This window comes from Equus caballus, chromosome X (assembly GCF_041296265.1).
Source record: "Equus caballus isolate H_3958 breed thoroughbred chromosome X, TB-T2T, whole genome shotgun sequence".
Taxonomy (NCBI): domain Eukaryota; kingdom Metazoa; phylum Chordata; class Mammalia; order Perissodactyla; family Equidae; genus Equus; species Equus caballus.
The window spans coordinates 102,823,520-102,895,243 of NC_091715.1; the positions used below are offsets into that span (position 1 = coordinate 102,823,520).

Here is a 71,724-nt window from a genome sequence, read left to right on the forward strand (position 1 = left end):
AAGAGCGCCAAACTTTAACTACTAGGCCGTCAGGCTGGCTCTCCTTTTTGTTTTTGATCATGACGATTTAAGCATACCATCCGGAGCTGGTAGTGGGATGTGTCTCTAGCCTCTTCTACCAACCTAAGAACTGTACGGTCAGGAAATAAGAGAACTAAAATGACGCCTTCCTCTTCCTCAAGGGGTTTGAATGCTGATGTTTATGATAGTGCAAAATAAATTTAATTTCCTGTGCATCTTCTTCTTGGCCAATGGCTTTTTATTGGTTTCCTTTTCCTATAAGCATATTGAAAAAAGTTGAGTAGCTGGTGATTTTCTAGTTGCTCTTCTCTTTAATCCGTATCTAATAAACACCCTGCACGTGTGGACAGAGAACACACTTCGGGACTTCAATTCTTTGTATTTAAGTATGGTTTGCTTTAGAGCCCAATATCTCACTGCATTTGTTCATTGCTTCATTTACATTTTAAAATAAGTTGTAGATGACCCTTGTGATTTGGATGTAGAAACCGCTAAAGGTTGCCACTCTCGGCCACATAAGGAGACGAAAGCTGGATAAGCTACCGAAATCAAAACCTTCCTTGAGCCCATCAGAAGAGAGGGAAGACTTTCCCTGGAAAGATCCACACTCAGAGTATTCCACCTTGGACAGAGGTCGAGTTGCTCAAAAGGAAACTGAGGGTAGGTCAAAACACTAGAGAGAGCTTCGCTAAGCATTGCAAGCGTGAAGGGGGGCAGTATTACCTCCAGAGCTCCCCCTTGCGATCAGTAGAGATAGGATTGAGGACAAAGAAGCCCCTTACCAAGTTCGTTACTCATTATCCTTCGGGAGTGTTGGAAAATTCCTATAAAAGGATTTGAAGAAAGAGCTTGCGGCACAAGTTGCCAAGAATGACTACCACAAAATCAAGTGCAGCATAAACCTCTCTGAGGTGCCTAGTAATTGTTGCACACACGTGAAACGGAATTTTGGATGCTAAAGGCTCTTGTGCAGAGCCATGTGCCTTGTCGGAGAAACAACTTTGGACCAGTTCGAAAAAAGGGCACTTCACTAAGTCACGTAATTTCTGTCATGCTAGTGGGTGCTGCTTCAAAATGCCAGTGTTTGTCAATATGGCACAGAGGTGCATTCCGAAAGTCATTCTTGCGAGCTGGTCTCCTACCTATGGTGTTATGTAAAAAATCATGTTAAGCAATCTAATGCATTAGGACATTTCTATGATGCTTTGGGGGTTTTGCATTTGTCAATTCAGAAAGCAAACAGGACCACTAGTAAAACAACATTTAAGATGCACCCTAATAGTTCTGAGGAGTGAAGACTGGAGGGTTAAAGTTGGGTGACACACGTGAAATCTGTGAGGTGAACAGGAAAAATAGGGTTTAATGCTGAAGATTGGAAGGGGACGTGAGTTCATGTGATTATTCACAAGAGTGGGTGATGGCGGGAAAACGGGCACCTCATGAGCAATCACAATCTAACGGTGTGGTTCCCTGAAAACGAACTGAAGGAGAAGGCTTCGCTGCTTAAATAGCAAGTTATAAGCCCCGACCTAGGGAAAATACTATTAGTAGGACAAGCATAGCCCATGAAAGCTTTTTTCACCCTTACCCGTGTTACGGAATTCATTTAAAGCGTGGACCCAAACACAGTACAGAAATTACTAAAGGAAAACTTCAAGAAACAACAGCTACTCCAGGTTCCTTAGAAACTATAGTTACTACTCTTAACTTTCTAACTTTATTTGATTCTATTCTTCCCAAGCTTATAATCTCTTCTTTCGAAAACCCCAACTTCCGTGACTTGCAACTCAGCATCATGGGGACGATGGGAGTGTCCCATCAGAGAGACTCAAGCCCTACTCTGTTTGGGGTCGGCCAATGAGAGACCTGCAGCCGCTGAGCCACAGCATCGTCCGGATGTGCGAGGTGTCCTGAGCCAAACCACTAAGTGTCTTCCTGGGATGTTCAGGTTGGTGACTGAGAGGGAAAGGGGTGTGATTCACTGCCTGCTATTTGTTTCTTTGTTTGATGGGCTGTACCTTTTTAATCATGGTCATTTAGGAATATTTTATTAGTGTTCTATGTCTGCTGCAGAAAATGCCAGAGATTAGGTGACTTAAACAACAGATATTTACTGTCTCCCTCTTCTGGAGGTTCCATGTCCAAATCAAGGTGTCACCTGAGTTGGTTCCATCAGAGTGATGTGAATGAAGCGTCTGGTCCAGGCTTCTCCCCTTGGCTTGTCGATGGCGGACATCTCTCTCTGAGTCTTCACATTTTCCTCTCTATATGCGTGTTTCAGTTTCCAAATTTCCCTATTTTATAGGTACCCAAGTTATTTTGGAATAGAGCTCACCCAAATGAACATAATTTAACTTGATTACCTCAGTAAAGGCCCTATTTTCAAATACGATGACATATGAGGTCCTGGGGATCAGGACGTCAACATAAGACTTCCAGGGGGATGCAAGTCAACCCATAGGAGATATGAATTTTGTAGTAAATGGGGGCATATCTCCTGCCTCTTCCATTACATTAAGAGAACATTGGTGACCAATTAAGGGAAGTGATGTGACCCCACCCTTGTCATTTTCCACAACTATTTGAGTGTTGAGCAATTTAATTTTTATTTTTATTTCCAGCCTCCTATGTCTGTGAAGAGAGAAGATACTCCGTAATTTCAAGCCTTAGAGATGTCTTGTGATTTGCTTTCAACCCCAATATTTATTCAGTTTTGTTAAGTATTCCATTTATACTATTAAAATAAGTTTCAATTTCCCATGTTGGTTAGGATGTAGAAACCTGTAAAGAATGTCACTCTCAGTCAAACAATGAGAAAATGTCTGGATAATCGACAGGAACAAAACTTTATTTGGGCCCCAGAGAAGACGGACGGGACTCTCCAGGGGAGACAAAACACGAAGACTGTTTAACTTTGGCAGAGCCCCCCGAGCTCAAGACAAAGAACAGGCGAGCCAGGGTACTAGAGAGAGCTTTCCTGAGCAACTCGGCTGTGACTATGACGGGGCCAGTGCCTGATCAAGGAGTTGGTAGAAAAGCCTAGTTTTTTCCCGACCAATGCGGAACTCTGATGGGCCCTTATACATCAAGAGCTCTCCTTGGAATCATGAGAATAAGAATTTAAGATAAACGAGCTCCCTCACCACGAATAGTAATTGTTATTCTTCTGGAATGTTAGGCAAATCTTACAATAACATTCGAAAAAAGAGTTTGATGCCCAAGGAGACCAGGAAAACCTGCCACGAAATGAACTACAAGCAAATCTCTGGGCCGTGCCTCGAGACGAACCTGCACATCTGGAACATAATTTTGGAAGCGAAAGCTCGCTGTAGTGCCCTGTGCGTTTTCACAGGCACAACTGCAGACCAGTTTGAAAAACGGTTTTTTACTAAGACACTGAATTTCTATCATGCTCATTGTTGCCACATGAGTATTCCAGGCTTTGCTCACATGATGTACAAACGTCTTTCCAAACTTCTTCTTGCATCCTGGTCTCATCCAAATCATATTATGTGAGAAGTACTTTTAAGAAACCAAATCCATGAGGATATTTTTATTGCTTATTGGATGCTTTGCATTTATAAATTCAAAAATCAAATAGGAGACTTAGTAAAACCAAATTTAAAATGCACTATAATTGGGTTGTGGAGTCAAGACTGGAGCTCAAGGATGACTGACACACAGGAAATTCAGGAAGGAGAGGAAAACTGGGGTTTGATGTTGAAGACCAGAAGGGGAAACGAGTACGTGTGATGATTCACTTCAGTTGATTATTGAGGGAAAAAGCCACCTAGTGAGCAATCAGGATCTAAGGGTGTGGGGTGACTGAAAGGACAAACTAAGGGAAAGGACTCCACTGCTTAAAGGACAAATTATAAGCATCAAATCAGGGGAAAACAAACATACCCCATTCAAACCTTTTTCGACATTACTCATATTACGAAATTCGTTTAAGAACATAACCTTAAACTTGCAAAATGTCATTTGTCCATTATATCTCAATAAAACTGAAAGAAAACAAAAAGATAAGCGAGGACCCAAACACAGTATCAAAACAACTAAGTCAAAAAGGTCAAGAAAAAAGACCTATCTAAGCTCCTAGGAAGCAAAGTTAATAGCCAAACTGATTCTAATCGATACGATTTTGTTCTTTTCCAGGGTTTAGTCTTTGCGTTTTTCTTGAGGTGACATTGGTTTATAACATTACGTAAATTTCAGGTGTACATGATTATATTTCAGCTTCTGTGTAGACTGCCTGTGTTCACCAAAAGTCTAGTTGCCGTCCATCACTGTACCCGCGTGTCCCTTTACCCCTTCTGCCCTCCTCCCACGCCCTTCCCCTCTGGTAAACACCAACCTGTTCTCTGTATCTATGTTTGTTTGTTTATCTTCCACATATGAGTGGAGTCATACCGTAATTGTCTTTCTCTGTCTAACTTATTTCGCTTAGCATAATTGCCTCAAGGTCCATCTATGTTGTCACAAATGGCAGGACTTGGTCTTTTGTATGGCTGAGTAGTATCCCATTGTGTCTACAGACCACATCTTCTTTATCTGTTCATCGGTTGATTGGTACTTAGGCTGCTTCCAAGTCTTGGCTGTCATGAATAATGCTACAATGAACATACGGGTGCATATGTCTTTTCAAATTAGTGTTTTCATGCACACACGTTTTCAAATTAGTGTTTTCATGTTCTTTGGAAAAATACCCAGAAGTAGAATAGCTGGATCATCTGGTAGTTTTATTTTTAACGTTCTGAGGAATCTCCATACTGTTTTCCGTAGCGGCTGCACCACTTTACATTCCCACCAGCAGTGTATCAGGGTTCCCTTTTCTCCACGTCCTCTCCAACACTTGTTATTTCTTGTCTTTTCAATAATAGCCATTCTGAGGGGTGTGACATGGTATCTCATTGTAGTTTTGATTTGCATTTCCCTAATATGTAGTGATGTTGAACAACTTTCCATGTGCCTGTTGACCAGCTTTATATCTTCTTTGGGACAATGTCTGTTCATATCTGCTGCCCGTCTTTTGACCACGTTGCTTGCTTTTTCATTACGGAGTTGTATGAGTTTTTTATGTGTTTTGTATATTAACCCTTATCAGATACACGATTTGCAGATATCTTCTCCCTATTGGTAGGTTGTCTTTTGATTTTGTTGATGGCTTCCTTTGCCATGCAGAAGCTTTTTATTTGATGTAGTCCCATTTGTTTACTTTTTCTTTTGTTTCCCTTGCCTGAGGAGACATGATATTCAAAAAGATGCTGCTAAGACTGTTGTCAAAGAGCGTACTGCCTATGTTTTCTTCTGGGAGTTTTATGGTTTCAGGTCTTACGTTCAAATCTTTAATCCATTGAGAGTTCATTTTTGCGTATGGTGTAGATAATGGTCTACTTTCACTCGTTTGCATACAGCTGTCCAGTTTTCCCAACACCATTTATTGAAGAGACTTTCCTCTCTCCATTGCATGTTCTTGACTCCTTTGTCAAAGATTCGTGTCCACAGACGTATGGTTTTATTTCTGGGTTCTCAGTTCTGTTCCGTTGATCCGTGTTGGTGTTGTTACCAATACCATGCTGTTTTGAGTACTAGAGCTTTGTAGCATATTTTGAAAGCAGGGAGTGTGGTACCTCCAGCTTTGTTCTTTTTTCTCAGGGCTGCTTTGGCTACTCAGGGTCTTTTGTTGTTCCATAGAAATTCTAGGATTCTTTCTCCTATTTCTGTGAAGAATGTCCTTGGGATTCTGCTGGGATTGCATTGAATCTGTAGATGGCTTTAGGTAATATGGGCATTTTAACTGTGTTAATTCTTCCAACCTATGAGCACGGAATATCTTTCCATTTCTTTAGGTCTTCTTCGATTTCTTTCAGCAATGTCTTCTGTTTTCCGGTGTGTAGGTCTTTCAACTCCTCAGTTTGTTCCAGGTATTTTATCCTTTTTGTTGCAAGTGTAAATGGGATTGTACTCTTGACGTCTTTCTGCTATTTTGTTGTTAGTTTGCAGAAATGCTCCTGATTTTTGTACTTTGATTTTGTACCCTGAAACTTTACTGTATTTGTTTAATGACGTCTAAAGGTTTTTTGGTGAATTCTTTAGGGTTTTCTGTATAGAATCATGTCATTCCCAAACAGTGATAGTTTTACTATTTCCTTTCCAACCTGGATACAATTTATTTCTTTTTCTTGCCTAATTTCTCCGCCTAGGACTTCCCATATTATGTTGAATAAGAGTGGTGTGAGTGGTCATCCTCGACTTGTTCCTGTTCTTAAAAGAATGGCTTTCAGTTTTTCACCATTTTATATCATGTTGACTATGGGTTTGTCATATATGGCCTTTATTAGGTTGAGGTGCTTTCCTTCTACACCCATTTTATTGAGAATTTTTTTATTATAATGGGTGTTGGATCTTGTCAAATGCTTGGAGCTGAGATGGGGTCTCCTGGTGGCAGCACATTCTTGAGTCTTATTTTTAATCCGTGTCCTTTGATTGGTGAGTTCAATCGATTTACATTTAGGTTGATTATTGCTTGTTGACCTTTAATCTATGATGGCTTAATCCTGCCATTTTGTCTTTTGTTTTCTTGTCGTTCTATATTTCACTTGGTTTTCTGTGACGTGTTTCTCAGTTTCCTCCGTCTTTCTGTTTTGTGACTCTGCTCTGAATTTTTGTTTTGTGTTTACCATGATGTTTGTATAAAATATCTGAGAGATGGGACAGTCCTTTTTCTACTGATGACATCTTATCTCCATCTGCCTATGCAGGTCCCATCCTTTCCCTCTTCCTCTTCTATGCTTTTGTTGTCACAAATTATCCCTTTTTGTGTTGTAAGTTTGTTACCAAATTAAAGTGGTTATTGTTGTTTTTAATGCTTTCTTTCCCTTTAGCCTTTGTGTTATCATTAACTTCTTGATAACCCATTCAGTTATAGAGTTGCAATTTTCTGATTCTATTTGTCTATCACCGTGCTTAAAAGTTTGTATCTCTTTGCCGTCGTTTTGAGTGGGAGACCTTTCTTCAAGGTTTCTTATAAAGCAGGTCTAGTGGCGATGAATTCCCTCAGCTTCTGTTTGTCTTGGAAAGATTTTATTTCTCCTTCATATTTGAAAGGTAAATTTGCTGGGTAGAGTATTCTTGGCAGACAGTTTTACTCTTCATTATTTTCAATATGTCATTCTACTCTCTCCTGGCCTGTAAAGTCCCTGGTGAGAAATCTGTTGATAGCCTAATGGGAGTCCCTTGTAAGTTATTATATTCTTGTCTCTAGCCACCCTTCTTATTCTTTTTTGTCATTGACTTTTACAGTTTTAATATAATGCGCCTTGGAGAAGATCTTTTTTGCATTGAGGTAATTAGGTGTTCTATTAGCTTCATGTACATGTATGTCCAGTTCTTTCCCCAGGTTTGAGAAGTTCTCAGCTATTGTTTCTTTAAATCAGCTCTCGGCTCCCTTCTCTCTCTCTTCTCCTTTTCGCATACCCATTATCCTTATGTTGCGTTTCCTGATTCAGTCATATATTTCTCATAGAATTTCTCAATTTTGAAAAAATCTTAAATCTCTCCCCTTCTCCACCTGAAGGGTTTCTAGATTTCTATCTTTGAGCTCGCTAATTCTCTCTTGCATGTGGTCTGCTCTATTTCCAAGGCTTTCTACTTTATTCTTCGTCTCATTTGTTGCATTCTTCAGCCCAGAGCTTCTGTTCGGCAGGTTGTTTTTATACTTTCAGTTTCTTTGGTGAAGTACTCCTTCTGTTTATTAATTTTATGCCTGAGCTCACTGAATTGTCTTTCTGAGTTTTCCTGTAACTCGTTGAGTTTCTTCGTGACAGCTATTTTGAATTGTCTGTCACTTAGATCGCCATCTTCCATGAACTTCAAGTTTGGTTTCTGGAGAGTCATCATTTCTTTTCTGCGCCACCATGAAACTATGGTTCTAAATGGTGCTTGATGACTCGAAGATCTAATTGGCTCTTTTTGAGTGATTCATTGTCTGGGCAGCATCCCATCTAGTAAGTAGAGAGGTACTCTGAAAAGCTGTACGACATGGAAGGATTTTATAGGCAGAAATGTGGGGCGGGGAAGTTATTACCAGAAGGAACAAAAGGATTGTTTCAGGCCAGGTCATCTTCTTTTTAGGGGAAGGGCATACGGCAGGAGTCTTATGGTATAGATTGCCTCACCAGTGCTAAACAGGAAATTTCAGATTGGCTATTGAAAGGCCACGTTCGTGGAAGACGTTAAAACTGCAATTAGGTTTTGGTTTGTTGTCCTGAGGGCAAATGAGTCCATTTTGGCCTGTTATTTCTTTGTCAACAGCCTCTTGCATCAACTTAAAGGAGGATTACCAGCAATTTAAAAAACTGAGATGAGTGAATCCCTTTTCCTCCAGCAACTTGAAGGTTAATATTCATGTTACGGTTGGTATATTCTAATTTCCTCTTTTTTTGGCCCAAGAAGAGGTTGGTTTGACTTTTATTTCTTCCATTTTTCCGTAAGTGTATTGCTGAATCTCAAAGACGTTGCCGATTTTCTGATTACTTTTCCTTTTAAACTGATTTCTAGTTTCCGACACCTGTGGAGAGAGAGTATACCGTGGTTCTTCAATCCTTTGCAATTTATTCTGATTTGCTTTAAAGCCCAATATTTCATCATGATTAAGTGTTTCCTTTGAACACTTAAAATAAGTTGTAAATAACCCTTTTGACTAGAATGTGGGAACTTGTAAATGATGGCTCTCTCAGCCAAACAGTGATACAAAAGCTAGATAGACTACGAAAGTCACAGCGTTTCTTGGGCCCACCCAGGAAAGACGGAAAACAGAGTATTCCACCTTTGACAGAGTACCACTTGCTCAGGAGTCAAATGAGGGCAGGGCAGGATAGTAGAGAGAGTTCACCGACTATTGCAATATTACCTCTGGAGCTCCCCTTGAGATCAATAGAGAAAGAATTTAGGCGAACATGCCCCACATGAAGTTCGTTACTTATTGTTATTCTAGAATGTTGGTAAAATCATATAAGAGGATTAGACAAAAAGAGCTTGCTGCACAAGTTGCCATTAGAAGCTACCATGAAATCAAGTGCAGTACTTCTCTTTCTGTAACAACTAGAAATTGTTGTACACACCGGAAACAAAATTTCAGGAGCCAACACTCTTTGCAGAGCCACGTGCCTTTTCAGAGAAACAAGTGTGCACCAGTCTGAAAAAAGCCAACCGCACGAATCACTGAATTTCTCTCATGCTAATGGATGCTGCTGCTGCAAAATGCCAGAGTTTGTCAATATGACACGGGAGTGAATTCCCAAAGTTATTCTTGTGTGCTGGTCTCTTAGCTATGGTGTTATGTAAAACGTCATTTAAAGAAATCTAATGTATTAGGACATTTTTATGGTGCTTTGAGTGTTTTGCATCTGTAGATTCAGAAATCATATAGGAGCATTAGTAAAACACGTTAAAAATGTACCCTAACGCGTCTGCGGAGAGAAAACTGGGAGTGCAAGGGTGAGCGACACATAGGAAATCTAGGAAGAGAAGGGGGGAAATGGTGTTTGATGTTGAAGAGTGGAAGCGGAAGTGGGTGACTGTGATTATTCTCTTCAGTGGATGACTGAGGAAAGAAGGGCCCCTAGCGATCAATCGCGATCTAATGCAGCGGTATATTGTAAAGACTAACCGAGGGAAAGGGTTCACTGCTTAAATAATGCATTATAAGCACTAACCCAGGGAAAATCGTATTAACGGGACACACATACCCCATTCAAACTGTTTCCACTAGTGCCTGGGTTACGGAATGCACTTACAATGTGGACCCAAACACACTAAAGGAAGGGCTAAATCAAGGAGTTCGTGAAAAAGCGTCTATTCCAGGCTGCCTGCAACTTGAAGTTACCACTCTAAGTTGTTCAGACGATCTAATTTTATCCTCTTCCAAGCTTTACTCTTTGTTTGTAAAAACGCAAACCTCCCTGACTTGTACCTCGGCATCGTGGGGATGATGGGAGCGTCCAATCTGAGAGGCTCCTACCCCGTTTGGTTCTGAGTCAGCCAGTAATGGACCCGCACAAGTGAGCCGCAGCCATTGGCCTGATATGCCAGCCGGTCTTCTGGTGCGAACCGATAAGTGTCTTCATGAGATGTTCGGCCTTGGTGACAGAGAGGATATCAGGTGTGACGATTTGCCTGCCGCATGTTTCTTTGTCTGTTTGGTATTCTCTAATCATGGTGATTTAAGATTATTATATTAGTTTTCTAGGGCTGATGCAAAAAAGTGACAGAGATCGGTTTACTTAACGAACACATGTTTAATGTCTCACACGTCTGGAGGCTCGAAGTCCAAATCAAGGTGTCAGCTGGGTGGGTTCCTTCAGAGTAGTGTGAGGGAAGCATCTGTTCCAGGCCTCTCTCCTTGCTTTGTAAATGGCAGAGACCTCCCTAAGCGTGTTCACAGTTTCCTCCCTATGTGCTTTCTCCGCTTCCATATTTTCCTTTTTCACATGGAGACATGACATTTTGCATTAGGATCCACCATAAGGAACTGATTTTAACTTGCTTCCCTCAGCAAAGACCCTATCTCCGAATACAATCACCCATGAGGTCCTGGGGTTTAGGACATCAACGTATGAATTTTCGGGGGACAGAGTTCAACCCACAGGTGGCATGAATTTGGAGCTATTGGTGGGCATATCTCCTGACTCTTCCATTATATTGAGAGAACATTGTTTCTCTTAGCACATAAATGCTAGTTTGATGTATACTAGGAGGTGTAGTTACAGTTTTAAAATTCTCGCAATGCTTATATAAGCATAGGATATTGATGAAAAGTCCCAGCTGAACAGATGTTTTGATTGCTTAAAGCATCCAAATCCCTAAGCAACCTGGAAACAATTGAATTTTTCGTAATAGTGTGTCATGTAGCTGTGCTGCACGGTAAACCACCTCAAAACATGGTGCATTAAAGCAACAAACGTGTAGTTTTCTCGTGTCTGTGGGCCAGATGCACGCGTCCGCTGATCTGCGCTGTATTTAGTCAGGATTCTCATGTAGCCGCCCTCTCTGTTTTCGTGGTTCCTGGTACAGCCCATATTAGATTGCTTCAAAATTCGTGGTTCATAGGACTCTCTTTCCTGTGTGTTAATATTGATGTTTGATCATACGCAGTGGTTTGTAGATACTCATTTAGTTTAAAAGGAGAGAGCATGAGCACATTGGTGACCACTTAGGGGAAACCAGGTGACCCCTTCCATGTAGGTTTCCTCAACTATTAGAACACTGAATAATTTCATTTATTTCTTATTTCTGGCCCTCTATCTCTGTGAAGAGAAACGATACGCTGTCAGTTCAGTCCTAATAAATGCATTGTGATTTGCTTTAAGTACCAATGTTTATTCAGTTTTGTTAAGTATTCCATTTGTACTTTTAAAATAAGTTGCAAATTCCCCTATTGATTAGGATGTAGAAACCTGTAAAGGATGTCACTCTCAGCCAAACAATGAGACAAAATCTGGATAACTTACCGAAACCAAACTGTCTTTAAGGCCCTGAGAAATGGGACTTAAAGCACTCTGCAGGAGAGACAAAGCAGAAAGTCTATTTAAGTTTGAGGGTGCCTCGCAGGCTCAAGGTAAAGAATGAGGCAAAGACAGGACACTAGAGGGATCTTTCTCCCCTCAGGAGTGCGAGCATGAAGGGGGGCAATGCCTGATCGAGGAGGGGTCTAAAGGTCTCATGTTTTCTCAGTCCCATGTAGAAGAATTCCGATGGGCAATTATACCCCCAGACACTCCTTGGGATGTTTAGAGTGAGGACCTGGGCTATGGGAGCCCCCTGATCAGAAGCGTTAACATGTACTATTCCGGAATCTCAGAAAAATCTTGTGAGAAGATTTGGAGAAAAGAATTTGGTTTCCAAGGAGACCAGGAAAAACTACCACCCAATCAACTGCAAGTTAATCTCTCTGAGTGGTACCTCCAGATGATCTTAGACGGGAAGGTGAAAAGAGCACGGGCAGTTATTCACTTCAGAAGGTGATTAAGGAAAAAGGGCATCTAGTGAGCAGTCATGATCTAACGGTGTGGGTTACTGAAAGGACAAACTAAGGGAAAGGGCTTTACTGCCTAAATAAATTATAAGAATCAACTCAGGGAAAATATTGCTAAAAGGACAAGCATACCCCATTCAGAGTTGTTTCAACATTACTAGTCTTACGGAAATCATTTAAGAACATAAGCAAGGACCCAAACACAGTACAGAAATAACTAAATCGAAAAGGTAAAGAAACAATACCAATCCAATCCGCAAGAAACTGAAGTTACCGTTCTGACTCGTTCGGATTAATCTTATTTTGTTCTCTTCCAGGGTATAGGCTCTTAGTTTTGAAAATGGAAACCTCGTGACTTGCAACTCGGCATCACGAAATGATAGGAGCATCCAATTAGAGCAGCCCAAACACCGCTCTCGACCGGCTCAGTCGGTGAGGGACCTGCAGCCCCTGAGGCACGCCCATTGGCCCAAAGTGTGAGCAGTTCTCCTGGGCTGAAGCAATAAGAGTCTTCTCGGGTTGTTCAGCCTTGGAGGTTAAGGGGGAAGGGGCTGTGGTTCTTTGCCAATTAACAGTGTTAAACGAATTCCCTCTGACTCCACCCTGTTTTCCTTTTGTAGCCATAGGAATGTTCAGTTATTTTTTCTTCACCCCCAAGCCCATGGGCCTGACAAGATAAAATCCACCGCATCATCTTGGCAGGATGAACACCCAGCTCCCAAGACAGGGACCGGTAAGACGAGTTGTTCCTGGTTCCTGATCCATCATCACCCTCCTCCTCTTTGATCGTGGCCTCTCACTCCCGGAGGAGAGGAGAATGAGCGTGGGGTGGGGGAAGAGTAAGCTTATAAAAGTGACCATTTGCTCTTTCTCCTTATTACGAGGGACTTTACAAACAAAGATTAGAGTCACTGGTGGACATCAGAGGAGCATGAGAGCACCCCAACACCCCTCTAGCAGGTCGTCTATCCAGTCCTTGCCATGCTGCCTAGGACCCATCTGGGGGTTGTGACATGGTTAGTCCTGCCCCTTATGGCCTCTCCTGTTGCCCCAGGATTCTTCTGAAATCCTGAAAGCTGCCCTTAATGTAGCTACTCTGCTTCCAACATGTTCCTACACCAGGGCAATGGTGAACAACGGCAGCCCTTGGGTGTTCAAGTTAGGCAAGTACCACGTGACTTGGGGTGGACATGATGCTCACACAGGTAGTTTGTCATGCACCACTGGGAATTTTGTTTAAAGGAGGAATTGCGCATCACTACTGCGCTTGTTAAAATAATTGGACTGGCATAGCGAATTCTATTTCTCCTAGGAACTCAGTGTCCTTTCCCAGAGGAGATCTTACCTGAGAGATGAAGGACTTTAGCCAAGGTCACGTGACTGCTGGCTTAGATGTGACACCAGGACCGTGATTGATCTCCTGAAGCTCACTTCAGTGTCTGGTATCAGCCTTGCTGTGTTTGAGCCTATCAGAGGACTCTAGAAACCATGCTTCTCTGAATTAATCTACTTGACAGGAAGTACTTTAAAGTAAAAGGAAATTTCCTTCTCATTACTTCTAAAATCAAGCAGTGTTGATTTGCTTCTCCGGCCCCTATGTCCTTTTGGTAATTAATCCAAATTGAAATGTATGAACAAGTGCTTCCCTTGTCCAAGCTCTAACAGGGTGGGATGACAGACATTGGGGGCAGCTTTTGCTTGTCCTCCTCTCTAAATTCTTTCTGTGGCCTCAGCCTTGCCTCATTAATGACTCCGTCCACACGTGCTTTTGTATGCACCGAGGAGAGGGATGGATTGCAGTTGAATTATCAAGACTTCCAGGACCCCTGAAAGAAGAGGGCCATGACGAATATGCGGAAACTCGTTGGCCCCAAGTCGGGAAAATCAGATATCGGTAGCAGGTCCTGGTGAAGTTCCTTTCACCAAGTACTCACTTGAAACATCCTCCTTTCTGCCTCTCTGTGTGCCTGTGAGTCTATGTCCAGGGACCCATGAGTGGGCGAGCATGTCCGTAACGGTTAGAAACTTCATGCTCCTTAAGGGTGAAGGCTCTGCCGCGGATTAGAGGGATCCACTACGTGGGCCGGGTCACCTTGCTTGGGGCAAGTCAAGTGGAAAACCACTCCAGAGTTTACCATCTGGGCCAGGGCACCAAGGACTTTGTTGTACGGTTATACTCAGTGTGTGGCACCCAGCAGCATCTCCAGAAATGAGAGCTGCGTGGCACTACGTGTCAGGCTCAGGAAAGCTCCCCATTCCGTGACATTCTTCCCATTGAGGGGTCCTGTCTGTTATCCACCGCTCTTGACCCTGGGCTTGCTGGTGACTGCTTTGACCAACGGGAAATGCTGGAGGGGATGTTATGATGATTATGGATCTAACCTTTACGAGGACAGGTGGCTTCTGCCTGGTTTCTTGAGAGCTCTGAACTGCCATGTGGGAAGTCTGCTTATCCTGCGGAAGACACCACATAGAGCGGCTCTGAGAATCTATGCAGCAGGACAGGGGCCCAGCTGAGCCCAGCCCTCCAATCAGTCCCTCAAGGCAATAGGCACGGGAGGGAGTGCAAGTTGTCTTGAAGAGTGGCCTTGAAGTCAGCTGAATACCACTGGGTGACCCTAGTCTGGTACATACTTTTAAGGGTCACTTACAATTCTTATTGGGGCACCATTTGCAGCAGCTTATCGAAAAACCTCCCATTGCAAACAGGTAGAAGTACTTGAAAAGATTATCGTAAACCTTATTTTAAATGCTTGGAAGATCTGGAAAAGAGCCGGAGGTTAATAGACAACTGAGACCTTTGTGTCAACCCCAGGCCCTTGAAAGACAACACCCTCAGTGAAAAGCTGGCCTTTAAGCTACTAGGATGGGCACACGATGAGGACACTTATATCTCCACGTCTTGGGTCTCGATGGGGGAAAAAGGCCCCTTTGAGAATTGAAGATCCCAATTCTGCCTTCATGCGGCTTTGGAGTTCCAATCAACACTATCAGTATGGCTCAAAGCATTCTGGCAGGAACTCAGCATGGGGCAAATGCAAGTCAAATCTGCTCTGGAGGAGCCCACCTTTAACTGAGGCTTTAAGAAGGTCCCCACTGAGAAAGCCCTCCCAAACACGCTCATAATTCAAAAAACCAGGCATATCCTCCTCCAAAGACTTATCATCAGGTGCAAACTATTAAAAAAAGTGTTTAATGTGTTTAGGTAGATGAGAGGATATAAACAATGAGAAGGAGGAAAGAACCAAAGATCACAAAGGATCCAACAAAATTTCTGAAAGTGAAAGATGGAACCACTGGAAGACAAGCTTAGTGTAATTTTAAATAACTGATTAGACACCCCTGGATAGAGAACGAGGGCATCGGAGGACAGACGAAAGGAATTCTGGAGAATGCCTCCTGGAGAGATTAAGAGGGAGAAAAGGTGAAGAGACATAAGGAGTGGGCCAAAAACGTAAAACGTTCACCTCATCGGAGTTTGTGTACGGGATACTGGGCAAAGGGGGGAGGGATAACCTTCAAAGCGGGACTAGCTTGTAATTTCCCGGAATGAAGGAAAGTCGTGATTCCCTGGACTCAGGACACACATGTGGACACATCATAGTAAAGCTGCAGGGCAATAAACACATAGGGACATAAAGAGTGACTGTACAAGACAGTTCCAATAATGGCGATGGCTAGGTGCCTCTTAGAGGGGATTCTATGGCCTCAGGTGCTTCTGAAAAATTAGGAAGCTTAGTCCAGGCATTTTACAGAAGAGGAAGCACAAACGGAAAACAATACACGGGAAGAGGCGTCACCTGGCTAGTAGTCTGAGAAAAGCCTGCTAAGACCACGGTGAGATACTATTTCACACCATCAGAGCTGCAAGGATAAACAAAAGACTGACCACCCCGAATGCTGGTGAGGAGACAGAGCAATGGGGACTTCGCATACATTGCTAGTAGGAGTGCAAGGTGGACTGACCCCTTCGGAGAGCAATCCGGCATATCGATTAACGTGCAGGAGATGCACACACTGCTGACCGCAGCAATTACCGCTCTAGGTACCCAATCCAGAGGCCTGGGCACAAGGAGACGCGGAGGAGAAGGTTGTTAGCAGCGTTGTATTTCTTAACCAAAGATTTAGAAACAAGCTAAATGGTCGTCAACAGTAAAATGGATGAACAAACTGTGATATATTCGCACAAATGAATGCCATTCATCAATGAAAATAAGTGAACAGGAGCTGTGGATGTCCTTATGGCAGTATCTCACACACAATAGTGAGAGAAAACAGCGTGTTACAGAAGAGCACTTACATCATGATGTGATCTATATAAAGTTTAGAAGCATGCAGATCAAGGCTATCGGTGTATGTTGTTTACCACCTCATATCTGCGTAGCAGAAGCATAAATAAATTCACGGAAATGAGAAACATCAACTCGATGCAGGGGTTACTTCTCGGGGCGGGGGGGGGGGGGGACTGGTATATGGGAGGGGGTCCGTGGGGCTTTGACAAGGTCTGTCCTATTTTTTTCCTTGAGGTGGATGGTGGGTAGATGGGTGTTCGGTTATAATTTATTTTCTATTTTTTCATTTATGCAAAATGTTGGGTAAAGTTCTTCTAAATTGGGGTGATCATCGTCAACTCTGCTGTCCCTCAGTCTCCACATTCCATTAGTCACGCTACCAAATTTAGCTCTCAAGTGGTCCCTGAATCTCTCCCCTCCACTCCATCCCACTGCTTCTCATCGAGCCTTCACCATCGTTACCTGGATTAAGGCAACCACCTCCTGCCTCCAGTCTCGGCCTCTTGAAATCCAGCCTCTGCACTACTGCCAGAGTGATCTAACTAAAACCCAAATCTGACCATCTGTCACTTCCCCGCTTAAAACCCTTCCAGGATCCCCACTGCCTGGAGGACAAGGTACAAGTTCCTTAATAGGCACTCCAGGACCTTCGTGATCTGGTCCCTGCTTCCCTCCGCAGTCTCATCTGCCACCACTTCCTGCCTAGCATTTAAGGTTGCACAGACACGGAGCCCCTTGCAGCTCCCCCACAGGGTGACCAACGCCTCTCAGTTCGCCTAGCACTTTTCCGATCCCAGCACGTGACAGTCCCACATCGTGGGTGCCCTCGATCACAGGAAAACCGACACTGTTTTGCTAATGTACCTGCAAGTCATCCCGGGAAGCCCTTTAGTACCCGGGAAAGTAGGACAGGTGGTCGCTCTACATCCCCAGCCTCCAGCCTGCTCCTGCTCTTTCCGCCCGTTAGGATGTCTCCCTTACCTCATGCCTCCTTCTCATTTTGAAAACAGAACCCCAAATGAACAAGCAGCAAAATATGAAATAAAACCTGAGAGAAGCTACAAGACCCACATGACTTGGACTTTACCTCTCCCAGAAAGACCTTCCTGACCCCCCCTTCCCCCGCCCCCAGCTTCGTGGGATGCCCTGCATCCGGGCTCCCGAAACAGCCTAAGCACATCTCTTTCACAGCATTTAATATATTACAAACATCGGACTAAAGTATCTGCCTCCCTCTGTAGACTCTAAGCAGTTTACGGGCTCTCAGCTTATTCGTCTCTGATTCCTAGCACCTAGCAGTGCCTGACATGGTAGGCACTCGGTAAATGTTTGTTGAATAACTGAACAGATGAATGCAAGCTGTGCTGTAAACCCTAACACGAGAAGTCCTGACCTTTCTGGACGATAGCGTGACTAAAATATGGCGGTCGCAGAACTGAACATTACTCAAATGTGGCAATTCCAGGCTTTTCTTTTGCTATCGTTTCTACCTTCACAGTTACCAATTTGTATCCTGTCACACAGAATAACAAAAAGTAATGCTCGGAGTTATGCTGTACAGTTCACAAAGATGATTTCACACAGATTTGACAGTCCTCTTGTTTTTCTGATAGCTGATTCTTCCCCCTTCTGCAAGGTTGGGTGGGGGCACGTGAAAGCCCTCTTCATGGATCTCTGATACTCTACGAGGCAAGCACTATTATATCACCAATGCAGAAAGAAGCCTATAGACTAAACAGTTGAGTCAATACCCGTGCCTCACACAGTTCAGAAAGCAGGTGAGCCGGGATTAGACCTCAGCTCCACCTGACACGTGAGCCCAGCTTCTTGTTCCTTGCACCACGCCGCCTGCCCGAACAGGTCAGCGGGGAGCGGTCCTGTGAGTAGAAGCCGGGAGTGCCATTGGATGCTGCCTTGGCAGGCCAGTCGGGGCAGGGGGAGAGCTCGGATGTGCCCTGCTCCCTCGCTAAGGCTTCCCAAATCTGAATCTCAGGGAGCCAGGGCAGGGGTAGAGCTGAAAACCCTGGAGTTCTGCCAGAGAAGGGCTTTTCCCTCTGGAGTGAGACCCCTGGAAAGTCTGGCGGAACCAAAGAGACAGCTCATAGACCCCTGAAGCACTCACCCATAAGAGGCCTAGCTCTACCGGGACCAGGCAAAGCCTAGCTGAGCACACTCCCAAGACCCTGAAGTGCTCTAGCCCAGGGCGTGAGGTTTGGGCACTGTGTCCCGCCTAGGACTACCAGCCTTCTTGCCTGTAAGGTCGTAACGATGGGTTTCCAGGTCAGTCTGAAGCCACTTGAGCTTTGCGGTCTGCCGAATTAAACAGCAAATCCCTCTGCTCTCTCTCCATCACCGCCCCTGATGCAAGAGCGCAGCAGAGTTCATCTCCACGCCTAATCATAGAACCCATGCTTGCTATTCTCTCCTGGTTTTTTCCAAGGAGCTTCCGGAGGGAAAAGCCCAGCCTTGACTCCAGGGGAATTCAAAAGTTCCTAGGTTAGGAACCCCTTTCGAAGGAGGCTCCTTTGACCCGGGCTTCCTCTAGAGTTCACCTTGAGAACGGTCAGTGAGCGGGTCCCCCACTCCTAACTTTTGAGAACTTGGAGCCACTGTGGAATTCCCTGGGGCAATTGCCCTGGGGTTTAGCTTGGCCTCCCTCTATTTTCCTGTCCAAGAGGTACCGTGTGCCCTTACCTAGTCTTGGGGACCCACTGAATCCTGTATCTTTATTACGCATAGGTTTTTCTCCAGCAAGCCTCCCTCTACTAATAAGGGGTAAGGGTGCCGGCACTCCTATTCTGATCTCTTCTTCTGTCCATCCTCCCATTCGTGCGGTCCCAGGCGTTCACTGGAAACTTAATCTAGCATAGGAGTCAAACCGGGATTTGATTCCTGCCTATGCCATTACTAGTTATGTGAGCTTGGCTAGTAGTTAACCCGACCTCTCGGAACCTCACTCTCCTCAACGGGGAGAATTATGCCTGCCTGTGCTGGAAGGAAAATACAGGGGCAAAGGGTAAAGTCTACACGTATGGGTATAACATACACCGCAGAGTGCCGGCCACATAGAATCATAAAGTGCTCCAAAAAAAGCATGGTTATTACGGTGATTTGTATAGTGCTGGATACTGGAAGGGGAGGAAGGATAAGACATGGCCCCCAACCTCTGTGACAGGACACTTGAATGGAGAGCTAGCACAGCCATACTCTAGAATGACTACCAATGGAAGGCTGCATCTGATCAGGACCGCGATGCGTGTGTCGTGGGAGTTCAGAGAGTTGGAAGAGAAAGAGGCCGGTCCCACTGTAGGCCAGTACCAGACCCTGCATCTGGCATGCTACATCCATTCTCTCATTCAGTCCTAATCACGGCCCTTCTTTAGGGGCGTTCATACATCATATGCCCATTTTACAATTGAAGTTCCCGAGGCTCCAGGAGAGAGAAGTCATTTAGGCTGCAAGGGTCAGGTCATCTTCACAGAGGAGGTAGGATTTGAGCCAAGGCTTTAAAGGTGAATAGGTTCAGAGAGGAAGAGCGTGAGGGGCTCCAAGCTTTCATGGGTAGGGGGAGGAACAGCTTGCCAACAAAGCCCTGAGTCGGCAATGCCCAACACCAGCGAGCTAACAAGGCACCTTCCAATTGCTCCCTAGCAACGTCCCATCACAACCCAGACGAGTGTTATCTGAGCAACTTCCCCAACGTGAGGCTCAGGAGGGAAAAGTCATCCTCCCTTATCTCGCTGTCAGCCCTAAGCAAACAGATGGGGCCAAGGTAGCCAGGAGAGGGTGTCCATACAGCTGCCTGGCACCAAATCTCACCCCCACGCCTCCAATTGCCTGAGGGCCTGAATCTCAGGACCAAGAATAAGTATAGCCACCATTCGTTGGGCACTCTGTCTGCGTCATCTCACTGAGTCCTCACAACAGTCTTGTAGACCCTATTCTACAGAGGAGGTTCAGAGAGGTCAAGTCACTTATCCAAGGCACCCCAGCTACTAAGAGGCACCGCTGGGGTTTGAACCCGGGAGTCTCATCCAACCCCAAAACCAGTGCCCTTAATCACTCTTGCTGTAGAGCTTAGTCCCACTAGCGCACAGCACCTATGGGACCCTAACTGACACTCTCACCATGTCGCGGCTCTTTTCCCTGTTAATGCAGCCTGGCAATGCTACTTGTCTCCACAAAACAAAGGCACCAGAACTTCAAGGAGAATAAACCACAAAAAAGGTGATGCCCTCTCATTTTCCCACTAACCTTTGTGCTCTGCAAATCCCCAAACCCCAAGGGATGTCCTTATTCTATCCCCCAGATCTTTTCCCTACAAGGGTGTCCACGCATCCTGATTTTCCCTGTTGTCCTAGCACAGTTATTCGTAGTGCCCCTTTTAGGTCAAAAGTGTCCACATTAATTGGACAAGAAATTATATGGTCACTCTATCAACAAAGAGCAGAGACAAGGAAGCCTCACACATCAGGTCTTTTGCAACCCTGACATACCTGCTGGGCCATGATCTGCAGCTCCCCTGAGTGAGGAGGGGGCCTGACCTTCGGGGAGGAGTAGCCAGCCTCTCCTGGAGAAGGGAATAAGAATAAAGAAACTAAGAATTTGGGGCTGGCCCAGTGGCACAGCGGTGAAGTGCGCACGTTCAGCATCGGCGGCCCGGGTTCGCCAGCTCGGATCCCAGGTGCGGCCATGGCACCGCTCGACAAGCTCTGCTGTGGTAGGGGTCCCACCTATAAAGTAGAGGAAGATGGGCACGGATGTTAGCTCAGGGCTAGCCTTCCTCAGCGAAAAGAGGAGGATTGGTGGTGGATGTTAGTTCAGGGCTAATATTCCTAGGAAAGAAAAAAAGAAAGAAAGAGAGAGAGAAAGAGAGACAGAAAGACGGAAAGAAAGAAAGAAGAAAGAAAGAAAGAAAAGAAAGATAGAAAGAAAGATAGATAGAAAGAAAGAACGAACGGAATAAAGGAAGGAAGGAAGAAAGAAAGAAAGAAAGAAAGAAACTTCCGAGTAGAATCCAGCACTTTGGGATGGCACTGCTCAAAGAAGAAGGGTAGAGGAATGCCTGGAAGGCAGAACTTGCCCTAGTTGGGGGCGGGCACAGCTGTGCCTCAAACATGAGGAGCCTGGAAAGTTGGAGACTCACACAGAAAGAGGTGAAGGAAAGAGTAACTCAAGTGTCACGGTCACTCCCCAAGCCCCTGGTTTGCCTTCTACCACAGTCCAGGTTCCTGCTGCAGAGTGAACCCAGCTGAGCCTTGGGTCCGGGCTGCTTCTGGAAAATTGAAGGCACTAGGACACAGTCGGGCTTTGGGGACTGTTGAAGGAAGCAAGTGGCCAGGAAGTCGTGAGAAATCGGAGCTCTAACCTGTTGGCGACCGTGCACACGAGTAAGCAGAGGAAAGGACCTAAATGATGTCCAGGAAAAGCCACCTAGGAGGAACGGATTTCCTTCCAAGAACGCTAGCACGATTTAATATTGGAAAATCTATCAATATGATTTATATGAATAAGCCAAAAATTAAAAAGCATGTTAATCTCAAAAGTTGCTAACATGGCACCTGTGAATGCTTGATACCTACTATGTCACCGAAAATGCTTGGAAAACCAAAGATGCTATTGGGAACACATAGCCCTCAAATGAAAGCCCAATATCGTGTTTGCTGATGAAATGCCACTGTCATTCCGATTAGAGTCAGGAAGGTGTCGAGAAAGCTTTCTCTCAGCCTTAGGATTTGAAAGTTTAATGAATGAACATTAGGCTTTGAATTTTTTAAAAGACTTAACCACTGAAAAAGAGGCTATTTTCAGTTGATCTGATTGCAGCACAAGTGAGTAAATATCTAGAACCGTTTTTGGTCTCAGGGCAACTATACACTTCTAAAAATTACAAGGACCCCAAAGAACTTTTATGCATGCTACATTCTGCCCATACTTACCGTGCAAAATCTTAGAACAGAAGCCTCAATACATTGATTTTAGAATAACTTAAAATCGTCATAATAAACACACTGCCTCATGTTAACATAAATTACAAATTTACATGATAAATATTTTATCCAAAAGTAGAGAGGAGATTGACATTGTTTCAGATAATTGAACATCTGCTTCATAATCTGGCCTAACAGATGTCAGAGGGATTCTCATATCTGCTTCTGCACTTTATCTGTTGCCATACCACACATAATGAACTTCTGGGGAATTCCACCATATACTCGTGAAGCAATGGCAGTGAAAAAAGAAAATATTAGTATAACAGAAATTCCCCCCATTAAAGCTGACCTAGAGAAATGACCCATTAGGAAAGTCATGAAACGCAACAGGGTTAAGGAAAATCCACGATTCTCCATGGAATAAACTGTACTCAGAAACGTAGACAGTAGAGTTGATAATGTTTTCTTTGCGGTAAAAATACTCTACGTATCGGCCAAATGCCACAAGATCAACAAACTAGAGTAGACCCCTCCTTTTCGGGCGACAGCTCTTTTCCCGCCAAGTGAGGTGGCTCTGAAAAGAGCCTTTGGGTTGCGATGCTCCGGCGCTCCTGAGGCAGCTCAGCGGCGGCTGATGTATCTGATGAGGGCCTTGGTGCCCTCGGCCACGGCGTGCTTGCCAAGGTCCCCCGGCAGCAGCAGGCGCACGGCGGTCTGGATCTCTCCGTACGAGATGGTGGAGCGCTTGGTGGAGCGGACCAGGCACGTGGCCTCGTCGGCGATGCGCTCGAAGATGTCCTTCGCGAACGAATCCAGGACGCTCACGGCCTCCTGAGACAGGCTCAGGCCCTCGTGAACCTGCCTCAGAACCCTGGGGAAATAGGTGGCGAAACTGTCGAGGCAGTGGCGGCGGCGGCGGCGGCGGCACCTTGGCTGCTTCTGCTTCGGGCTCTTCGGGGCGCCTTCCGTGGGCTCCGTGGTGCCCAGGCTTTCCTCAGAGGAAGCCTCAGAGCCGGGCTCAGCCATGCCAGAGGCGGTCTTTTGAAGGAAGGACGATGGCGACTGCTGAGGGCTGGCGGCCCATTTATAGCGCGGCCTATCTGCAGTCACCGGCAAGCTCCCTACCTGATTGGATAAAATGCAACCCAGGGAGGCCTATCTCCAAGCCACGCCTTGTCAGGTGATTGCATGCCCTCCTGCTTGGCATCACGTCCACCAATCAGACCTCTGAACTTCCTGTGACCTCCAGCAGAGAATTTCTGCAACATGCCGCATCGAGCAAAAGGTCAACTGACAACAACTGCTGATTGATGCCTACGGTATGAGATCTTTGAAAAGACTTCACCAGAAACACTCAAATGCTAGCGATTTCAGTTTCCGTGCCTTAAGAGCCTGACCTCCCCAACCCAAGTCCATGCCACATCAGAGCGAGTCCGGCCACTTTGGGGCCAGTTTCCTTCAACCCAGAATCTACTCTTTCCAGGGCTGAGCCGCTGTGGCTTGACCAGGAACTGTCAGACATGACCAGCAGAGTGCTCCTGGAAATCATGGGACACGCTTGACCAACGACTGCCTCCAGTTCTAATCAAAACCCTCAGTGCATCAAGGAAAGACGGAGGATGGCCAAACCACTTTCTGCAAAGATAGAACATGAAGTAAAATGGGGAGCCTTATAGAAATACTAGAAATAGTTACTATTTACCAAATTTAAAATTCTTTTCTTCCCATTACTTGAGTCGCCCAGATACCTCACATACTTGAATTCATGAGTAAATATAAGAGCTATTAGCTGAAGAAAAGATTACTCTAATTCTCTGAGAAACTACCAGAGTGAGAGAAAAAGAATCAATAAGAGGGAAGTATTTCAAAATGAAAACTATATTCCTTTCAAAAGTGTATTATGTTGGGGGCCCGCCCCGTTTCCAGGTGGTTAAGTTCACATGCTCCACTTTGGCGGCCCAGGGTCTCGCCAGTTCGAATCCTGGGCACGGACACGGCACTGCTCATCAAGCCATGCTGAGGCGGCATCCTACATGCCACAACTAGAAGGACCCACAACGAAGAATACACAACTATGTACCGGGGGGCTTTGGGGAGAAAAAGGAAAAAAAAAATAAAATCTTTAAAAATATGCAGCTATGTACCGGGGGGCTTTGGGAGAAAAAGGAAAAATGCAATCTTAATAAAAAAGCTCTATTATAATATAGGCAGAGGCATTTCTTTAACGAATCTCTATAAAAATAAATTACAGGACTCGAACCAAAAGGGCTTAAGAAGAATTGAAGAAATGGAGGTCTTCAATGAGCTAGGATCCCATAGGTCAGGCTTACAAGAGTATGTCCTGTGAGACTTTCAACAAACAGCTAATTCTACTCGTATTAAAGTGATTCCAATCCTCAAGTGAAAAAAGCTACTTTTTATTACTAGAAAATATATGATGATGAGAAAACCGCTGAAGAAGTTTTACCACAGGGAATGATTTGGACCATGATGACAGTGTATATGAACCCCAAAGCTACATGAGGACACTCTTGTGATTACAAACTCTCAAGGACACTTTCCACCATCCGAAATCAAGGACGTGGAATAGAATTTTCTTTGCCATCTTCCTTTCTCTCTAGGAAAACTCCAGTTTTTCATTAAGGGTCCAGTCATTCAAGCATCTACAGTTATGAAAGGTCTCAGTGAACTGTAACTTCCATCACTTTTCACACGAAGCTGAGCATTTAAAATCACGTAGATAATGATTTTGTCAAGTTATTTTTCATGGTCTGAATGGAAGATTTTTACATTTTCTACCCCATTTGTTGTCCAAATCAGAAGTATAAGGGAGCCCTAAAAATATAAACCAGGCTGGAGTCACCAAAGGGTGTTCAGCTGATGTCTAAAGGACTCTTCAATTTGAGGGACACCTCACAGTCACATACCGCTGCCATGGAGGGGCCTATCCACGTGGGTGTCCAGCTGGATAGGCAGATCCTTTACTTGGCAGCTCAGATCCTTGAAACAGCAAGGCAGAAGCTATGTGTCCTCTTAAAGATTATCTCCGTAATGGGTATAACATCACTTCCTCCATCCTCCTTTGGTCAAAGCAATTACAGGCCCGCAGAGAGTCAAGAACAGGGGAAATCTGAGATGCCTTTTCAATGCAAGAAGTGTCCAGGAGTGAGCAGCCTTCAAGAGTCTAACAAACAGTGCCACACAACACATCCGCTTTGAGATGCTGCTGGGTGTCACGTACATGATAGGTCCATACAACCAAGTCCTTGTTTCCCTGAGCCACAGTAGAAAACTCTGGAATACTTCTTCACTTGACTTCCCCCTGCCTGGGTGATCTCGCACATGTAATGTTCCCCTATAATCCAGGCCAGAAAGTTCACCTTAAGTGGCGCGACGTTCCTAACTTTAGTGGACATCCTCTCCCATCCCTGTATCCATGGACATAGAGGACTATAGATATAGACATAGGGTTGGCAGAAAGGAGAATGTATCAAGCCCGTACATGCTGAAAAGAACTGTACCAGAAACTGGTCCCAATTCCAGAGTTCCCTATTTGGGACCACTGAGTTTTCCCAATTTCCTCACAGTCCTTTCCTTTCAGGGGTCCCCTAAGACCTGACACTTTCATTGTAATCCATCCCTCTCCACCTTGCCTACAACGGTACATAGCCTCAGAGTCATAAGTGAGGCAGGTTTGGGGTCACAGAGGGAATCGAAGGAGGAGGAAAAGCAGAAACAGTCCCTGATATCTGCAATACCACCCTGCTGTATGCTTAAGAGAAACACTTGCCTAAGCGATTCCTAAAGTATTTCCTTTTCAGCTATTTAATCCAGAGAAGCATGGTTGTTGCTGCACACAAACACGGGATCGTTTACCCACCACACAGTAGGGCCAACAAGGAAAAAATCTGAAACGCCAGGCTTCTGGCAAGGAAAGAGGTTTACTATCGAAAGGCAGCCATATGAGGAGAAGCGAGTTAGAACTCAGATCCATCTCCTCGAATGGAAAGAGGTAGAGGGTTTTACGTGGGGTTTTAGGTAGGGGAAGGGGAGCTTGTAACCTTGCTAATTGGTGCCTTCCCACCAGCCTGCATCTGCCCTTGAAGACTGAATTGCTTTTCCCTTGACTTACTGGACTTTTCTGGTTAGGTTTCATCTTCAGCCTGCCTTTGGCCTTGAAGCCTGAATTTCTTTTCACTTAACTCTCTGGACTTTTCTGGTTAGTTTTCATCTTCAGCCTGCCTTTGGCCGCGAAGACTAAATCTTGATGTCTGCACCTTGACATTCAGGGAAAGACAGCTCACTCCTATACTAAGGAGGGACAGAAAGACCTGGTTAGTTTTAAACAACAGTTGCTTATGCTGAATACACACAGCTGCAGTTAGGAAAGCTTATCTCATAGTTTTTCTTCTCTTCTTCTAGCCCAGAGAAGATTTTTTAACATCTTCATCCTCAGTTTCGATCCCCACTGTCTCATAATTATTCCCCAGTCTTGAGGAATGGAGGGGAAGACCTCTCTGGCTGCTTCCTCCTGTGAAAGTGTGAAGATCAGGATCAGTGGAATGAGACTCTCTAACCTTTATCTTAAAATATTTTGGGGTAGCAGGTCGGGAGAGTGAGATGTGCTTTGCATGACTAATATTTTAGTACTCTGATCAATGACTTTGGAACAACACTGAAGTTCACATTTTATAATTACATAAATGGCCACAGAGATTAGCAAAATAGAAAGCCCAAATTTTAGTATCCCCTCTGCATAATGGACCTCAATCCTTGGGGAATCTAGGCAAAGAGGCCTGTAAACCAATCAAGGTTCGTGCCCAGAAACTCAGGTGACATGTGATGTAGCCAAGTAGCCTGCTGTCCAGTAGTCCAACAGGTAAGGTAAGAACCTGGGAGTCATTCCTTCCATTTCTTTAGGAGACCATCTTCTGTATAGCAACTTGTGGTCTGTCAGGGGTTCATTTGTCCATTGAGAAAAGTCAGCATCCAGATTATGAAGTCATCCAAAGTTGGGGTGATCCCAGTTGTGATGTTTTAATATGGCCTGGCTCCTGTTTCCTGTGGCATTTCTTGTATGGTCCCATCCAGCAGGGATGAAGTCCAGGATTTCAACAGGACCCAGTCTCTAGGACAAAGATGGTGCAGAGAAACATCTGACGACATTTCGCTCCTTGATTTGAGTTCCCTCCAGGTCTTTTGGCTCATCTTTAGAACACAGGAAGGCTCTTCCAAAGTTAGGCCTATATCGTGGAAGCAGGTAACTAGATATTTAATAAGAAGCATTTCTAGAGACACGAGAAGAAAAACAAGGTTATTGATTGGAGCAAACTGTAAATCAATTTCTGTGAACAAGGGATGGTCAGCCAAGAGGATCTCTAGAGGTCAGGGTTGAAGCACCCCCTGCAGTTTAAAACTTCTCCGATGATGTCACCAGGCATTCAGGCAAAGCTATTGAGTGGGTTAGGGAGCAAGTGGTGTGAAGATTGTCCAAACATGGAGTATCGTGGTGCTCCCTCTTACGTTTATACCAAGTTGTCCAGCTTCAGTTTGCAGGCCTTCAGGAAAAAGGGTGGTTTTAGTTTTCAATGATCCCAAATGAAAAGGACAGAAAAAAATTGAAAACGTTAATCTGGAGTTCTGTACCAGATGTTTAAGGAAACTAGAAGAATTCAGGATCCACTGCAGTTTACAGATAGAAAACAAAAATCTCAAAGACACTTAACAGAACCAGCAGCCCTAGATAAATTATATACTCCTCTTCTTTTTCTTTTTTCTTTTTTCTTTTCTTTTCTTTTTTTTTTTTTTGCTGGGGAAAGTGGCCCTGAGCTAACATGTGTTGCCAATCTTCCTCTTTTGGCTTGATTAAGATTCATCCTGAGCTAGTATTTTTCCCGATCTAGCTTTATTTTGCATGTGGGTTGCTGCCACAGCATGGCCATCAATGAGTGGTGTAAGTCCACACCTGGGAATGAAACCCGTGTTACCAAAGTGTAGCATGGCCAATTTAGCCACTAGGTCTCTGGACCAGCCCCCTAATATTCTTAAGTAATTATGATTAACAGCATAAAACCAATCAAAGGAAAAAACAGCAGGCCAGAAACCAACCCGTTACTCTCTGTGCCACTAAGGTGAACAGCCCAGGAAGACTCTTTCTGGTTCCGTTTTAAATTTAAGTTTTTAGTCTCTTTTGAGTTCATTATTGTGAGTGGTATAAGGTAAGGTTCTAATTTCATTCTTGTATAGATGGTTGTGCAGTTTTCCCAGCACCATTTACTGAACAGACCATATTTCCCTTTGAGTATCCTTGGCTCCTTGTCCAATACTAGGTGCCCATTGATAAGTGGGTTTATTTCCGGACGCTCTATTCTGTTCCTTTGTTCTAGATGTGTCTTGTTAGGCCAGTACCTTGCTGTTTTGACTGCTATAACTTTGTCATGTAGTTTGAAACGAGGAAGTGTGATGCCTCCAGCTTTGCTCTACATTCTCAGGATTGCTCTTGCTATTTGGGGTCTTTTGTGGCTCCATACCTATTTTAGGATTGCTTTTTCTCTTTCTGTGAAAAATTCCATTGGATTTTGATAGGGATTGCATTGAATCTACAGATGGCGTTGGGTGATATGGACATTTTAACAATATAAATTCTTCCGCTCCATGAACACAGGATATCTTTCCATTTGTTTGTGTCTTCTTTAATTTCTTTCTTCAAAGTCTCATAGTTTTCAGTGTACAGATCTTTTCCCCTCCTTGGTCAGGTGTATTCCTCACTGTATGCTTTTGTAAGTGGGATTGTTTCCTTTATTTCTTTTCAGATGTTATGTTGTAGGCAGATAGAAGCACAGCTGTCTTCTGTTTGTCGGTATTGTACCCTGCCACTTTACTGAATTGATTGAGTAGTTCAAACAGTTTTTTGGTGGAATCTTTAGGATTTTCTCTATAGAAGATCATATGATCTCCAGAGACAAGTGAACTTCTTTCTTTCCTCTTTGGATGCCTTTTATTTCTTTTTCCTGCCTGATTGCTCTGGCTAGGATTTCTAGTACTACGCTGAATAGGAGTGGTGAGAGTGGGCATCCTTTTCTCATTCCTGATCTTAGAGGAAAAGCTTTCAACCTTTCACCACTGAGCATCTTGAAAAGGGATAGGCTATTAATTGTCAAGTCTTTCCCCTTTATGTTTTGTTTTTCTCCCCATGATAGTTTCTTAGAGAATTAATCATTTTTTTTAACCAACAGTTCTGCTATTAATCCACCAATCCAAGTATGTGGGATACATTTTGGGACCTAAGTAATGGCAAGAAAAGAATTTTAAAATTGGTGACTGTTTAAGTATTTTTCTAAGTATTCCATTTGTGTCTGTGTTCTGTGTTTAGAGACTGCAGTTGTCTTATTTCACCTTTTTCTGTCTCCCTGAGGGTTCTGATCAAATCCAGAGGCAGAAGTTGGCTAATTGCATCCCTTAATTTCCATGAAAACCCTGCTGCCCATGTCAGATATTTCCTGCTCTATCCAGAGTGGCATAGCCCAGGACAACAGGAGATTCCCACAGGGTTGGAGGGAAGGGACCCAAAGTGGCCAGAGTCATTCTGATGGCAACAGGGACTTGGGAGATGGAGGTCGCAGTCTCTCAAGGAGCTAAAACAAATTTCTACAATTTGGGTGCTTTTGGTACGATCTTTCCAAAGTTCCTCTTTTGGGGCATGAATCGGCTGACGTCATCAGATGATCTTTTGCCCTATACGGCATCTTTCAAAAACGTTCTGCTGAAGGTCACAGGTAGTTTAGAGGTTGACAGATTCCCACACTGGCTGGTGGGTGTGATGCCAAGCAGGAGGATGACCGGTCACATGTGACAGGGTGCCAGTTAGCGCGTTGCATTTCATCCAATCACATAGAGAGTTTGCCGATGACGTCAGAGAGGTAGCGCCATGAATGCGCCACCACCTCTCAGCGGCTGCCATTGTTCTTCCTTCAAAACTGCTGCAGCACCAACTCTGACATGGCTGAGCCCGGCTCTGAGCCTTCCTCTGAGGAAAGCCTCGGCACCACGGAACCCACGGAAGCCGACCCGAAGAGTCTGAAGCAGAAGCAGCCAAGGCGCCGCCGCCGCCGCCGCCGCCGCCTCGACAGTTTCGCCACCTATTTCCCCAGGGTTCTGAGGCAGGTTCACGAGGGCCTGAGCCTGTCTCAGGAGGCCGTGAGCGTCCTGGATTCGTTCGCGAAGGACATCTTCGAGCGCATCGCCGACGAGGCCACGTGCCTGGTCCGCTCCACCAAGCGCTCCACCATCTCGTACGGAGAGATCCAGACCGCTGTGCGCCTGCTGCTGCCGGGAGACCTTGGCAAGCACGCCGTGGCCGAGGGCACCAAGGCCCTCATCAGATACATCAGCCGCCGCTGAGCTGCCTCAGGAGCACCTGAGCATCGCAACCCAAAGGCTCTTTTCAGAGCCACCTCACTTGGCGGGAAAAGAGCTGTCGCCCGAAAAGGAGGGATCTACTCTAGTTTGGTGATCGTGTGGCATTCGGCTAAAAGGTAAAGTATTTTTACCATAAAGGAAATATTATTGGCTATACTTTATATATATTTGAGTACAGTTTATTCCACGGGAAATCCTGGATTTTCCTTGACCTTGTTACGTTTCCCGGCTTTCCTAAACCGTCGTTTCTCTTAGATGTTTCTCTAGGTCAGCCTTAAGGGGGAGTATTTTTGTTATAGTGATATTTTCCTTTTTCACTCTCATTCTCTCACAAACGTACGGTGCAATTTTCCCGAAGTTTGTTATGTGTGGTATACAACAGATAAGTGTAGAAGCAGATATGAGAATCCCTCTGACTTTGTTAGGCCAGTTTGTTAAGTTGATTTTCAAATATCTGAGACAATGCCCGTCCCTAATCATTTAAAAAATTATTTTGTATTTGAATTTGTAATTTCCGTTAATGTAATATAATGGTTCTTCATTATTTTTAAATGAATTTTAAAATAAATTATTTAAAATTACTCTTTTAATATTTCGGGCAGTTAATACTGGCAGATATTACTGACATAGTAACTCCTGGTGTTTCTATTTATTTCTGAAAGTGTGAAGTTCCCTGAGGCTAAACTGTTGTAGATTTTTAGTCATTTGCAGTATCATCTGGTCAACTGAAAATATTTAGACTCTTTTTCAGTGTTTAAACTTTTTAAAAATTTAATTGCCAAGTTTTCACAAATAGTTCTAAATCAAAATGCTGATAAAAAGCTTCCTTGTCACATTTCTGACTCTAATAGGAATGATAGTGGCATTTCATCAGCAAAGGTGATATTGGGATTTTGTTTGAGGCCTATGTGCTCAGAATAACAATTTCGGTTTTCTAGGTCTTTTAAATGACTTAATAGCTATCACAATGCCCTTTCAGTGGTTTTGGCAGCTTTGGGAACATTTTTTTCTCTTGGTTTATTTAAGTAAACTATAGTGATAGATTTTCCAATGTTAAATTCTCCTTTAATTTATGGACGGGAACCCCTTAATCGAGGCACTTGGAGGAATTATGTAGCCTAGAGGTACTGTGTGATCTTCTTGCTGAAGCCCTTTAGGCCTGCCTTCCAGTCAGAGGTGATCTGCAATCTATAAGTTTATCCGAGATCTTCCATTGCTCCTAATTTTATCAACATTCACAACTATTTCTGAACCTCATTTAAATGCAAGCCCTACACTAATCACCTTACTTCACTCTCCAGTTCATTCCTCCTTCTTGGAAAGGAGTTGTTGTCACAATACCTGAGTAATTGATTTTGCATCTTCTCACCAGAAGGGCTCCAAGATGCCCTGACTAAGATGAAGAATGTCAATGTGCTGCCTGGAGCTTTCTGCTCTACCTACCTCTAGAAGGTGCTGAAACAGGTTCGGCCCGATGACAGCATCTATTCGGAGGATATGACCCTCATGTGCCCCGCTGTTAGTGATATTCGCCCTCATTGAGTAAACTAGTTTGGGAGCACCCAGTCAGCAGATCGGAAGATTTTTCTTCAGAATCCTGTGAGCTTAGGAAATAAGAGTATGGTCAATTAAAGTACTTGTTTTCATGGGAAGACTACTGGTGTGAGATCAAAGTTGACTTACCAGGTTGTTCCTTCTCTCTTTTCCATTTCATTATATGCGTGGTCTAGAATTTTCTTTTTTGACCAAATGTCCTGTGCTTTAATTAGTCTTAACTTGATTTCAGAAAGTTATTTGCTTTTAGATTTTTTTCTCACTTTATTTTACATTTTCATCACATTTTAAAATTCACAGATAACTTGCTTACTAACCTGTGTAACAGATCGTCACGTTCAATTCTTATTAGAACTGCTTAATACAGTCACCTGGGGACTTTGTTTTCCCTTGTTCGCTACTTCTGCATCGAGGCCTTCCTGACTTCCTAATCTAAAGCACTGCTCTCTCCCCCATTGCACACATATATTTTTTCTTCATAAGATTATTTTGTTCATATTTGTTTGCTTATTTATCTGTGAACTTCATGAGAAGACAGACCTTGTCTCATGTGCTGTCGTGTATCAGTGGTGGGAACTGTGTTTGGCACTTTAGCAGAGACTCAATATTTGTTGAGCAACTGTGTGAAGATTGAGGAGAGTGGATTTGCTGGCACCCCACAGCAGTCAGTGATGGGTTGGAGAAGAAAAGCCAAAGTGCAGTGGGTTGAGGAGTGAGTGGGAGGTGCGGAATGGAGATAGAAATAGAGTACTCTTTCACAGAAAAGGGTTACTACTGGTCAGTAAGTATGAAGACAGAGATGCGGTATCACAGGAGAGTTTTGGGGGATTAGAGAGATCTGAGAATGTTTAGAGGTACTCGATAATCGTGGTGGAATCTCCCTTAATGCTATTGATGTTAGATTTCTATCATCACCACCATACCTCTGCCATACTAATTTCCGTAAAATACCACTTTCATCACCCCAGTGGATCGATTCTATATTCCTCCACCGTGGATGTAAGTCCTCCAGCAAAGTAGCATTCCATCTGGCTCTGTCATTTATAGGCTGGGTGACAATAGGCAGCTGGCTGAATTTCTCTGAAACTTAATTTCTTCATCTGTCAGTTGAAGGGACCCACACCTATCTTAACAGGATAGAGAACGGTAGCTGGGCCCTCTCTCCAACCCCATTCCTGGCAGTCCTTCAAGAAGGCTCAGCTTCCATCGGGCCCTGTTTTCTCCTTCCTACTGCAGAGAGGCTCTGGGCTCCGTCAGTTCTCTATGAGCGCTGACCAGTTAAATGCTCTTTCTGAATCAAATGCTCCTTGCAGATTTGTTGGTTCCAGGCATTGAGAATACAAAGCAACACCAATGGGTAACATTTCAAGAGGATTTACCAGGTGTTGGGAGCGTTATATACATTTAGTTTTAATCTAACAAACAGATAACACTTAATATACTGTAGGAATAGTTCTAAGCACTTCAAATGTGTTAGCTCATTTAACCCTCGTAACAATCCCATGCTACAGATGGGAAGACTAAGGCACGGAAATGTTAAGTATGTTGCTCGACGTCACTTAGCCAGTAAGTGGTAGAGCTGGGATTTGAAACGGGACACCTGCCTCTGGATTTTGTGCACCCCATCATTACACTGGAAAATCCCTCCCTTAAGCTTAACAAGAATCCAGTGAAGCAGGCACTATTGCTATCCTCCATTTTACCCTGAGGATCAGAGAAATTAGGTTACTATCCTGAAGTCACACAGCTAGTAAGTGGTAGACCAGATTTTGGCAAGGTTTGTCTGACTCCTAAGATGATAACTGTTTTGATGACGTGTAACTATTGCAATCATTCCTCTAACAGTTCATGCTTTTTCCATGAGTGCCTATCACCTATACGATTGTTTAAATACAGCTATTTTAATGAACTCGTTTTCAAGATGTTTTTGTATTTTCCTAGCCTTCACATCTACTGAATCACAGATAACAAGGTATTTATATGTTTGTAACTCCCATTAAACTGCATAACTGTTTAAAAAGTCTGTGTGCCACTTAACATCATCTCATGTGCCTGCTGAGGCATGTACACCACACTTTGGGATAGGTTACGTTATATAACACGCTTAACCCACAGTCTACCCTTCATCACCAAAGTTGTGTTCAAACTCCTTTTCCTAAAAAACGCGTGGGATGTAGGTTTCTTTCCTGGAGTCAGAGAGGTAAAATGCATTTAGTGATGTTCCTAGAGGAGTCCCGACTCAGTGGTCAGAACATGGCTTGCATTCCGGTGGATGCTGGTGATGCTTTGTGGGTGGAGGTGGAGAGGCAGTGTGGGAGAATCATTCATCCTGCACAGCAGAGCTGAGGAAAACATTGACCTACTCTCTAAGAATGTTTTACTTTTACTCCGACAGGCTGCTGTGTTAGAAAGAAGGGTAGCAGAGTGGGCTCTATATGTAAAAATGTGCTGGGGCTGGCCTGGTGACATAGTGGTTAAGTTCGCACGCTCTACTTCGGTGGCCCAGGCTTCACAGTTTCGGATCCCGGGCGCAGACCTAGAACTGCTGAAGCCACACTGTTGTGGCATCTCACATAAATCAGAGGAAGATCGGGACAGATGTTAGCTCAGCGACAGTCTTCCTCAAGCAAAATGAAGAAGATTGGCAACAGTGTTAGCGCAGGGCAAATCTTCCTCACACACACGCAAAAAATGTGCTGAAGAATATGAGGGGCCAAGGGGTTGAACACCTGCCTGAGATGTCAGGATAGTCTTGGATGATGCTTCAAAAAAATGACCAATTTCAAATCACCACAATTGGCAGTAAAACGTGTGGCAGGGGCCAGAAAAGCAAGCCCTGTCCAGTTGTTCTGCCAAGGCTAAACCCTCGCTAAAAAAGGGAATGACTGGGGGTGCTTAGCAGCCAACGGGGCCCTTTTTATATCCACTTCAGGTACACGGTTGAAGAAAATTAGCTTGTGGACAGGAAGGCCAGGGCTGGGAGAAGGGGCTGACTTCTTGTGTTTGTGGGAGGAATGATACAGATCAAACTTACTGAGAGTTCATTACGTCTATTGTGTTAAGCATTGTGCTTCCATTATCTCATTTAATGCTCACAACAAGCCTGTGAGGTAGTACTGTTATCATTCCCTTTTTACAGATGAGAAAACACAGGCTCGGAGGGCTTCCCTAATGGCACACAACTGGTAAATGGTAAAGCTGGGATTTGTACCCAGGCCTGTCTGACTTCGAAGCGTGTAAAACCAGGCCATGGCCTGCCAGCTGAAATGTTTTGTTTGGCCTGCAATGTTTCCAATGAAACATTTAAAAATTGGGGGGTTTGACAATTAGAAATGTGTATTTCTAGCTTCTCTGGAAAAAACTCAGATGATCTGGCAACATTGGGCTCGTATTCTCCACAGGCTGCTGGAGCTGAGTAGAGCCTGCCCTCCTTGGATGGGGCTTGTCTTCTCTAGTTCTTTATATATATTTTATTAAAATATATACATATTATTGAGGTACAATTCACATACAACATTATATTAGTTTCAGGTATATGACATAATGATTCGATATTTGTATATGTTGTGAAAAGATCAGCACAACAGGTCCAGTCAACATCCATCACCATACGTAGTTACAGAATTTTTTTGTCTGTGAGGAGAACTTTTAAGATTACTCTCTTAGCAACTTTCATATAGCAAGACGGTATTATTAACTGTAGTTGCCATGCTGTACATTACATTCCCATTACTTGTTTATTTTATAACTGGAAGTTTGTACCTTTGACTCCCTTCACCCGTTTCGCCCACCCCTTACACCCCACCTACAGGAACCACAATTTTGTTCTCTGTATCTATGAGCTTGGCTTTTTTTCTGGATGCCGCAGATAAGGGAGATCATGCAGTGTTTGTTATTCTCTCTGACTTACCTCACTTAGCGTAATGTCCTCAAGATCCATCCATGTTGTTGCAAGTGGCAAGATTTCATTCTTTTTAGGGCTGAATAATATTCCATTGTGTGTATATATACATGCCACATCTTCTTTATTCATTCAACCATCAGTGGGCACTTAGGTCATTTCCACGTGTTAGCTATTGTAAATAATGCTGCAGTGCCCATGGGGGTGCATATATCTTTTTGAGTTATTGTTCTCATTTTTTTGCGTAAATACCCAGAAGTGGAATTGCTGGATCCTATGATAGTTCTATTTTTAATTTTTTGAGGGACCTCCATGTTAGTCGCTGCACCGATTTACATTCCCACCAGCAGTACACAAGGGTTCTCTTTTCTCCACATCCTCGCTGACGCTTGTTATTGCTTGTCTTTGTGGTAATAGGCATTTAAACAGATGTGAGGTGATATCTCATTGTGGTTTTGATTTTCATTGCCCTGATGATTAGTGATGTTGAGCATCTTTTCATATACATGTTGCCCATCTGTATCTTTTCTTTGGAAAACTGTCTGTGGAGATCTTCTGTCCATTTTTTATCAGATTGTTTGTTTTTTTACTATTGAGCTGTGTGAGTTCTTTACATATTTTGGAGGTTAACCCCTTCTCAGATATATGATTTTCAAATATTTACTCCCAAATCGTTTCCTTGATGATTTCCTTTGCTGTGTGGAAGGTTTTTAGCTTGATCTAGTCCTACTTGCTTATTTTTTCTTTTGCTGTCCTTGCTTTTGGTGTTAAATCCAAAGAATCATCACTGAGACTAATGTCAAGCAGCTTACTGCCTACATTTTCTTCTAAGAGTTTAATGGTTTCAGGCCTTACATTCAAGTCTTTAATTCACTTGGAATTAATTTTTGTTTATAGTGTAAGACAGTGGTCCACTTTCTTTCTTTTGCTGTGGCTCTACAGTTTTCCCAGCACCATTTACTGAAGAGACTATCCTTTCCCCCGTTGTATGTTCTTGGCCATTTTGTCAAAAATCAATTGCCTATATATGTGTGGGTTTATTTCTGAGCTGTATATTCTGTTCCATTGATTTATGTGTCTGTTTTTATGCAAATACCATAGTGTTTTGATTAATATAGCTTGAAATCAGGGAGCATGGTGTTTCCTGCTTTGTTCTTTCTGAAGATTTCTGGCTATTTGGCGTCTTTGTGGTTCCATACAAATTTTAGGCTCATTTGTTCTATTTCTGTGAAAATGCCATTGGAATTTTTATAGGAGTTGCGTTGAACATGTAGATTGCTTTGGGTTGTATAGACATTTTAACCATATCAATTCGTTCAATCTGTGAGCATGGAATATCTTCCCATTTATTTGTGTCTTCTTTAATTTCGTTCCTAAATATAGAACGAAAACTTATAGTTTTCAGTGTGGAGATCTTTCACCTCTTTGGTTAAATTGATTCCTATGTATTTTATTCTTTTTGATGCAATTGTAAATGGGATTGCTTTCTTAATTTCTCTTTCCGACAGTTCATTATTATTGTATAGAAATGCAATATATTTTTATATCTTAATTTTGTATCCTGCAAGTCTACTGAATTCATTTATTAGTTCTAACAGGTTTTGTGAAGTGTTTAGGGTTTTCAATATATAATATCATGTCATCCGCAAATAGAGACAGTTTTACTTCCTTTAAAATTTGGATGGCTTTTATTTCCTTTTCTTGCCTAATTGCTCTGGTTAGTACTTACAATACTATGTTGAATGAAAGTGAAGAGAATGGGAATCCTTGTCTTGTTCCTGATCTTAGAGGAAAAGCTTTTAGCTTTTCGTCATTGAGTTTGATGTTAGTTGTTGGCTTGTCATATATGGCCTTTATTATGTTGAGGTACATTCCCTCTCTACCCACTTTATTGAGAGTTTTTATCATAAATGGATATTAATTTTTTTAAATACATTTTCCGCATCTATTGAGATGATTATATGATTTTTACCCATCATTTTGTCAATGCAGTGTATCACATTGATTGATTTGTGCTGAGATTCCAATTGGTTTTAGGCAATTTAGTGAACTTTTGTAAGCTTCATTAAAATACGGTAATACCACCCAAAAACATTATTATGAGGTTTCAAGCAGATAATATATATATATCTGTTCAATTCTGTGTACTTTGTCTTTTTTTTTTTTTTTTTTGAGGAAGATTATCCCTGAGCTAACATCCACTGCCAATACTCCTCTTTTTTGCTGAGGAAGGTTCGCCCTGAGCTAACATCTGTGCCCATCTTCCTCTACTTTGTATGTGGGACGGCTGCCACAGCATGGCTTGATGAGTGGTGGGTAAGTCTGCATCCAGGATCCAAACCTGTGAACCCTGGGCTGCCGAAGCAGACCACGCGAACTTTACTGCTATGCCCCTGGGCCAGCCCCCTGAAGTCTTTTTTATTTGTTAAATAACAAATTGTCTGACATAGCACCAAGGTATATAATATAGTTACCCATTGTTTAAAAGTTAACTCTAATCATTCCCAAACGTTGGCCTCATTTCCAGCGTCTAATAGCCAGAGCGTTTTGGTTTTATTTCTTTGTTTTTGTGCCTAAGGAATCTCTTTCACTACCAGATGACAAAAAGTCCTTCCTAATTGTGTTAAATGAAGAGTTTACCTTGTCACACCCCCTCACTAAGGGACTCAATCTCTTGATTGGATGTTTCAGCCAGGAAGAAAGACCAGTGGAAGAAAACTCTTGGCCACACGAATCACATGGTGAAAAGGTAGTCACTTTTGGTAGTAATATAAAAAATTCACATTTAACAATTTTGAGTTACCAATCTCTTATCCATTACGTGGAAATGATTTTTTTTAAAAATCATCATGTCTAATATTGGTGTGGATTCGAGGGATGGATGTCTCCATACATTGAACTCTGGCAGAAGTTGAATTGGTACAATCCACTTGGAAAACAGTTAGGTGTTGTTCTTCAAAATAACTTACTGAGATTCTTTGAGCCTCAGTTATCTATCTTTTACAATGGGAACATTAACATCAGAGTTTCTTACCACGTGAGTGTACCAAGAACTGTGAAGCATCTGAGATTTCGCCCTACTTACAAGCTTACAAGTCGGCCAGTGACAGTTTGATGGATGCTGATAGAAGACACGAGACTCCGGGGTCAGTGAAGAAAGACAGTTTATTACTCATAGGTATGGCAGTACCCAGAATATCATCACTTTTGTGCTGGTTCCCAGAGCTCTGTTTTCCAAAGGACGGCATGAGGAGAGCCAGATGACACCATGGATCATAGGATTACAGGATTATCGGGTTACGGGTTACATTTCAGGAGAAGAAACTTGAGTTTAGAGAAGCTGAATGTTTTATAATGGACAGTAAGTATGCTTGCCCTTTGCTTCAGTAAGAGACATAATCTTTGTTATACGGGACAGTAAGCGTGCCTCCTCTTTCCTCCTGAGGGAGAAACTCTCTTCGTTCTAAGGCTGTTTGCTATACGAATATCCTTTAAAAGATAATGTGGAACAAAGGGCAGTCAATGTCTTGCGTGCAAGACATGCAGAAACTCGAGACTCAGTGGGAATTGTTGCCCAACAATATTCACTCTTCATTTCTACAGCATCTTGCCTTCTGGTAGATTTTCCCCTAAGTACACCATTCGATCAGCCACTCTGATTAATCTGGGGGAGGCTTGGACCAATCTGCTGCAATTGTCTCCTACAGTATTTGATTAAGGCTGTTACTAAGAGGACTCCAAGCAGCAAGATAAAGGCAACGTGCAATTTGGACCTCAACCATGCTCCACAGGCTTTCAGATCCAACCAGCTAAACAAATCTTATAACCACCAAGGTCTACCTTAGAAAGCACGATGCCTTTCTCCTGAAGTTTCTGTATTGATCTGTTGAATTGACCTGAAATGCCAAGCACAACAGGATGTATTAACAATTACACAGACTGCACCTTGCTCATAAGGAGTAATCCCGGGACAATTCTATCTTCTATAACAACTTTGCCCAGTGACCCGAGGTTTACCTAAATGCCTTCCAGGACCAAGGTAATATCATTTATCATTTCTGCTAAAGTCAGGGACAAATTCCGTAACACTCTTTCTAATTGGAAAGTGCTCATTGTAGGGAAAACTGTCCACAGGAGCCACATAAACTAGTAATTTGTCTCTCTAGTAAACCCTCTTGACTAACCAAGTGTAGCCTTATTTTGGAGATGTCTCTGCAGTGTTCTGAGGCCTACGTGATCCATTGGTGTAGATGTAGTCCGTTTATGATCCATTGTTGGGGGGTTATTTTGCAAAACATGGTAAACCATTGTCAAACTACAAACGGTCGAGTATGCTGAGATCCTTTTCTAGTTTCACACCATTGTGGTCGGAAAAGATGCTTGATATGATTCCAGTCTTTTTAAATTTGTTAAAAACTTGTTTTGTGACCTAACATATGATCTATCCTGGAGAATGTTCCGTACGCACTTGATAAGAATGTGTATTCTGGTTTTTTTGTAAGGCACCTGTGCTCACTGCTATCCCACCAATGCTGCACTGCCACTGTTTTTGAATGAAATGTTTTGGGTATATGTGTTAAGTCCATCGCCTCTAACTTGTCGTTTAAGGCCAATGTTTCCCTATTGATTTTCTATCTGGATGATCTATCCATTCATGTCAGTAGGGTATTAAAGTCCCTTATTATAATCACGTTGCTGTCTATTTCTCCCTTTAGAACTGTTAATATTGGCTTTATATATACAAGTGCTTCTATGTTGGGTGTGTAAATATTTACAAATGTTATACCCTCTTGATGGACTGGCCCCTTTATCATTATGTAATGCCCTTCCTTTGTCTCTTATTACAGCCTTTGTTTAGAGTCTATTTTGTCTGATATAAGTGTAGCTACCCCAGCTTTCTTTTGGCTTCCATTTGCATGGAATATCTTTTTCATCCCTTCACTTTCGGTCTGTGTATGTTCATATGTGTGAAGTGAGTCTCTTATTGGCAGCATATAGACGGGTCTCCTTTTTTTATTCATTCAGCCATTCTATGTCTTTCAATTGGAGAATTTAGTCGATTTACATTTAAAGTAATTATTGATAGGTATGTACTTATTGCTATTTTGTTAATTGTTTCTTGGCTGTTTTGTACTTCCTCTGCTCCTTTCTTCTTCTCTTGCTCTCTTCCTTTGTGGTTTGATGACTTTCTTCAGTAGTATGCAGTGATTCCTTTCTCATTATCTCTTGTGTGTCTACTATAGGTTTTTCTTTGTGGTTACCATGAGGCTTACATACAACAACTTAGTCTATTTTAAATTGATAACATAAATTGGAACACATTCTAAGACACTACATTTTTACTCTCCCCCTCCCATGTTTTATATTTTTGGTCACATTTTCCATCCTTTTAACTTCTGTATCCCTTAACTAATTATTGTACTTACAATTAGTTTTCCTACTTTTGTCTTTAGCCTTCATACTAGCTTTAAAAAGATTAATCCACTCCCCTTACTATGTATTTACCTTCACCACTGAGATTTATATTTTCATGTGTTTTCTTCTTATTAATTAGTACCCTTTCTTTTCAGCTTAAAGAAGTCCCTTTAAAATTTTCTTGTAAGGCTTGTTTAGTGGTGATGAACTCCTTTAGCTTTTGCTTGTCTGTTTTTAAATTCTTTTTTCTTTTATCTGTTCAGCTTGGGTGATTCCCTTTAGTCTTTCGTCCAGCTCGCTGATCCATTCTTCTGTATCACTACTATGCTATTGAGTCCCTCTAGTAAATTTTGAATTTTTGGTATCTTATTCTCCATTTTGATTGGTTCTTTTTTTTTTTCAAGATTGGCACCTGAGCTGACAACTGTTGCCAATCTTCTTTTTTTGTTCTTCTTCTCCCCAAAGCCCCCCCGTACATAGTTGTATATTCTAGTTGTGAGTGCCTCTGGTTGTGCCATGTGGGACGCCACCTCAACATGGCCTGATGAGTGGTGCCATGTCTGCACCCAGGACCGGAACGAGCAAAGCCCTGGGCCACTGAAGCTGAGCATGCAAACCTGACCACTCGGCCATGGAGCTAGCCCCTGATTGGTTATTTTTGTTATTTTCCAGTTCTTTGTTGAAGTTCTCAGTGAGTTCATCCATTCTTCTCCCAAGATCAGTGAGCATCCTTATGACTCTTAGTTTGTACTCTTCATCAGGTAGATTGTTTATCTGTTTTGTTTAGTTCTTTTTCTGGGGGTTTGTCCAGTTCCTTTACTTGGAAAATATTTCTTTGTCTCCTCATTTTGCCTCTTTCTCTGTGCTTATATCTATGTATTTAGTAGGTCAGCTACATCTTCTGATCTTGGAGAGGTGACCTTATGTAAGAGATGCCTTATGAGGCCCAGCAGTGTGCTTCCCCCTCGTCACCAGTTCCAAATGCTCCAGGAGTATCCCCTATGTGGGCTACAGGTGTCCTTCTGATGTGGCTGGGCTGCTCTTGCTGCAGGTACCTGGGGAGGGTAGGCTGTCCCCCTAGCCAGCTGGTTGCAATGCTCAGCTGCGTATGGCAGCTATGGACCCTTCAGTCACTTTGTTGGGTGTGGGGAGCCCCAACACAGTTGGCTGAAAGGTCTAACAGCACCTTCCTGTTGCTGTTTTTCTGTTAAGTGAGTAGGCCCCCATGTGACTGGTTTCTGGGCTCAGGGACTTAAAACTGCCGTAGGCCTCCAGCCTGCAAGGCTATTGCCAGCTGCCTCAGAATTGCAGGTGAGTGAGGCTGTCCCCAAGCATGGGAGCACCCAATTGTTTCAGGCTTTGGAAAGTGGGGCCAATCCCCTATGTGGCTCTTTGAGAAGCACAAGTCTGCTGCAGCTGACAAGCCGCACCACCTACAGGGCCACACACCCAGTCAACACAGTCCTGCCCTGTGTGCATGCCCTGACCCAGTGAAGTTGATCCAGCCACCCAACTGCAAAGGCCCCACACACTCTACCAATGCAGGTCCACCCCTTACACCTGTCCTGTGCATAGAGACAGACTCAGTCACCCGGGCAGTGTTGCCAGACATCCAAACTGTGCACACCCACAAGTTGCACAAGGGCTTGCTGTTGGGTGGGGCCAGTCCCTAGAGTGGGCTGTCTGCTCTGGCTGAGCTGGATTAAATGGGTGCTCTAATGGGTGGAGCAGACCCCTGGGCTAACAGCCAGGGGAAGAAGTCCTATGGTGTCTGCCAGCATCTGTGTGAGCGCACCTGTACTAGGTCAGAATAATGGCTGCCACCAATGTCTCAGTCCTTGGGGGGATCTCACCTCTCACTGAGATGTGCACAGAGCCTATCAAGTGAGTCTCTTTTCACTAAAGGACTGTGCACCTTTCTTTCTGGTGATTTTAGGTTGCTTTCCAAAACAGGTAAATTTGTGCATGTGCATACTCTTTAAGAGGAGGCTTTTTTCCCTTATGCCTGGTAGCTTTTCTGGGGGTATTCCTCATTGTAGTTATTAGGCAGAAAAGCCAGCTATTATGAACATTGTCTCAGTTGTGCTGAGTCCAAAATATGCTTATTGTGGTAACACTCCCTCACTCAGATCTGTGCTCCTCCCAGGAAGGCTTCGTACTTTAGGATTGCTCCCAGCCTGCCGTGAAGTGCTGCAGCTCAAAGGTGGCTCTTTTCTTTCCAGAAAGGAATTTCCGCCTCTTCCACCTCAGTCAGCATCATCCCTTGTTGTGAGGGTTCTTTTTATCCAGTTTTCAGTTCTCTCTCAGGGATAATTGTTCCAAGAATAGTTGTAAATTTCTTGTGTCCATGGGAGGAGGTGGGTTCAGAGTCTGCCTATGCCACCATCTTGACACTGTCTCCTGCTTGTCTGGAAAACTATCTCTCCTTAAATTCTGAATGGTAACTTTGCTGAGTATTCCTGGTTGAAAGGTTTTTTTCTCTTAGCACTTTGAATATATCATGCCACTCCTTCTGGCCTGAAAAAAAGTTTCTGTTGAAAAATCTGCTGATAGTCTTAGAGGGGTTCTCTTGTACATAACAAGCTTTCTCTTGTTGATTATAAGATTCTCACCTTGTCTTTAATCCCTGACATTTTAATTAGAATGTGTCTTGGTGTGGGTCTCATTTGGTTCCTTTTATTTGGGACTCGCTGGGCTTCCTGGATCTGGATGTCTGTTTTTTTTACCCAGGTTAGAGAAGTTTTCAGCCATTACTTATTCAGATAAGTTTTCTACCCTTTTCACTTTCTTTCCTCAATTGGATAGGTAGATCTTTTACTTGGAAGCTCAGAACTTTCAAACAACAAGGCAGAAGCTATGTGTCCTCTTAAAGATTATCTCTGTAGTGGGTATAACATCGCTTCCTTCATCCTCCTTTGGTCAAAGCAGTTACAGACCTGCTGAGAGTCATAAACTGGGGAAACAGACCTGCCTTATCTATTGGAGATGTGTCCAGGAATGAGTAGCCTTCAGGAATCTAACAAACAGTACCACATATCACATCCTTTTTGAGATGCTGCTGGGTGTCACATAGGTGGAAGGTCTGTAGAACAAAGTCTTCATTTCCCCAGGCCACAGTAGTAAACCCTGGAATATTTCTTCACTTGTCTTACCCCTATCCAGGTGATTGTGTACATGTCGTGGTTCTCTATAATCCAGGGCAGAGAATTCACCCTAAGTGGCGTAAAGTTCCTAACTTTTATGGACATCCTCTCCCATCCCAGTATCCCTGCACATAGAGACACAGACACACAGATTGACAGAAAGGAGAATGTATCAAGTCAGTACATGCTGAAAAGAACTGTACCAGAAACTGGTCCCAATATCAGATTTCCCTATTTGGGGTCACTGAGTTTTCCCAATTTCCTCACAGTCCTTTTCTCTCAGGGGTCACCTAAGACCTGACACTTTCATTGTAATCCATCCCTCTCCATCTTGCCTACAGAGGTACATAGCCTCAGGGTCATAAATGGGGCAGGTTTGGGGTCACAGAAGGAATCGAGGGAGGAGGAAAAGCAGAAATAGTCCCTGATATCTTCAACCCCACTTTGTTGTAGTATGCTTAAGGGAAATACTTGCCTAAGCAATTCCATTTGAATTACTTCTCAAAAGGAGATTGAGGTAGATGAAGCAAATCAAGGCTGAATTTCGTTTATCTTGAAGTATTTCCTGTTGAGCTGGATAATCCAGTGAAGCATGTTTGTTACCAAACACAAACACGGGTCCATTTACCTGCTGCACAGTAGGGCCAATAAAGAAAAAGACTGAAACACCAGGCTTGTGGCAAAGAAAGTAGTTTACTCTCGAAACACAGCCAGAACTCAGAACCATCTCCTTGAAGGGACAAAGGTAGGTGTTTTTATGGGGGTTTTTAGCTAGGGGAGGGGGAGCATGTGCTGAGGTTCTAGGTAGTAGAGGGAGACCATATGGCCTTCTGCTTGGTGTCTCCCAACCAGCCTGCATTTGCCCTTGAAGAATGAATTGCTTTTTCCCTGACTGTCTGGACTTTTCCGCTTAGTTTTCGTCTTCAGCCTGCTTTTGGCCTTGAAGACTGAATCTTCATGTCTGGGCCTTGACTTTCTGGGAAAGACAGCTCATGCCTGTACTAAGGAGGGACAGAAAGATCTGGTTAGTTTTAAACAACAGTTGATTATGCTGATCGTGCACAGCTTCAGTTAGCAAAGCTGATCTCAAATATTTTGTTCTCTTCTTCTAGCCCAGGGAAGATTTTGCAACTTCTTTGTCCTCAGTTTCAATCCCCACTGTGTTATGATCATTCCTCAGTCTTGGGGAATGGGGGTGAAGACCGCTTTATGTATTTCCTGCTGTGAAAGGGTGAAGATCTGGATCAAGGGAATGAAATTGTTTTACCTTTATCTTAAAATATTTTGGGGTACCAGGTGGGGAGAGTAAGATATGCTTTGCATGACTAATATTTTAGTACTCTCTCAATGACTTTGGAATAATACTTAAGTTCACATTTTATAATTCCATAGATGACCACAGAGATTAGCAAAATAGAAAGCCCAAATTTTAGTATCCCCTCTCCATAATGGACCTCAATCCTTGGGGAATGTAGCCAAAGAGGCCTGTAAACCAATCAAGGTTAGTGCCTAGAACCTCAGGCGACATGTGATGTATCCAAGTAGCCTACTGTGTAATAGTCAAACAGGTAAGGTAAGAACCTGAGAGCCATTCCTTCCTTATGTTTAGAAGACCATCTTCTGTATAGCAACTTGTGTTCTGTCAGGGGATCATTTGTCCGTTGAGAAAAGTCAGTATCCAGATTATGAAGTCATCCAAAGTTTGGGTGATCCTGATGTGGGGTCTGTGAGCCGAGGAGTTGAAAGAAAGATTTCTTGGACTCTCAAGGTCTGGCAGTAGTGCTCTTTTATTTGGAGAATAGTATGGAATAGCATGGGGACAGGACTCGTGGGCAGTAAAGAGCTGCTGCCATGGGGACACAACCCATAGGCAGTGAAGAGCTGCTGCAAACATGGGTTGAGAGTAGGGCTAAATTTAAGGCATAGGTATGTGAGCTATCTCTACAAGATAAAGGAAAGAATATGTAAAAAAGTCATTAAAATGGTATCAGTGCAGGTGGGGGTCTGGTTATTGGGTGGTCTTATAACTTTTAGATAAGAATCAAACCAGGTTAAGTAAATGGCAGAAGCCACAACCTTAAATATTGTCTTCAGCTAAAGACAAAGGAGGATGTTGGTGGTGGGGAGGGTCAGTTACATGAGGTTACAAGACAGTAAACAACTTAAGTCCTTGCCTTCCCTATTAAGGGTTTCTAAAGATAAGGTCATCCCCCCTTCCTCCTGGTGCAGAGAAGGAGATGCCTCCACAGTTGGAGACTTCCTTCACAAATGCAAATGTCTCTCATCAAAGGGCAAGCAAATTCCACTCCTCAGAGCCTCCTTCCCGTCTGCAGTTTTTAAAAGTAACCAGCCTAAAATAATCCTCATCAATCCCAGTTGTGATGTTTTCCTATGGTATGGTTCATGTTCCCTGTGGCATTCCTTGTATGGTCCCATCCAGCAGGGACAGAATCAGTAGCTCAAAATAACTAATAATAACATAGATATTGTTTTCGCTGAGGAAGATTGGCCCTGATAATATGTGTTGCCAATCTTCCTCTTTTTGCTTGAGTAAGGTTCACCCTGAGCTAAAATCTTGCCCAATCTTCCCCTGTTTTATATGTGAATTACTCCCAGAGCATAGCCGCTGACAAGTGCCATAGGTCCTCACCTGGCAACCGAACCAATGTTACCAAAGTGGAGCATGTCAAACTTTACCGCTAGGCCACAGAGCCAGGCCTCTAATATTGTTTAAAAATTAAGATTAAGATGATAAAACCAGTCAAAGAACAAAACAGCAAGCCAAAAATCAACCCGTTACTCTCTGTGTCACTAAGGTGAACATCCCAGGAAAACTCTTGTTGGTTCCATTTTAAATTTAAGTCTTTAGTCTATTTTGAGTTCATTTTTGTGAGTGGTGTGAGGTAGGGGTCCAATTTCAGTCTCCTATAAATGCTTATCCAGTTTTCCCAACACAATTTACTAAAGACACCATCATTTCCCTTTGAGTATTCTTGGTCCCCGTGTCCAATATCAGGTCACCATAGATAAGTGGGTTTATTTCTGGATGCTCTATTGTGTTCCATTGTTCTATGTATCTGTTGTTAAGCAAGTAGCTTGCTGTTTTGATTACTACAACGTTGTTATATAGTTTGAAACCACGAAGTGTGATGCCTCTAGCCTTGCTCTACTTTCTCAGGAATGCTTTGGCTATTTGGGATCTGTTTTGGCTCCATACCAATTTTAGGATTGCTTTTTCTATTTCTGTGAAAAATTTCATTAGATTTTGATAGAGATTGCATTGACTCTATAGGTGGTATTGGGTGATATGGACATTTCAACAATATAAATTCTTCTGCTCCATGAACACAGAATATCTTTCCATTTGTTTGTGTCTTCTTAAATTTCTTTTTCAAAGTCTTGTAGTTTTCGGTGTACAGATCTTTCACCTCCTTGATTGGATGTATTCCTCTGTATATGCTATTGTAAATGGAATTGTTTCCTTTATTTCTTTTTCAGATGTTGTGTTATAGGCAAATAGAAACACTACTGTTTTCTGTGTGTTGGTTTTCTATCCTGCCACTTTACTGAATTGGTTAAGTAGTTTGATCAGTTTTTCAGTGGAATCTTTAGGATTTTCTCTATATAAGTTTATATCATCTCCAAACGCAGACAAGTTTACGTCTTTCTTTCCTCTTTGGATGCTTTTTATTTATTTTTCTTGCCTGATTGCTCTGGCTAGGATTTCGAGGACTGTGCTGAATAGGAGTGGTGAGAGTGGGCATCCTTTGCTTGTTCCTGATCTTAGAGGAAAAGCTTTCAACTTTCCACCATGGAGTATCTTGAAAGGGATACACTATTAATTTTCAATTCTTTCCCCTTTATGTTTTATTTTTCTCCCCATGACAGTTTCTTAGAAAATTAAGATAATCATTTTTTTTAACTGACAGCTCTCATTATTAATCCACCAGTTCAAATATGTGGGATACATTTTGGTATCTAAGTAATATCAAGGAAAGAATTTTAAATTAGGTTACTGTTTAAATATTTTTAATATTTTTATAAGTATTCCATTTGTCTTTGTGTTCTGTGTTTGGAGTCTGTGGTTTTCTTGTTTCACCTTTTTCTGTCTCCTTGAGGGTTTTGATCAAATCCGGAGGCAGAGGTTGGCCAATTACATCCCTTAATTTTCACAAACTCCCCAGTGGCCACATCAGATATTTCCTGCTCTATCCAGAGTGGCATAGCCCAGGACAATGGTAGATTCCAACAGAATTGGAGGAAAGGGACATAAAGTAGCCAGAGTCATTCTGATGGCAACAAGGACTTGGGAGATGGAGGTCACACTCTCCCAAGGAGCCAAAACAAATTTCTGCAATTTGGGTGCTTTTGGTAATGTCTTTCCAAAGTTCCCCTGTTGGAGCATGAATCGGCTGATGTCATCAGATGATCTTTTGCCCTATATGGCATGTTTCAAACATGATCTGCTGAAGATCACAGGTAGTTTAGAGATCGCAAGAGTCCTACTCTGGCCAGTGGATGTGATGCCAAGCAGGAGGATGACCAGTCACATGTTAAAAGGCCCGGCTTAGCACATTGCATTTTAGCCAATCAGATATAGAGTTTGCAGGTGATGTCAGACTGGCAGCGCCATGAATGCACTGCCACCCCGCAGCAACTGCCATTGTTCTTCCTTCAAAACTGCCTTATTGCTGCCTCTGACGTGGCTGAGCCTGTCGCTGAGCCTTCCTCTGAGGAAAGCCTGAGCTCCATGGAGCCCACGGAAGCTGACCAGAACAGGTTCACAAGGGCCTGAGCCTGTCTCAGGAGGCCGTGAGTGTCCTGGATTCGTTCGTGATGGACATCTTCGAGCGCATCGCCAATGAGGCCACGTAACTGATCCACGCCAACAAGCGCTCCACCATCTCGTGCAGAGAGATCCAGACCGCCATGCGCCTGTTGCTGCCGGGGGACCTTGGCAAGCACACCGTGGCCGAGGGCACCAAGGCCCTCATCAGATACATCAGCCACCGCTGAGCTGCCTCAGGAGCACCTGAGCATCGCACCAAAGGCTCTTTTCAGAACCACCTCACTTGGCGGGAAAAGAGCTGTGGCCATCACAATGACTCTGGCCACTTTGGGTCCCTTCCCTCCAACCCTGTGGGAATCTCCTGTTGTCCTGGGCTATGCCACTCTGGATAGAGCAGGAAATATCTGACATGGGCAGCAGGGTTTTCATGGAAATTAAGGGATGCAATTAGCCAACTTCTGCCTCTGGATTTGATCAGAACCCTCAGGGAGACAGAAAAAGGTGAAATAAGACAACTGCAGTCTCCAAACACAGAACACAGACACAAATGGAATACTTAGAAAAATACTTAAACAGTCACCAATTTTAAAATTCTTTTCTTGCCATTACTTAGGTCCCAAAATGTATCCCACATACTTGGATTGGTGGATTAATAGCAGAACTGTTGGTTAAAAAAAATGATTAATTCTCTAAGAAACTATCATGGGGAGAAAAACAAAACATAAAGGGGAAAGACTTGACAATTAATAGCCTATCCCTTTTCAAGATGCTCAGTGGTGAAAGGTTGAAAGCTTTTCCTCTAAGATCAGGAATGAGAAAAGGATGCCCACTCTCACCACTCCTATTCAGCGTAGTACTAGAAATCGTAGCCAGAGCAATCAGGCAGGAAAAAGAAATAAAAGGCATCCAAAGAGGAAAGAAAGAAGTTCACTTGTCTCTGGAGATCATATGATCTTCTATAGAGAAAATCCTAAAGATTCCACCAAAAAACTGTTTGAACTACTCAATCAATTCAGTAAAGTGGCAGGGTACAATACCGACAAACAGAAGACAGCTGTGCTTCTATCTGCCTACAACATAACATCTGAAAAGAAATAAAGGAAACAATCCCACTTACAAAAGCATACAGTGAGGAATACACCTGACCAAGGAGGGGAAAAGATCTGTACACTGAAAACTATGAGACTTTGAAGAAAGAAATTAAAGAAGACACAAACAAATGGAAAGATATCCTGTGTTCATGGAGCGGAAGAATTTATATTGTTAAAATGTCCATATCACCCAACGCCATCTGTAGATTCAATGCAATCCCTATCAAAATCCAATGGAATTTTTCACAGAAAGAGAAAAAGCAATCCTAAAATAGGTATGGAGCCACAAAAGACCCCAAATAGCAAGAGCAATCCTGAGAATGTAGAGCAAAGCTGGAGGCATCACACTTCCTCGTTTCAAACTACATGACAAAGTTATAGCAGTCAAAACAGCAAGGTACTGACCTAACAAGACACATCTAGAACAAAGGAACAGAATAGAGCGTCCGGAAATAAACCCACTTATCAATGGGCACCTAGTATTGGACAAGGAGCCAAGGATACTCAAAGGGAAATATGGTCTGTTCAGTAAATGGTGCTGGGAAAACTGCACAACCATCTATACAAGAATGAAATTAGAACCTTACCTTATACCACTCACAATAATGAACTCAAAAGAGACTAAAAACTTAAATTTAAAACGGAACCAGAAAGAGTCTTCCTGGGCTGTTCACCTTAGTGGCACAGAGAGTAACGGGTTGGTTTCTGGCCTGCTGTTTTTTCCTTTGATTGGTTTTATGCTGTTAATCATAATTACTTAAGAATATTAGGGGGCTGGTCCAGAGACCTAGTGGCTAAATTGGCCATGCTACACTTTGGTAACACGGGTTTCATTCCCAGGTGTGGACTTACACCACTCATTGATGGCCATGCTGTGGCAGCAACCCACATGCAAAATAAAGCTAGATCGGGAAAAATACTAGCTCAGGATGAATCTTAATCAAGCCAAAAGAGGAAGATTGGCAACACATGTTAGCTCAGGGCCACTTTCCCCAGCAAAAAAAAAAAAAAAGAAAAGAAAAGAAAAAAGAAAAAAGAAAAAGAAGAGGAGTATATAATTTATCTAGGGCTGCTGGTTCTGTTAAGTGTCTTTGAGATTTTTGTTTTCTATCTGTAAACTGCAGTGGATCCTGAATTCTTCTAGTTTCCTTAAACATCTGGTACAGAACTCCAGATTAACGTTTTCAATTTTTTTCTGTCCTTTTCATTTGGGATCATTGAAAACTAAAACCACCCTTTTTCCTGAAGGCCTGCAAACTGAAGCTGGACAACTTGGTATAAACGTAAGAGGGAGCACCACGATACTCCATGTTTGGACAATCTTCACACCACTTGCTCCCTAACCCACTCAATAGCTTTGCCTGAATGCCTGGTGACATCATCGGAGAAGTTTTAAACTGCAGGGGGTGCTTCAACCCTGACCTCTAGAGATCCTCTTGGCTGACCATCCCTTGTTCACAGAAATTGATTTACAGTTTGCTCCAATCAATAACCTTGTTTTTCTTCTCGTGTCTCTAGAAATGCTTCTTATTAAATATCTAGTTACCTGCTTCCACGATATAGGCCTAACTTTGGAAGAGCCTTCCTGTGTTCTAAAGATGAGCCAAAAGACCTGGAGGGAACTCAAATCAAGGAGCGAAATGTCGTCAGATGTTTCTCTGCACCATCTTTGTCCTAGAGACTGGGTCCTGTTGAAATCCTGGACTTCATCCCTGCTGGATGGGACCATACAAGAAATGCCACAGGAAACAGGAGCCAGGCCATATTAAAACATCACAACTGGGATCACCCCAACTTTGGATGACTTCATAATCTGGATGCTGACTTTTCTCAATGGACAAATGAACCCCTGACAGACCACAAGTTGCTATACAGAAGATGGTCTCCTAAAGAAATGGAAGGAATGACTCCCAGGTTCTTACCTTACCTGTTGGACTACTGGACAGCAGGCTACTTGGCTACATCACATGTCACCTGAGTTTCTGGGCACGAACCTTGATTGGTTTACAGGCCTCTTTGCCTAGATTCCCCAAGGATTGAGGTCCATTATGCAGAGGGGATACTAAAATTTGGGCTTTCTATTTTGCTAATCTCTGTGGCCATTTATGTAATTATAAAATGTGAACTTCAGTGTTGTTCCAAAGTCATTGATCAGAGTACTAAAATATTAGTCATGCAAAGCACATCTCACTCTCCCGACCTGCTACCCCAAAATATTTTAAGATAAAGGTTAGAGAGTCTCATTCCACTGATCCTGATCTTCACACTTTCACAGGAGGAAGCAGCCAGAGAGGTCTTCCCCTCCATTCCTCAAGACTGGGGAATAATTATGAGACAGTGGGGATCGAAACTGAGGATGAAGATGTTAAAAAATCTTCTCTGGGCTAGAAGAAGAGAAGAAAAACTATGAGATAAGCTTTCCTAACTGCAGCTGTGTGTATTCAGCATAAGCAACTGTTGTTTAAAACTAACCAGGTCTTTCTGTCCCTCCTTAGTATAGGAGTGAGCTGTCTTTCCCTGAATGTCAAGGTGCAGACATCAAGATTTAGTCTTCGCGGCCAAAGGCAGGCTGAAGATGAAAACTAACCAGAAAAGTCCAGAGAGTTAAGTGAAAAGAAATTCAGGCTTCAAGGCCAAAGGCAGGCTGAAGATGAAACCTAACCAGAAAAGTCCAGTAAGTCAAGGGAAAAGCAATTCAGTCTTCAAGGGCAGATGCAGGCTGGTGGGAAGGCACCAATTAGCAAGGTTACAAGCTCCCCTTCCCCTACCTAAAACCCCACGTAAAACCCTCTACCTCTTTCCATTCGAGGAGATGGATCTGAGTTCTAACTCGCTTCTCCTCATATGGCTGCCTTTCGATAGTAAACCTCTTTCCTTGCCAGAAGCCTGGCGTTTCAGATTTTTTCCTTGTTGGCCCTACTGTGTGGTGGGTAAACGATCCCGTGTTTGTGTGCAGCAACAACCATGCTTCTCTGGATTAAATAGCTGAAAAGGAAATACTTTAGGAATCGCTTAGGCAAGTGTTTCTCTTAAGCATACAGCAGGGTGGTATTGCAGATATCAGGGACTGTTTCTGCTTTTCCTCCTCCTTCGATTCCCTCTGTGACCCCAAACCTGCCTCACTTATGACTCTGAGGCTATGTACCTTTGTAGGCAAGGTGGAGAGGGATGGATTACAATGAAAGTGTCAGGTCTTAGGGGACCCCTGAAAGGAAAGGACTGTGAGGAAATTGGGAAAACTCAGTGGTCCCAAATAGGGAACTCTGGAATTGGGACCAGTTTCTGGTACAGTTCTTTTCAGCATGTACGGGCTTGATACATTCTCCTTTCTGCCAACCCTATGTCTATATCTATAGTCCTCTATGTCCATGGATACAGGGATGGGAGAGGATGTCCACTAAAGTTAGGAACGTCGCGCCACTTAAGGTGAACTTTCTGGCCTGGATTATAGGGGAACATTACATGTGCGAGATCACCCAGGCAGGGGGAAGTCAAGTGAAGAAGTATTCCAGAGTTTTCTACTGTGGCTCAGGGAAACAAGGACTTGGTTGTATGGACCTATCATGTACGTGACACCCAGCAGCATCTCAAAGCGGATGTGTTGTGTGGCACTGTTTGTTAGACTCTTGAAGGCTGCTCACTCCTGGACACTTCTTGCATTGAAAAGGCATCTCAGATTTCCCCTGTTCTTGACTCTCTGTGGGCCTGTAATTGCTTTGACCAAAGGAGGATGGAGGAAGTGATGTTATACCCATTACGGAGATAATCTTTAAGAGGACACATAGCTTCTGCCTTGCTGTTTCAAGGATCTGAGCTGCCAAGTAAAGGATCTGCCTATCCAGCTGGACACCCACGTGGATAGGCCCCTCCATGGCAGCGGTATGTGACTGTGAGGTGTCCCTCAAATTGAAGAGTCCTTTAGACATCAGCTGAACACCCTTTGGTGACTCCAGCCTGGTTTATATTTTTAGGGCTCCCTTATACTTCTGATTTGGACAACAAATGGGGTAGAAAATGTAAAAATCTTCCATTCAGACCATGAAAAATAACTTGACAAAATCATTATCTACGTGATTTTAAATGCTCAGCTTCGTGTGAAAAGTGATGGAAGTTACAGTTCACTGAGACCTTTCATAACTGTAGATGCTTGAATGACTGGACCCTTAATGAAAAACTGGAGTTTTCCTAGAGAGAAAGGAAGATGGCAAAGAAAATTCTATTCCACGTCCTTGATTTCGGATGGTGGAAAGTGTCCTTGAGAGTTTGTAATCACAAGAGTGTCCTCATGTAGCTTTGGGGTTCATATACACTGTCATCATGGTCCAAATCATTCCCTGTGGTAAAACTTCTTCAGCGGTTTTCTCATCATCATATATTTTCTAGTAATAAAAAGTAGCTTTTTTCACTTGAGGATTGGAATCACTTTAATACGAGTAGAATTAGCTGTTTGTTGAAAGTCTCACAGGACATACTCTTGTAAGCCTGACCTATGGGATCCTAGCTCATTGAAGACCTCCATTTCTTCAATTCTTCTTAAGCCCTTTTGGTTCGAGTCCTGTAATTTATTTTTATAGAGATTCGTTAAAGAAATGCCTCTGCCTATATTATAATAGAGCTTTTTTATTAAGATTGCATTTTTCCTTTTTCTCCCAAAGCCCCCCGGTACATAGCTGCATATTTTTAAAGATTTTATTTTTTTTTTCCTTTTTCTCCCCAAAGCCCCCCGGTACATAGTTGTGTATTCTTCGTTGTGGGTCCTTCTAGTTGTGGCATGTAGGATGCCACCTCAGCATGGCTTGATGAGCAGTGCCGTGTCCGTGCCCAGGATTCGAACTGGCGAGACCCTGGGCCGCCAAAGTGGAGCATGTGAACTTAACCACCTGGAAACGGGGCGGGCCCCCAACATAATACACTTTTGAAAGGAATATAGTTTTCATTTTGAAATACTTCCCTCTTATTGATTCTTTTTCTCTCACTCTGGTAGTTTCTCAGAGAATTAGAGTAATCTTTTCTTCAGCTAATAGCTCTTATATTTACTCATGAATTCAAGTATGTGAGGTATCTGGGCGACTCAAGTAATGGGAAGAAAAGAATTTTAAATTTGGTAAATAGTAACTATTTCTAGTATTTCTATAAGGCTCCCCATTTTACTTCATGTTCTATCTTTGCAGAAAGTGGTTTGGCCATCCTCCGTCTTTCCTTGATGCACTGAGGGTTTTGATTAGAACTGGAGGCAGTCGTTGGTCAAGCGTGTCCCATGATTTCCAGGAGCACTCTGCTGGTCATGTCTGACAGTTCCTGGTCAAGCCACAGCGGCTCAGCCCTGGAAAGAGTAGATTCTGGGTTGAAGGAAACTGGCCCCAAAGTGGCCGGACTCGCTCTGATGTGGCATGGACTTGGGTTGGGGAGGTCAGGCTCTTAAGGCACGGAAACTGAAATCGCTAGCATTTGAGTGTTTCTGGTGAAGTCTTTTCAAAGATCTCATACCGTAGGCATCAATCAGCAGTTGTTGTCAGTTGACCTTTTGCTCGATGCGGCATGTTGCAGAAATTCTCTGCTGGAGGTCACAGGAAGTTCAGAGGTCTGATTGGTGGACGTGATGCCAAGCAGGAGGGCATGCAATCACCTGACAAGGCGTGGCTTGGAGATAGGCCTCCCTGGGTTGCATTTTATCCAATCAGGTAGGGAGCTTGCCGGTGACTGCAGATAGGCCGCGCTATAAATGGGCCGCCAGCCCTCAGCAGTCGCCATCGTCCTTCCTTCAAAAGACCGCCTCTGGCATGGCTGAGCCCGGCTCTGAGGCTTCCTCTGAGGAAAGCCTGGGCACCACGGAGCCCACGGAAGGCGCCCCGAAGAGCCCGAAGCAGAAGCAGCCAAGGTGCCGCCGCCGCCGCCGCCGCCACTGCCTCGACAGTTTCGCCACCTATTTCCCCAGGGTTCTGAGGCAGGTTCACGAGGGCCTGAGCCTGTCTCAGGAGGCCGTGAGCGTCCTGGATTCGTTCGCGAAGGACATCTTCGAGCGCATCGCCGACGAGGCCACGTGCCTGGTCCGCTCCACCAAGCGCTCCACCATCTCGTACGGAGAGATCCAGACCGCCGTGCGCCTGCTGCTGCCGGGGGACCTTGGCAAGCACGCCGTGGCCGAGGGCACCAAGGCCCTCATCAGATACATCAGCCGCCGCTGAGCTGCCTCAGGAGCGCCGGAGCATCGCAACCCAAAGGCTCTTTTCAGAGCCACCTCACTTGGCGGGAAAAGAGCTGTCGCCCGAAAAGGAGGGGTCTACTCTAGTTTGTTGATCTTGTGGCATTTGGCCGATACGTAGAGTATTTTTACCGCAAAGAAAACATTATCAACTCTACTGTCTACGTTTCTGAGTACAGTTTATTCCATGGAGAATCGTGGATTTTCCTTAACCCTGTTGCGTTTCATGACTTTCCTAATGGGTCATTTCTCTAGGTCAGCTTTAATGGGGGGAATTTCTGTTATACTAATATTTTCTTTTTTCACTGCCATTGCTTCACGAGTATATGGTGGAATTCCCCAGAAGTTCATTATGTGTGGTATGGCAACAGATAAAGTGCAGAAGCAGATATGAGAATCCCTCTGACATCTGTTAGGCCAGATTATGAAGCAGATGTTCAATTATCTGAAACAATGTCAATCTCCTCTCTACTTTTGGATAAAATATTTATCATGTAAATTTGTAATTTATGTTAACATGAGGCAGTGTGTTTATTATGACGATTTTAAGTTATTCTAAAATCAATGTATTGAGGCTTCTGTTCTAAGATTTTGCACGGTAAGTATGGGCAGAATGTAGCATGCATAAAAGTTCTTTGGGGTCCTTGTAATTTTTAGAAGTGTATAGTTGCCCTGAGACCAAAAACGGTTCTAGATATTTACTCACTTGTGCTGCAATCAGATCAACTGAAAATAGCCTCTTTTTCAGTGGTTAAGTCTTTTAAAAAATTCAAAGCCTAATGTTCATTCATTAAACTTTCAAATCCTAAGGCTGAGAGAAAGCTTTCTCGACACCTTCCTGACTCTAATCGGAATGACAGTGGCATTTCATCAGCAAACACGATATTGGGCTTTCATTTGAGGGCTATGTGTTCCCAATAGCATCTTTGGTTTTCCAAGCATTTTCGGTGACATAGTAGGTATCAAGCATTCACAGGTGCCATGTTAGCAACTTTTGAGATTAACATGCTTTTTAATTTTTGGCTTATTCATATAAATCATATTGATAGATTTTCCAATATTAAATCGTGCTAGCGTTCTTGGAAGGAAATCCGTTCCTCCTAGGTGGCTTTTCCTGGACATCATTTAGGTCCTTTCCTCTGCTTACTCGTGTGCACGGTCGCCAACAGGTTAGAGCTCCGATTTCTCACGACTTCCTGGCCACTTGCTTCCTTCAACAGTCCCCAAAGCCCGACTGTGTCCTAGTGCCTTCAATTTTCCAGAAGCAGCCCGGACCCAAGGCTCAGCTGGGTTCACTCTGCAGCAGGAACCTGGACTGTGGTAGAAGGCAAACCAGGGGCTTGGGGAGTGACCGTGACACTTGAGTTACTCTTTCCTTCACCTCTTTCTGTGTGAGTCTCCAACTTTCCAGGCTCCTCATGTTTGAGGCACAGCTGTGCCCGCCCCCAACTAGGGCAAGTTCTGCCTTCCAGGCATTCCTCTACCCTTCTTCTTTGAGCAGTGCCATCCCAAAGTGCTGGATTCTACTCGGAAGTTTCTTTCTTTCTTTCTTTCTTTCTTCCTTCCTTCCTTTATTCCGTTCGTTCTTTCTTTCTATCTATCTTTCTTTTCTTTCTTTCTTTCTTCTTTCTTTCTTTCCGTCTTTCTGTCTCTCTTTCTCTCTCTCTTTCTTTCTTTTTTTCTTTCCTAGGAATATTAGCCCTGAACTAACATCCACCACCAATCCTCCTCTTTTCGCTGAGGAAGGCTAGCCCTGAGCTAACATCCGTGCCCATCTTCCTCTACTTTATAGGTGGGACCCCTACCACAGCAGAGCTTGTCGAGCGGTGCCATGGCCGCACCTGGGATCCGAGCTGGCGAACCCGGGCCGCCGATGCTGAACGTGCGCACTTCACCGCTGCGCCACTGGGCCAGCCCCAAATTCTTAGTTTCTTTATTCTTATTCCCTTCTCCAGGAGAGGCTGGCTACTCCTCCCTGAAGGTCAGGCCCCCTCCTCACTCAGGGGAGCTGCAGATCATGGCCCAGCAGGTATGTCAGGGTTGCAAAAGACCTGATGTGTGAGGCTTCCTTGTCTCTGCTCTTTGTTGATAGAGTGACCATATAATTTCTTGTCCAATTAATGTGGACACTTTTGACCTAAAAGGGGCACTACGAATAACTGTGCTAGGACAACAGGGAAAATCAGGATGCGTGGACACCCTTGTAGGGAAAAGATCTGGGGGATAGAATAAGGACATCCCTTGGGGTTTGGGGATTTGCAGAGCACAAAGGTTAGTGGGAAAATGAGAGGGCATCACCTTTTTTGTGGTTTATTCTCCTTGAAGTTCTGGTGCCTTTGTTTTGTGGAGACAAGTAGCATTGCCAGGCTGCATTAACAGGGAAAAGAGCCGCGACATGGTGAGAGTGTCAGTTAGGGTCCCATAGGTGCTGTGCGCTAGTGGGACTAAGCTCTACAGCAAGAGTGATTAAGGGCACTGGTTTTGGGGTTGGATGAGACTCCCGGGTTCAAACCCCAGCGGTGCCTCTTAGTAGCTGGGGTGCCTTGGATAAGTGACTTGACCTCTCTGAACCTCCTCTGTAGAATAGGGTCTACAAGACTGTTGTGAGGACTCAGTGAGATGACGCAGACAGAGTGCCCAACGAATGGTGGCTATACTTATTCTTGGTCCTGAGATTCAGGCCCTCAGGCAATTGGAGGCGTGGGGGTGAGATTTGGTGCCAGGCAGCTGTATGGACACCCTCTCCTGGCTACCTTGGCCCCATCTGTTTGCTTAGGGCTGACAGCGAGATAAGGGAGGATGACTTTTCCCTCCTGAGCCTCACGTTGGGGAAGTTGCTCAGATAACACTCGTCTGGGTTGTGATGGGACGTTGCTAGGGAGCAATTGGAAGGTGCCTTGTTAGCTCGCTGGTGTTGGGCATTGCCGACTCAGGGCTTTGTTGGCAAGCTGTTCCTCCCCCTACCCATGAAAGCTTGGAGCCCCTCACGCTCTTCCTCTCTGAACCTATTCACCTTTAAAGCCTTGGCTCAAATCCTACCTCCTCTGTGAAGATGACCTGACCCTTGCAGCCTAAATGACTTCTCTCTCCTGGAGCCTCGGGAACTTCAATTGTAAAATGGGCATATGATGTATGAACGCCCCTAAAGAAGGGCCGTGATTAGGACTGAATGAGAGAATGGATGTAGCATGCCAGATGCAGGGTCTGGTACTGGCCTACAGTGGGACCGGCCTCTTTCTCTTCCAACTCTCTGAACTCCCACGACACACGCATCGCGGTCCTGATCAGATGCAGCCTTCCATTGGTAGTCATTCTAGAGTATGGCTGTGCTAGCTCTCCATTCAAGTGTCCTGTCACAGAGGTTGGGGGCCATGTCTTATCCTTCCTCCCCTTCCAGTATCCAGCACTATACAAATCACCGTAATAACCATGCTTTTTTTGGAGCACTTTATGATTCTATGTGGCCGGCACTCTGCGGTGTATGTTATACCCATACGTGTAGACTTTACCCTTTGCCCCTGTATTTTCCTTCCAGCACAGGCAGGCATAATTCTCCCCGTTGAGGAGAGTGAGGTTCCGAGAGGTCGGGTTAACTACTAGCCAAGCTCACATAACTAGTAATGGCATAGGCAGGAATCAAATCCCGGTTTGACTCCTATGCTAGATTAAGTTTCCAGTGAACGCCTGGGACCGCACGAATGGGAGGATGGACAGAAGAAGAGATCAGAATAGGAGTGCCGGCACCCTTACCCCTTATTAGTAGAGGGAGGCTTGCTGGAGAAAAACCTATGCGTAATAAAGATACAGGATTCAGTGGGTCCCCAAGACTAGGTAAGGGCACACGGTACCTCTTGGACAGGAAAATAGAGGGAGGCCAAGCTAAACCCCAGGGCAATTGCCCCAGGGAATTCCACAGTGGCTCCAAGTTCTCAAAAGTTAGGAGTGGGGGACCCGCTCACTGACCGTTCTCAAGGTGAACTCTAGAGGAAGCCCGGGTCAAAGGAGCCTCCTTCGAAAGGGGTTCCTAACCTAGGAACTTTTGAATTCCCCTGGAGTCAAGGCTGGGCTTTTCCCTCCGGAAGCTCCTTGGAAAAAACCAGGAGAGAATAGCAAGCATGGGTTCTATGATTAGGCGTGGAGATGAACTCTGCTGCGCTCTTGCATCAGGGGCGGTGATGGAGAGAGAGCAGAGGGATTTGCTGTTTAATTCGGCAGACCGCAAAGCTCAAGTGGCTTCAGACTGACCTGGAAACCCATCGTTACGACCTTACAGGCAAGAAGGCTGGTAGTCCTAGGCGGGACACAGTGCCCAAACCTCACGCCCTGGGCTAGAGCACTTCAGGGTCTTGGGAGTGTGCTCAGCTAGGCTTTGCCTGGTCCCGGTAGAGCTAGGCCTCTTATGGGTGAGTGCTTCAGGGGTCTATGAGCTGTCTCTTTGGTTCCGCCAGACTTTCCAGGGGTCTCACTCCAGAGGGAAAAGCCCTTCTCTGGCAGAACTCCAGGGTTTTCAGCTCTACCCCTGCCCTGGCTCCCTGAGATTCAGATTTGGGAAGCCTTAGCGAGGGAGCAGGGCACATCCGAGCTCTCCCCCTGCCCCGACTGGCCTGCCAAGGCAGCATCCAATGGCACTCCCGGCTTCTACTCACAGGACCGCTCCCCGCTGACCTGTTCGGGCAGGCGGCGTGGTGCAAGGAACAAGAAGCTGGGCTCACGTGTCAGGTGGAGCTGAGGTCTAATCCCGGCTCACCTGCTTTCTGAACTGTGTGAGGCACGGGTATTGACTCAACTGTTTAGTCTATAGGCTTCTTTCTGCATTGGTGATATAATAGTGCTTGCCTCGTAGAGTATCAGAGATCCATGAAGAGGGCTTTCACGTGCCCCCACCCAACCTTGCAGAAGGGGGAAGAATCAGCTATCAGAAAAACAAGAGGACTGTCAAATCTGTGTGAAATCATCTTTGTGAACTGTACAGCATAACTCCGAGCATTACTTTTTGTTATTCTGTGTGACAGGATACAAATTGGTAACTGTGAAGGTAGAAACGATAGCAAAAGAAAAGCCTGGAATTGCCACATTTGAGTAATGTTCAGTTCTGCGACCGCCATATTTTAGTCACGCTATCGTCCAGAAAGGTCAGGACTTCTCGTGTTAGGGTTTACAGCACAGCTTGCATTCATCTGTTCAGTTATTCAACAAACATTTACCGAGTGCCTACCATGTCAGGCACTGCTAGGTGCTAGGAATCAGAGACGAATAAGCTGAGAGCCCGTAAACTGCTTAGAGTCTACAGAGGGAGGCAGATACTTTAGTCCGATGTTTGTAATATATTAAATGCTGTGAAAGAGATGTGCTTAGGCTGTTTCGGGAGCCCGGATGCAGGGCATCCCACGAAGCTGGGGGCGGGGGAAGGGGGGGTCAGGAAGGTCTTTCTGGGAGAGGTAAAGTCCAAGTCATGTGGGTCTTGTAGCTTCTCTCAGGTTTTATTTCATATTTTGCTGCTTGTTCATTTGGGGTTCTGTTTTCAAAATGAGAAGGAGGCATGAGGTAAGGGAGACATCCTAACGGGCGGAAAGAGCAGGAGCAGGCTGGAGGCTGGGGATGTAGAGCGACCACCTGTCCTACTTTCCCGGGTACTAAAGGGCTTCCCGGGATGACTTGCAGGTACATTAGCAAAACAGTGTCGGTTTTCCTGTGATCGAGGGCACCCACGATGTGGGACTGTCACGTGCTGGGATCGGAAAAGTGCTAGGCGAACTGAGAGGCGTTGGTCACCCTGTGGGGGAGCTGCAAGGGGCTCCGTGTCTGTGCAACCTTAAATGCTAGGCAGGAAGTGGTGGCAGATGAGACTGCGGAGGGAAGCAGGGACCAGATCACGAAGGTCCTGGAGTGCCTATTAAGGAACTTGTACCTTGTCCTCCAGGCAGTGGGGATCCTGGAAGGGTTTTAAGCAGGGAAGTGACAGATGGTCAGATTTGGGTTTTAGTTAGATCACTCTGGCAGTAGTGCAGAGGCTGGATTTCAAGAGGCCGAGACTGGAGGCAGGAGGTGGTTGCCTTAATCCAGGTAACGATGGTGAAGGCTCGATGAGAAGCAGTGGGATGGAGTGGAGGGGAGAGATTCAGGGACCACTTGAGAGCTAAATTTGGTAGCGTGACTAATGGAATGTGGAGACTGAGGGACAGCAGAGTTGACGATGATCACCCCAATTTAGAAGAACTTTACCCAACATTTTGCATAAATGAAAAAATAGAAAATAAATTATAACCGAACACCCATCTACCCACCATCCACCTCAAGGAAAAAAATAGGACAGACCTTGTCAAAGCCCCACGGACCCCCTCCCATATACCAGTCCCCCCCCCCCGCCCCCCGCCCCGAGAAGTAACCCCTGCATCGAGTTGATGTTTCTCATTTCCGTGAATTTATTTATGCTTCTGCTACGCAGATATGAGGTGGTAAACAACATACACCGATAGCCTTGATCTGCATGCTTCTAAACTTTATATAGATCACATCATGATGTAAGTGCTCTTCTGTAACACGCTGTTTTCTCTCACTATTGTGTGTGAGATACTGCCATAAGGACATCCACAGCTCCTGTTCACTTATTTTCATTGATGAATGGCATTCATTTGTGCGAATATATCACAGTTTGTTCATCCATTTTACTGTTGACGACCATTTAGCTTGTTTCTAAATCTTTGGTTAAGAAATACAACGCTGCTAACAACCTTCTCCTCCGCGTCTCCTTGTGCCCAGGCCTCTGGATTGGGTACCTAGAGCGGTAATTGCTGCGGTCAGCAGTGTGTGCATCTCCTGCACGTTAATCGATATGCCGGATTGCTCTCCGAAGGGGTCAGTCCACCTTGCACTCCTACTAGCAATGTATGCGAAGTCCCCATTGCTCTGTCTCCTCACCAGCATTCGGGGTGGTCAGTCTTTTGTTTATCCTTGCAGCTCTGATGGTGTGAAATAGTATCTCACCGTGGTCTTAGCAGGCTTTTCTCAGACTACTAGCCAGGTGACGCCTCTTCCCGTGTATTGTTTTCCGTTTGTGCTTCCTCTTCTGTAAAATGCCTGGACTAAGCTTCCTAATTTTTCAGAAGCACCTGAGGCCATAGAATCCCCTCTAAGAGGCACCTAGCCATCGCCATTATTGGAACTGTCTTGTACAGTCACTCTTTATGTCCCTATGTGTTTATTGCCCTGCAGCTTTACTATGATGTGTCCACATGTGTGTCCTGAGTCCAGGGAATCACGACTTTCCTTCATTCCGGGAAATTACAAGCTAGTCCCGCTTTGAAGGTTATCCCTCCCCCCTTTGCCCAGTATCCCGTACACAAACTCCGATGAGGTGAACGTTTTACGTTTTTGGCCCACTCCTTATGTCTCTTCACCTTTTCTCCCTCTTAATCTCTCCAGGAGGCATTCTCCAGAATTCCTTTCGTCTGTCCTCCGATGCCCTCGTTCTCTATCCAGGGGTGTCTAATCAGTTATTTAAAATTACACTAAGCTTGTCTTCCAGTGGTTCCATCTTTCACTTTCAGAAATTTTGTTGGATCCTTTGTGATCTTTGGTTCTTTCCTCCTTCTCATTGTTTATATCCTCTCATCTACCTAAACACATTAAACACTTTTTTTAATAGTTTGCACCTGATGATAAGTCTTTGGAGGAGGATATGCCTGGTTTTTTGAATTATGAGCGTGTTTGGGAGGGCTTTCTCAGTGGGGACCTTCTTAAAGCCTCAGTTAAAGGTGGGCTCCTCCAGAGCAGATTTGACTTGCATTTGCCCCATGCTGAGTTCCTGCCAGAATGCTTTGAGCCATACTGATAGTGTTGATTGGAACTCCAAAGCCGCATGAAGGCAGAATTGGGATCTTCAATTCTCAAAGGGGCCTTTTTCCCCCATCGAGACCCAAGACGTGGAGATATAAGTGTCCTCATCGTGTGCCCATCCTAGTAGCTTAAAGGCCAGCTTTTCACTGAGGGTGTTGTCTTTCAAGGGCCTGGGGTTGACACAAAGGTCTCAGTTGTCTATTAACCTCCGGCTCTTTTCCAGATCTTCCAAGCATTTAAAATAAGGTTTACGATAATCTTTTCAAGTACTTCTACCTGTTTGCAATGGGAGGTTTTTCGATAAGCTGCTGCAAGTGGTGCCCCAATAAGAATTGTAAGTGACCCTTAAAAGTATGTACCAGACTAGGGTCACCCAGTGGTATTCAGCTGACTTCAAGGCCACTCTTCAAGACAACTTGCACTCCCTCCCGTGCCTATTGCCTTGAGGGACTGATTGGAGGGCTGGGCTCAGCTGGGCCCCTGTCCTGCTGCATAGATTCTCAGAGCCGCTCTATGTGGTGTCTTCCGCAGGATAAGCAGACTTCCCACATGGCAGTTCAGAGCTCTCAAGAAACCAGGCAGAAGCCACCTGTCCTCGTAAAGGTTAGATCCATAATCATCATAACATCCCCTCCAGCATTTCCCGTTGGTCAAAGCAGTCACCAGCAAGCCCAGGGTCAAGAGCGGTGGATAACAGACAGGACCCCTCAATGGGAAGAATGTCACGGAATGGGGAGCTTTCCTGAGCCTGACACGTAGTGCCACGCAGCTCTCATTTCTGGAGATGCTGCTGGGTGCCACACACTGAGTATAACCGTACAACAAAGTCCTTGGTGCCCTGGCCCAGATGGTAAACTCTGGAGTGGTTTTCCACTTGACTTGCCCCAAGCAAGGTGACCCGGCCCACGTAGTGGATCCCTCTAATCCGCGGCAGAGCCTTCACCCTTAAGGAGCATGAAGTTTCTAACCGTTACGGACATGCTCGCCCACTCATGGGTCCCTGGACATAGACTCACAGGCACACAGAGAGGCAGAAAGGAGGATGTTTCAAGTGAGTACTTGGTGAAAGGAACTTCACCAGGACCTGCTACCGATATCTGATTTTCCCGACTTGGGGCCAACGAGTTTCCGCATATTCGTCATGGCCCTCTTCTTTCAGGGGTCCTGGAAGTCTTGATAATTCAACTGCAATCCATCCCTCTCCTCGGTGCATACAAAAGCACGTGTGGACGGAGTCATTAATGAGGCAAGGCTGAGGCCACAGAAAGAATTTAGAGAGGAGGACAAGCAAAAGCTGCCCCCAATGTCTGTCATCCCACCCTGTTAGAGCTTGGACAAGGGAAGCACTTGTTCATACATTTCAATTTGGATTAATTACCAAAAGGACATAGGGGCCGGAGAAGCAAATCAACACTGCTTGATTTTAGAAGTAATGAGAAGGAAATTTCCTTTTACTTTAAAGTACTTCCTGTCAAGTAGATTAATTCAGAGAAGCATGGTTTCTAGAGTCCTCTGATAGGCTCAAACACAGCAAGGCTGATACCAGACACTGAAGTGAGCTTCAGGAGATCAATCACGGTCCTGGTGTCACATCTAAGCCAGCAGTCACGTGACCTTGGCTAAAGTCCTTCATCTCTCAGGTAAGATCTCCTCTGGGAAAGGACACTGAGTTCCTAGGAGAAATAGAATTCGCTATGCCAGTCCAATTATTTTAACAAGCGCAGTAGTGATGCGCAATTCCTCCTTTAAACAAAATTCCCAGTGGTGCATGACAAACTACCTGTGTGAGCATCATGTCCACCCCAAGTCACGTGGTACTTGCCTAACTTGAACACCCAAGGGCTGCCGTTGTTCACCATTGCCCTGGTGTAGGAACATGTTGGAAGCAGAGTAGCTACATTAAGGGCAGCTTTCAGGATTTCAGAAGAATCCTGGGGCAACAGGAGAGGCCATAAGGGGCAGGACTAACCATGTCACAACCCCCAGATGGGTCCTAGGCAGCATGGCAAGGACTGGATAGACGACCTGCTAGAGGGGTGTTGGGGTGCTCTCATGCTCCTCTGATGTCCACCAGTGACTCTAATCTTTGTTTGTAAAGTCCCTCGTAATAAGGAGAAAGAGCAAATGGTCACTTTTATAAGCTTACTCTTCCCCCACCCCACGCTCATTCTCCTCTCCTCCGGGAGTGAGAGGCCACGATCAAAGAGGAGGAGGGTGATGATGGATCAGGAACCAGGAACAACTCGTCTTACCGGTCCCTGTCTTGGGAGCTGGGTGTTCATCCTGCCAAGATGATGCGGTGGATTTTATCTTGTCAGGCCCATGGGCTTGGGGGTGAAGAAAAAATAACTGAACATTCCTATGGCTACAAAAGGAAAACAGGGTGGAGTCAGAGGGAATTCGTTTAACACTGTTAATTGGCAAAGAACCACAGCCCCTTCCCCCTTAACCTCCAAGGCTGAACAACCCGAGAAGACTCTTATTGCTTCAGCCCAGGAGAACTGCTCACACTTTGGGCCAATGGGCGTGCCTCAGGGGCTGCAGGTCCCTCACCGACTGAGCCGGTCGAGAGCGGTGTTTGGGCTGCTCTAATTGGATGCTCCTATCATTTCGTGATGCCGAGTTGCAAGTCACGAGGTTTCCATTTTCAAAACTAAGAGCCTATACCCTGGAAGAGAACAAAATAAGATTAATCCGAACGAGTCAGAACGGTAACTTCAGTTTCTTGCGGATTGGATTGGTATTGTTTCTTTACCTTTTCGATTTAGTTATTTCTGTACTGTGTTTGGGTCCTTGCTTATGTTCTTAAATGATTTCCGTAAGACTAGTAATGTTGAAACAACTCTGAATGGGGTATGCTTGTCCTTTTAGCAATATTTTCCCTGAGTTGATTCTTATAATTTATTTAGGCAGTAAAGCCCTTTCCCTTAGTTTGTCCTTTCAGTAACCCACACCGTTAGATCATGACTGCTCACTAGATGCCCTTTTTCCTTAATCACCTTCTGAAGTGAATAACTGCCCGTGCTCTTTTCACCTTCCCGTCTAAGATCATCTGGAGGTACCACTCAGAGAGATTAACTTGCAGTTGATTGGGTGGTAGTTTTTCCTGGTCTCCTTGGAAACCAAATTCTTTTCTCCAAATCTTCTCACAAGATTTTTCTGAGATTCCGGAATAGTACATGTTAACGCTTCTGATCAGGGGGCTCCCATAGCCCAGGTCCTCACTCTAAACATCCCAAGGAGTGTCTGGGGGTATAATTGCCCATCGGAATTCTTCTACATGGGACTGAGAAAACATGAGACCTTTAGACCCCTCCTCGATCAGGCATTGCCCCCCTTCATGCTCGCACTCCTGAGGGGAGAAAGATCCCTCTAGTGTCCTGTCTTTGCCTCATTCTTTACCTTGAGCCTGCGAGGCACCCTCAAACTTAAATAGACTTTCTGCTTTGTCTCTCCTGCAGAGTGCTTTAAGTCCCATTTCTCAGGGCCTTAAAGACAGTTTGGTTTCGGTAAGTTATCCAGATTTTGTCTCATTGTTTGGCTGAGAGTGACATCCTTTACAGGTTTCTACATCCTAATCAATAGGGGAATTTGCAACTTATTTTAAAAGTACAAATGGAATACTTAACAAAACTGAATAAACATTGGTACTTAAAGCAAATCACAATGCATTTATTAGGACTGAACTGACAGCGTATCGTTTCTCTTCACAGAGATAGAGGGCCAGAAATAAGAAATAAATGAAATTATTCAGTGTTCTAATAGTTGAGGAAACCTACATGGAAGGGGTCACCTGGTTTCCCCTAAGTGGTCACCAATGTGCTCATGCTCTCTCCTTTTAAACTAAATGAGTATCTACAAACCACTGCGTATGATCAAACATCAATATTAACACACAGGAAAGAGAGTCCTATGAACCACGAATTTTGAAGCAATCTAATATGGGCTGTACCAGGAACCACGAAAACAGAGAGGGCGGCTACATGAGAATCCTGACTAAATACAGCGCAGATCAGCGGACGCGTGCATCTGGCCCACAGACACGAGAAAACTACACGTTTGTTGCTTTAATGCACCATGTTTTGAGGTGGTTTACCGTGCAGCACAGCTACATGACACACTATTACGAAAAATTCAATTGTTTCCAGGTTGCTTAGGGATTTGGATGCTTTAAGCAATCAAAACATCTGTTCAGCTGGGACTTTTCATCAATATCCTATGCTTATATAAGCATTGCGAGAATTTTAAAACTGTAACTACACCTCCTAGTATACATCAAACTAGCATTTATGTGCTAAGAGAAACAATGTTCTCTCAATATAATGGAAGAGTCAGGAGATATGCCCACCAATAGCTCCAAATTCATGCCACCTGTGGGTTGAACTCTGTCCCCCGAAAATTCATACGTTGATGTCCTAAACCCCAGGACCTCATGGGTGATTGTATTCGGAGATAGGGTCTTTGCTGAGGGAAGCAAGTTAAAATCAGTTCCTTATGGTGGATCCTAATGCAAAATGTCATGTCTCCATGTGAAAAAGGAAAATATGGAAGCGGAGAAAGCACATAGGGAGGAAACTGTGAACACGCTTAGGGAGGTCTCTGCCATTTACAAAGCAAGGAGAGAGGCCTGGAACAGATGCTTCCCTCACACTACTCTGAAGGAACCCACCCAGCTGACACCTTGATTTGGACTTCGAGCCTCCAGACGTGTGAGACATTAAACATGTGTTCGTTAAGTAAACCGATCTCTGTCACTTTTTTGCATCAGCCCTAGAAAACTAATATAATAATCTTAAATCACCATGATTAGAGAATACCAAACAGACAAAGAAACATGCGGCAGGCAAATCGTCACACCTGATATCCTCTCTGTCACCAAGGCCGAACATCTCATGAAGACACTTATCGGTTCGCACCAGAAGACCGGCTGGCATATCAGGCCAATGGCTGCGGCTCACTTGTGCGGGTCCATTACTGGCTGACTCAGAACCAAACGGGGTAGGAGCCTCTCAGATTGGACGCTCCCATCATCCCCACGATGCCGAGGTACAAGTCAGGGAGGTTTGCGTTTTTACAAACAAAGAGTAAAGCTTGGAAGAGGATAAAATTAGATCGTCTGAACAACTTAGAGTGGTAACTTCAAGTTGCAGGCAGCCTGGAATAGACGCTTTTTCACGAACTCCTTGATTTAGCCCTTCCTTTAGTGTGTTTGGGTCCACATTGTAAGTGCATTCCGTAACCCAGGCACTAGTGGAAACAGTTTGAATGGGGTATGTGTGTCCCGTTAATACGATTTTCCCTGGGTTAGTGCTTATAATGCATTATTTAAGCAGTGAACCCTTTCCCTCGGTTAGTCTTTACAATATACCGCTGCATTAGATCGCGATTGATCGCTAGGGGCCCTTCTTTCCTCAGTCATCCACTGAAGAGAATAATCACAGTCACCCACTTCCGCTTCCACTCTTCAACATCAAACACCATTTCCCCCCTTCTCTTCCTAGATTTCCTATGTGTCGCTCACCCTTGCACTCCCAGTTTTCTCTCCGCAGACGCGTTAGGGTACATTTTTAACGTGTTTTACTAATGCTCCTATATGATTTCTGAATCTACAGATGCAAAACACTCAAAGCACCATAAAAATGTCCTAATACATTAGATTTCTTTAAATGACGTTTTACATAACACCATAGCTAAGAGACCAGCACACAAGAATAACTTTGGGAATTCACTCCCGTGTCATATTGACAAACTCTGGCATTTTGCAGCAGCAGCATCCATTAGCATGAGAGAAATTCAGTGATTCGTGCGGTTGGCTTTTTTCAGACTGGTGCACACTTGTTTCTCTGAAAAGGCACGTGGCTCTGCAAAGAGTGTTGGCTCCTGAAATTTTGTTTCCGGTGTGTACAACAATTTCTAGTTGTTACAGAAAGAGAAGTACTGCACTTGATTTCATGGTAGCTTCTAATGGCAACTTGTGCAGCAAGCTCTTTTTGTCTAATCCTCTTATATGATTTTACCAACATTCTAGAATAACAATAAGTAACGAACTTCATGTGGGGCATGTTCGCCTAAATTCTTTCTCTATTGATCTCAAGGGGAGCTCCAGAGGTAATATTGCAATAGTCGGTGAACTCTCTCTACTATCCTGCCCTGCCCTCATTTGACTCCTGAGCAAGTGGTACTCTGTCAAAGGTGGAATACTCTGTTTTCCGTCTTTCCTGGGTGGGCCCAAGAAACGCTGTGACTTTCGTAGTCTATCTAGCTTTTGTATCACTGTTTGGCTGAGAGAGCCATCATTTACAAGTTCCCACATTCTAGTCAAAAGGGTTATTTACAACTTATTTTAAGTGTTCAAAGGAAACACTTAATCATGATGAAATATTGGGCTTTAAAGCAAATCAGAATAAATTGCAAAGGATTGAAGAACCACGGTATACTCTCTCTCCACAGGTGTCGGAAACTAGAAATCAGTTTAAAAGGAAAAGTAATCAGAAAATCGGCAACGTCTTTGAGATTCAGCAATACACTTACGGAAAAATGGAAGAAATAAAAGTCAAACCAACCTCTTCTTGGGCCAAAAAAAGAGGAAATTAGAATATACCAACCGTAACATGAATATTAACCTTCAAGTTGCTGGAGGAAAAGGGATTCACTCATCTCAGTTTTTTAAATTGCTGGTAATCCTCCTTTAAGTTGATGCAAGAGGCTGTTGACAAAGAAATAACAGGCCAAAATGGACTCATTTGCCCTCAGGACAACAAACCAAAACCTAATTGCAGTTTTAACGTCTTCCACGAACGTGGCCTTTCAATAGCCAATCTGAAATTTCCTGTTTAGCACTGGTGAGGCAATCTATACCATAAGACTCCTGCCGTATGCCCTTCCCCTAAAAAGAAGATGACCTGGCCTGAAACAATCCTTTTGTTCCTTCTGGTAATAACTTCCCCGCCCCACATTTCTGCCTATAAAATCCTTCCATGTCGTACAGCTTTTCAGAGTACCTCTCTACTTACTAGATGGGATGCTGCCCAGACAATGAATCACTCAAAAAGAGCCAATTAGATCTTCGAGTCATCAAGCACCATTTAGAAC

General features: G+C 44.1%; 3 protein-coding genes across 3 annotated transcripts; 2 read left to right on the forward strand and 1 right to left on the reverse strand.

Annotated features, from left to right (window-relative positions):
* Positions 1 to 22,897: 22,897 nt before the first annotated feature.
* LOC138922001 (histone H2B type W-T-like) lies at positions 22,898 to 23,312 on the reverse strand. The gene has a single exon (XM_070258648.1). The coding sequence runs from the start codon at positions 23,307 to 23,309 to the stop codon at positions 22,905 to 22,907; it is 405 nt and encodes a 134-aa protein (XP_070114749.1). The 5' UTR covers positions 23,310 to 23,312; the 3' UTR covers positions 22,898 to 22,904.
* A 6,969-nt stretch (positions 23,313 to 30,281) lies between these two features.
* Positions 30,282 to 30,683, forward strand: LOC138921783 (histone H2B type W-T-like). The gene has a single exon (XM_070257142.1). The coding sequence runs from the start codon at positions 30,282 to 30,284 to the stop codon at positions 30,681 to 30,683; it is 402 nt and encodes a 133-aa protein (XP_070113243.1).
* A 25,688-nt stretch (positions 30,684 to 56,371) lies between these two features.
* On the forward strand, positions 56,372 to 56,786 carry LOC100147687 (histone H2B type W-T-like). Its single transcript, XM_023635359.2, has one exon. The coding sequence runs from the start codon at positions 56,375 to 56,377 to the stop codon at positions 56,777 to 56,779; it is 405 nt and encodes a 134-aa protein (XP_023491127.2). The 5' UTR covers positions 56,372 to 56,374; the 3' UTR covers positions 56,780 to 56,786.
* The last annotated feature ends 14,938 nt before the right edge of the window (positions 56,787 to 71,724 follow it).

Excerpts from the sequence above, each read along its gene's own strand:
- LOC138922001 (XM_070258648.1), bottom strand. The coding sequence starts at position 23,309 with ATGGCTGAGCCCGGCTCTGAGGCTTCCTCTGAGGAAAGCCTGGGCACC.
- LOC138921783 (XM_070257142.1), top strand. The coding sequence starts at position 30,282 with ATGGCTGAGCCCGGCTCTGAGCCTTCCTCTGAGGAAAGCCTCGGCACC.
- LOC100147687 (XM_023635359.2), top strand. The coding sequence starts at position 56,375 with ATGGCTGAGCCCGGCTCTGAGGCTTCCTCTGAGGAAAGCCTGGGCACC.